At 33.4% G+C, this 60,948-nt stretch overlaps 2 protein-coding genes across 3 annotated transcripts; one reads left to right on the forward strand and one right to left on the reverse strand.

Annotated features, from left to right (window-relative positions):
- The first annotated feature begins 20,565 nt into the window (after positions 1-20,565).
- On the forward strand, positions 20,566-31,506 carry LOC129809755 (pyruvate dehydrogenase E1 component subunit alpha type II, mitochondrial-like). Of its 2 annotated transcripts, none has more exons than XM_055859808.1 (5): positions 20,566-20,746; positions 20,813-20,866; positions 23,965-24,154; positions 30,430-31,127; positions 31,193-31,506. In XM_055859808.1, exons 1-5 carry the CDS (start codon positions 20,693-20,695, stop codon positions 31,376-31,378), a joined length of 1,182 nt encoding a protein of 393 aa, XP_055715783.1. In that variant the 5' UTR covers positions 20,566-20,692; the 3' UTR covers positions 31,379-31,506. The 2 variants fall into 2 exon arrangements, with proteins under 2 accessions (XP_055715783.1, XP_055715784.1); XM_055859809.1 differs by having other exon boundaries at positions 20,650-20,751.
- Positions 31,407-56,894, reverse strand: LOC129809753 (uncharacterized). The gene is made up of 10 exons (XM_055859807.1): positions 56,407-56,894; positions 47,920-48,049; positions 42,485-42,660; positions 42,290-42,406; positions 37,587-37,903; positions 37,330-37,518; positions 37,094-37,250; positions 32,008-32,135; positions 31,730-31,927; positions 31,407-31,671 (listed from the first exon to the last, which is right to left on the reverse strand). Exons 1-10 carry the CDS (start codon positions 56,489-56,491, stop codon positions 31,501-31,503), a joined length of 1,668 nt encoding a protein of 555 aa, XP_055715782.1. The 5' UTR covers positions 56,492-56,894; the 3' UTR covers positions 31,407-31,500.
- Positions 56,895-60,948: the final 4,054 nt, after the last annotated feature.

A 60,948-nucleotide genomic window follows, 5' to 3' on the forward strand; every position in this document is an offset into this window, starting at 1 on the left:
GCATCAAAAAAAATTTTTTTGGCATATTTTGTATGCAAATCTTTAAACGCGAATATCTCCTAAACTAGAAGAGATAGACCCCCCAAAGTTGGCATCAAAAAAAATTTTTTTAGGCATATTTTGTATGCAAATCTTTAAACGCGAATATCTCCTAAACTAGAAGAGATAGACCCCCCAAAGTTGGCATCAAAAAAAATTTTTTTTTAGGCATATTTTGTATGCAAATCTTTAAACGCGAATATCTCCTAAACTAGAAGAGATAGACCCCCCAAAGTTGGCATCAAAAAAAAATTTTTTTTTAGGCATATTTTGTATGCAAATCTTTAAACGCGAATATCTCCTAAACTAGAAGAGATAGACCCCCCAAAGTTGGCATCAAAAAAAATTTTTTTTAGGCATATTTTGTATGCAAATCTTTAAACGCGAATATCTCCTAAACTAGAAGAGATAGACCCCCCAAAGTTGGCATCAAAAAAAAATTTTTTTTAGGCATATTTTGTATGCAAATCTTTAAACGCGAATATCTCCTAAACTAGAAGAGATAGACCCCCCAAAGTTGGCATCAAAAAAAAATTTTTTTAGGCATATTTTGTATGCAAATCTTTAAACGCGAATATCTCCTAAACTAGAAGAGATAGACCCCCCAAAGTTGGCATCAAAAAAAATTTTTTTTAGGCATATTTTGTATGCAAATCTTTAAACGCGAATATCTCCTAAACTAGAAGAGATAGACCCCCCAAAGTTGGCATCAAAAAAAATTTTTTTTAGGCATATTTTGTATGCAAATCTTTAAACGCGAATATCTCCTAAACTAGAAGAGATAGACCCCCCAAAGTTGGCATCAAAAAAAATTTTTTTTAGGCATATTTTTTATGCAAATCTTTAAACGCGAATATCTCCTAAACTAGAAGAGATAGACCCCCCAAAGTTGGCATCAAAAAAAATTTTTTTTAGGCATATTTTTTATGCAAATCTTTAAACGCGAATATCTCCTAAACTAGAAGAGATAGACCCCCCAAAGTTGGCATCAAAAAAAATTTTTTTTAGGCATATTTTTTATGCAAATCTTTAAACGCGAATATCTCCTAAACTAGAAGAGATAGACCCCCCAAAGTTGGCATCAAAAAAAAATTTTTTTTAGGCATATTTTGTATGCAAATCTTTAAACGCGAATATCTCCTAAACTAGAAGAGATAGACCCCCCAAAGTTGGCATCAAAAAAAATTTTTTTTAGGCATATTTTGTATGCAAATCTTTAAACGCGAATATCTCCTAAACTAGAAGAGATAGACCCCCCAAAGTTGGCATCAAAAAAAATTTTTTTTAGGCATATTTTGTATGCAAATCTATAAACGCGAATATCTCCTAAACTAGAAGAGATAGACCCCCCAAAGTTGGCATCAAAAAAAATTTTTTTTAGGCATATTTTGTATGCAAATCTTTAAACGCGAATATCTCCTAAACTAGAAGAGATAGACCCCTTCAAAGTTGGCATCAAAAAAATTTTTTTAGGCATATTTTGTATGCAAATCTTTAAACGCGAATATCTCCTAAACTAGAAGAGATAGACCCCCCAAAGTTGGCATCAAAAAAAATTTTTTTTAGGCATATTTTGTATGCAAATCTTTAAACGCGAATATCTCCTAAACTAGAAGAGATAGACCCCTTCAAAGTTGGCATCAAAAAAATTTTTTTAGGCATATTTTGTATGCAAATCTTTAAACGCGAATATCTCCTAAACTAGAAGAGATAGACCCCCCAAAGTTGGCATCAAAAAAAAAATTTTTAGGCATATTTTGTATGCAAATCTTAAAACGCGAATATCTACTAAACTAGAAGAGATAGACCCCCCAAAGTTGGCATCAAAAAAAAATTTTTTAGGCATATTTTGTATGCAAATCTTTAAACGCGAATATCTCCTAAACTAGAAGAGATAGACCCCCCAAAGTTGGCATCAAAAAAATTTTTTTAGGCATATTTTGTATGCAAATCTTTAAACGCGAATATCTCCTAAACTAGAAGAGATAGACCCCCCAAAGTTGGCATCAAAAAAAAAATTTTTAGGCATATTTTGTATGCAAATCTTAAAACGCGAATATCTACTAAACTAGAAGAGATAGACCCCCCAAAGTTGGCATCAAAAAAAAATTTTTTAGGCATATTTTGTATGCAAATCTTTAAACGCGAATATCTCCTAAACTAGAAGAGATAGACCCCCCAAAGTTGGCATCAAAAAAAAATTTTTTTTAGGCATATTTTGTATGCAAATCTTTAAACGCGAATATCTCATAAACTAGAAGAGATAGACCCCCCAAAGTTGGCATCAAAAAAAAAATTTTTTTTAGGCATATTTTGTATGCAAATCTTTAAACGCGAATATCTCCTAAACTAGAAGAGATAGACCCCCCAAAGTTGGCATCAAAAAAAATTTTTTTAGGCATATTTTGTATGCAAATCTTTAAACGCGAATATCTCCTAAACTAGAAGAGATAGACCCCCCAAAGTTGGCATCAAAAAAAAATTTTTAGGCATAGTTTGTATGCAAATCTTTAAACGCGAATATCTCCTAAACTAGAAGAGATAGACCCCCCAAAGTTGGCATCAAAAAAAAATTTTTTTAGGCATATTTTGTATGCAAATCTTTAAACGCGAATATCTCCTAAACTAGAAGAGATAGACCCCCCAAAGTTGGCATCACAAAAATTTTTTTTAGGTATATTTTGTATGCAAATCTTTAAACGCGAATATCTCCTAAACTAGAAGAGATAGACCCCCCAAAGTTTACATCAAAAAAAATTTTTTTAGGCATATTTTGCATGCAAATCTTTAAACGCGAATATCTCCTAAACTAGAAGAGATAGACCCCCCAAAGTTGGCATCAAAAAAAAATTTTTTTTAGGCATATTTTGTATGCAAATCTTTAAACGCGAATATCTCATAAACTAGAAGAGATAGACCCCCCAAAGTTGGCATCAAAAAAAAATTTTTTTTAGGCATATTTTGTATGCAAATCTTTAAACGCGAATATCTCCTAAACTAGAAGAGATAGACCCCCCAAAGTTGGCATCAAAAAAATTTTTTTTAGGCATATTTTGTATGCAAATCTATAAACGCGAATATCTCCTAAACTAGAAGAGATAGACCCCCCAAAGTTGGCATCAAAAAAAATTTTTTTTAGGCATATTTTGTATGCAAATCTTTAAACGCGAATATCTCCTAAACTAGAAGAGATAGACCCCCCAAAGTTGGCATCAAAAAAAATTTTTTTTAGGCATATTTTGTATGCAAATCTTTAAACGCGAATATCTCCTAAACTAGAAGAGATAGACCCCCCAAAGTTGGCATCAAAAAAAATTTTTTTTAGGCATATTTTGTATGCAAATCTTTAAACGCGAATATCTCCTAAACTAGAAGAGATAGAGCCCCCAAAGTTGGCATCAAAAAAAAAATTTTTTTAGGCATATTTTGTATGCAAATCTTTAAACGCGAATATCTCCTAAACTAGAAGAGATAGACCCCCCAAAGTTGGCATCAAAAAAATTTTTTTAGGCATATTTTGTATGCAAATCTTTAAACGCGAATATCTCCTAAACTAGAAGAGATAGACCCCCCAAAGTTGGCATCAAAAAAAATTTTTTTAGGCATATTTTGTATGCAAATCTTAAAACGTGAATATCTCCTAAACTAGAAGAGATAGACCCCCCAAAGTTGGCATCAAAAAAAAATTTTTTTTAGGCATATTTTGTATGCAAATCTTTAAACGCGAATATCTCCTAAACTAGAAGAGATAGACCCCCCAAAGTTGGCATCAAAAAAAGTTTTTTTAGGCATATTTTGTATGCAAATCTTTAAACGCGAATATCTCCTAAACTAGAAGAGATAGACCCCCCAAAGTTGGCATCAAAAAAATTTTTTTTAGGCATATTTTGTATGCAAATCTTTAAACGCGAATATCTCCTAAACTAGAAGAGATAGACCCCCCAAAGTTGGCATCAAAAAAAAAAATTTTTTTAGGCATATTTTGTATGCAAATCTTTAAACGCGAATATCTCCTAAACTAGAAGAGATAGACCCCCAAAGTTGGCATCAAAAAAAATTTTTTTAGGTATATTTTGTATGCAAATCTTTAAACGCGAATATCTCCTAAACTAGAAGAGATAGACCCCCCAAAGTTGGCATCAAAAAAAATTTTTTTAGGTATATTTTGTATGCAAATCTTTAAACGCGAATATCTCCTAAACTAGAAGAGATAGAGCCCCCAAAGTTGGCATCAAAAAAAGTTTTTTTAGGCATATTTTGTATGCAAATCTTTAAACGCGAATATCTCCTAAACTAGAAGAGATAGACCCCCCAAAGTTGGCATCAAAAAAATTTTTTTTAGGCATATTTTGTATGCAAATCTTTAAACGCGAATAACTCCTAAACTAGAAGAGATAGACCCCCCAAAGTTGGCATCAAAAAAAAAAAAATTTTTTTAGGCATATTTTGTATGCAAATCTTTAAACGCGAATATCTCCTAAACTAGAAGAGATAGACCCCCAAAGTTGGCATCAAAAAAAATTTTTTTAGGCATATTTTGTATGCAAATCTTTAAACGCGAATATCTCCTAAACTAGAAGAGATAGACCCCCCAAAGTTGGCATCAAAAAAAATTTTTTTTAGGCATATTTTGTATGCAAATCTTTAAACGCGAATATCTCCTAAACTAGAAGAGATAGACCCCCAAAGTTGGCATCAAAAAAAATTTTTTTAGGTATATTTTGTATGCAAATCTTTAAACGCGAATATCTCCTAAACTAGAAGAGATAGACCCCCCAAAGTTGGCATCAAAAAAAATTTTTTTTAGGCATATTTTGTATGCAAATCTTTAAACGCGAATATCTCCTAAACTAGAAGAGATAGACCCCCCAAAGTTGGCATCAAAAAAAAATTTTTTTAGGCATATTTTGTATGCAAATCTTTAAACGCGAATATCTCCTAAACTAGAAGAGATAGACCCCCCAAAGTTGGCATCAAAAAAAATTTTTTTTAGGCATATTTTGTATGCAAATCTTTAAACGCGAATATCTCCTAAACTAGAAGAGATAGACCCCCCCAAAGTTGGCATCAAAAAAATTTTTTTTTTGGCATATTTTGTATGCAAATCTTTAAACGCGAATATCTCCTAAACTAGAAGAGATAGACCCCCCAAAGTTGGCATCAAAAAAAAATTTTTTTTAGGCATATTTTGTATGCAAATCTTTAAACGCGAATATCTCCTAAACTAGAAGAGATAGAGCCCCCAAAGTTGGCATCAAAAAAAAAATTTTTTAGGCATATTTTGTATGCAAATCTTTAAACGCGAATATCTCCTAAACTAGAAGAGATAGACCCCCCCAAAGTTGGCATCAAAAAAAATTTTTTTTTTGGCATATTTTGTATGCAAATCTTTAAACGCGAATATCTCCTAAACTAGAAGAGATAGACCCCCCCAAAGTTGGCATCAAAAAAAAATTTTTTAGGCATATTTTGTATGCAAATCTTTAAACGCGAATATCTCCTAAACTAGAAGAGATAGAGCCCCCAAAGTTGGCATCAAAAAAAAAATTTTTTAGGCATATTTTGTATGCAAATCTTTAAACGCGAATATCTCCTAAACTAGAAGAGATAGACCCCCCAAAGTTGGCATAAAAAAAATTTTTTTAGGCATATTTTGTATGCAAATCTTTAAACGCGAATATCTCCTAAACTAGAAGAGATAGACCCCCCAAAGTTGGCATCAAAAAAAATTTTTAGGCATATTTTGTATGCAAATCTTTAAACGCGAATATCTCCTAAACTAGAAGAGATAGACCCCCCAAAGTTGGCATCAAAAAAATTTTTTTTAGGTATATTTTGTATGCAAATCTTTAAACGCGAATATCTCCTAAACTAGAAGAGATAGACCCCCCAAAGTTGGCATCAAAAAAAAATTTTTTTTAGGCATATTTTGTATGCAAATCTTTAAACGCGAATATCTCCTAAACTAGAAGAGATAGACCCCCCAAAGTTGGCATCAAAAAAAATTTTTAGGCATATTTTGTATGCAAATCTTTAAACGCGAATATCTCCTAAACTAGAAGAGATAGACCCCCCAAAGTTGGCATCAAAAAAATTTTTTTAGGCATATTTTGTATGCAAATCTTTAAACGCGAATATCTCCTAAACTAGAAGAGATAGACCCCCCAAAGTTGGCATCAAAAAAAATTTTTTTTAGGCATATTTTGTATGCAAATCTTTAAACGCGAATATCTCGTAAACTATAAGAGATAGACCCCCCAAAGTTGGCATCAAAAAAAATTTTTTTTAGGCATATTTTGTATGCAAATCTTTAAACGCGAATATCTCCTAAACTAGAAGAGATAGACCCCCCAAAGTTGGCATCAAAAAAATTTTTTTTTAGGCATATTAGGTGTGATTCCTTCATAATCACACCTATTGTGATACTCCGATTTTCTAAAAGTGCTCCGATCGAGCTGAAATTCACAGGGTATATGTTTTGAACATCCCTGATGCCAAAAATGATAGTCCGCCATTTTCGGGTCCGGCCGGCCGTCCGGCCGGCCGTCCGGCCGTCCGTAGTACGCAATATCTCCGGTTTGGAAAGAGATATCTTCATAAATTTTTTTTTAAATATATCTACTTGGATTTGAAAACCTAAATATCTGGCAATGACTAAGATTATATCAGCAAATTAATATCAATTGCATCATCAATTCATTTTCTAAACTACTGTCACTGACACTTCACCCAATGCATCGGGAACTAATCGAAATGTCCATTTCTTACAGTAGAGAATAAATCAGCGACTGCAATTAACAACATGCTTTAAGTTCAAACGTTCATTGAAAATTTAGGATATCCTTTTCCAACTTTTGCGTTTTGTTGAATGAATTAGATCGAGCCTTCCTTTTTAGTTAAAGCTCAATTTATTTTATCGTTTGCAAAATATTATTTTATTTGTAATAGTTAATCGCGCTTACGCTTCTTCTTATGTTCTGGATACGATTTTATTTTATTTGACTTTCTTTTTCAATCTTATATGAGTAGTCGTGAAACAATAGTCTCAAACATCTAGAATACTAACATCCTATAAAAAACAACTATAGTACTTCATTTTCTGGATCTTGTCCCTTGCTCATCTTTAATCGACAACGAGTTATTAGCCGACAACTTCGTGCAAGAAAACTCACTGAATCGAGAAAGAACTAATATCATCCTTAAAACGCCGTCTCTCATATTTCTTTAAATTCTGAAGGCATTAGAACTTGTCAGCCTAAACGCCCCTACAGGCTGATCAAATTTAATCATTATTAATGGAAATCAAATAAGTATTTTATACCTAAATATACTACAATCAATAAGATTACGTCAGCAAATTAGCATCACTTATACCATAAGCTCATTTGATTATAAACTGTGTTATTATCAAATTAGTTCTTAAATTTATACCATTCCAACGCCTTTATTCATTTTACACTAGCTTAACAAATACTTGGCATCTAAGTAGAAGTATCTATTCGCTGACTTTTCTTGTTTTCCGAAATTGAACAGCGACAATACTACATTAAAAGATCTCAGACATTTTTATTAATGAAGTCTAGCATTCTAATTTCTTTAATAAAACAAATCCAGTCTAAATCCAATTCTACTAAATTTAACCCGTATTCCTTGGATTTATGTGTTTTCTGTTTTGCTTGCAGTATATTAAGAAACATCTCTCTATTAAAAGCGTGTTTCTTTAACGCTTTGGTAAATTTTAACTTTTGCGGGGGAAATTACCGTTCAGCCTCAGTGGAAATTTTTGGAGGGAAGCTCCGTCCGGACGCGGCAACACAATCTGTGGAGTCTTCAACCCTAAGATCAAAAAACTCACTCTTCTACCAGAGCTTTCGACACGCTCCGTGTCTTCCTAAGTGGTCGAGTGATGTCAAAGATCACTGAGTTTCGTTATTTGGGGGATGTTACAGATTTGGCGGGAGGGTTCCAGGGTGCTCACACAAAGATCTCGGAGACACAGCACCAGACACTCTTCAATCATCAGGAGACAACTGAACTTTTTTTTTTTTTGAAAAAAAAGAAAAAAAAACTGGTAAATCTATTCCACATGCTCTCACAAAATTTTATAAAAAGATTTCCACTATTATTGGCAAAATTATTTTCACACTGCAAATGACAATATCAATTGACACTGGGAGCTATCACGAATTTGATCACAGATATAATAGAAAATTCTAGACAATATTGCTCGCGATCCAAAAGAATCTGAGCTAAAAATGTTGAAGGGATTTTTGAATTCTGCAATTTTAATGAAGTACTTGTGTACAATTCGATATTTCTTAACCACGTCTAAGAAAATATCAACTAATTGAGCTTTTAGGGACTTTTCTTGACCTAATGTGCTTGCATCAAGGGTTTTCAATTAATTCAGGGCAATTTTTGTTTAAGCTTTCAGGAAAAATTACTTTATATTGCCTGAAATATTTTAAAATTCAATTAAATTGTCAAGAAATCTCAAATTTTCAAGATATTCGCCGCATCATGTACAAGTATCGCAGGATTTTTCTGTTAAATCAGGAAAAATCTCGTTTTCTTGGAGAAAAAAAAATTATTTAAATTGTCTGAAATATTTCCCAAAAATTCATTCACATGTATTTCCGAGAAATCTCAACTTTTCAGGGAGTTTTAGGGCATTCATCGACAATATGATGTCAACTAAGAAAATTTTCTATAATTTCAGGGAAATCTAATGATTATTGTCTCTGAAAATTTCCCAAAAATTGCTTAGAAAACTATAAAAATGCATCACAGACACTCTGCTGCGATTAATCTCTATCTCATTCAATCATTCATGCAATTCTCAGAAATCTGTTTGGATTTCAGAGAATTATGGCAGCACTTACCTGAATTTCCTCGGCGATTTTGGCCTTTTTCTGCATCAAAAACGCCCCAATTTCTCTCTTGGACATCTCTCCCGGCCAGCAGCTGTCCTGGCCTGCCCTTTAGCAAGGGTTTCCTGCCCATTTGGGCGATTTTTGTGGGTTTTTCACACTCACTCACGACACATGTGTTGCGCAATCGCCACTTGCACAATACGCAACACGTTTTCTCACAATTTTCACCACTCGCTGCCACTTTTGGGGCACGGACACTATCCCACTATCTGATTTGTAAAGCCACGGGGCTTTACAGTGGGGATTCTCGAGGACTCAGGGCTTAAGTGGCGTGAAACAACGGCCCACCGCACGAGCCGTGACACTCCACTCGACAGCCTGAGCCATACTGAATGTCTCTCTCTGACGATCGATAGATCGGCAGAGGGCTCTACTGACTGTGAGTTTGAATTGAGCGCCAAGCTCTGACCGTTGCCCACTGTGCCTTGTGAGGGAAAGACAAAGACTTGTCTAAAGGGATGGGTTGCCCACGGGACGGATTTGGATCCCCGTTTAGGCATGGCTTAACATATACATACATATAAAATTAGTATATATGTTTATATATACCAGCGGATTTTCGCGTGTCGCGAATGTTTTCGCGGACCGCGAAATTTTCGCGGACCGCGAAATTTTCGCGGATTTTCGCGGGCCGCGAAATTTTTCGCGAATTTTCGCGGTCCGCGAAATTTTTCGTAGATTTTCGCGGGTCGCAAAATTTTTCGCGGATTTTCGCGGGTCGCTAAATTTTTCGCGGATTTTCGCGGCCCGCGAATTTATTCGGGGATTTTCACGGGTACGCGAATTTTTTCGCGGATTTTCGCGGGCCGCGAAATTTTTCGTAGATTTTCGCGGGTCGCAAAATTTTTCGCGGATTTTCGCGGGTCGCGAAATTTTTCGCGGATTTTCGCGGGGCGCGAAATTTTTCGCGAATTTTCGCGGGTCGCGAAATTTTTCGCGACCCGGGGCTCTAAATGGACGTAAAGTTTGATGCCTCTATCTCTCATAGTTTCCGAGATAATCGACTTTAAAGATTTTCAGACACTTTTATGCATTTCTCATACATTTTCTTTTCATTTTCAAGTGAAATTTTGCACATATCAAGCCTGAAAGGGGCTCTAAATGGACGTAAAGTTTGATGCCTCTATCTCTCATAGTTTCCGAGATAATCGACTTTAAAGATTTTCAGACACTTTTATGCATTTCTCATACATTTTCTTTTCATTTTCAAGTGAAATTTTGCACATATCAAGCCTGAAAGGGGCTCTAAATGGACGTAAAGTTTGAGGCCTCTATCTCTCATAGTTTCCGAGATAATCGACTTTAAAGATTTTCAGACACTATGCATTTCTCATCCAATTTTTTCATTGCCAAGTGAAATTTTGCACATAACAAGCGTCAAGGAGGCTCCAAATAGATGAAAAGTTTGAGGCCTCTATTCCTCATAGTTTCCGAGATAATCGACTTTAAAGATTTTCAGTTACTTTTATGCATTTCTCATCAGATTTTCCTCACTAATAACGATAATATGCTTCATACAGTTTAAGAATTATTAAACGAAATTTGCATTATTTATCTATAAATATCGTTCGAGTTTGCTACAATCCAAATTTACAATGAAGGAATCGCACATCTATAAGCTGATCTAGGCTTATCACTGGCTTTTAAATCTCTTTGCTTTGTATTTTTGTAATTTTTCATAAAAAAATAACATTATAATTCCTTCATGATCACAAATATTTATTTTTAATTTTATGAATGGAAAGCTGTCAGGATTCGCCCACACTATGGCTTTAAGCATTTCATAATTTTCACATATATTTTCAAATAAATCTGACATAATATTTTCAGAAATTGTGTGGCTTAAGAACAGCAAGGGAATTTTAAAACAATATAACAATGTCATATGACAACTTTAAATACTTTTGTGTGATAGATTCATAAGAATTAATCATAAGTACGACTTAAAAAAATTACTAAAAACTTCAAAGGGTTTCGTGCCACGGTCATTTGATGCTCAATGGGCTTTCATGTTAAAAGAAATATTAAATAAAAGATCAAATGCATCTTTGGCTGAATCATTAAATATTTCAAATTTTCTCTGTTTTATCAGTTTTGTTCTGTTTCAGTACAATTTTCCATTATTATCCTTTACACGTTTTGCCATAGATTGAACAGAGAAAGTATTTTGTTATGTTAAAGCATTAAAGAAACTTCAAGAAAACCTGAGATAGAAGACTATTATTTTTGTTTCTTAAAGACCTAAATTCCTTATAGTTCTTGTACCTTCATAAAGGTACTCATATGTTGGGATTTTGAATTGAAATCTAAAATTACAAGTCCCTATACTGGAATTTCTAAAGGATCTGTTTACACTATTACATTTTCAAGACCGTTCGAAACATTATTTAAGTATTATCAACTTTAAGCAGTACTCTGGTAATTTAAGAACAAGCAAGTCCTCCAAAATACCTTCAGGTGCAGACTAAGCTTGCATTGATACCTGAGATTTCTCGTAGCTGATAACTTCCCAATTCAATGGAAAACTTTGAACGTGTAATTGTTCCTCGTCCCTGAATGAATCGCACATTCCCCAAGTAGTACTGAACAATTCGAGGGCGGTAGCGTGTGTATGATGAAATTAAGATTAGTGACGATAACACTTTATACAGCTTCGGGTGTGCTTTGGGATGCCTTCTGGCCAAACCTGAGTATTCTTTGTGTGTTAAGAGCTCATTAAACAAGGCCCCAAAACTCCAGAGAGTGCTCAAAGTACTCAGCCAGCAGGTGAATCCCCAGCACCGAGGCTTTTCGAGCCATTCAAGAATTTTCACATTGAAGGGAGCCTCGAATTAATAAACATTGTTATGGATTGAGAAAGTAGAGCTTAGGGCGATATTTGGGACACCCTGGGAGCTTTCAATTGATTATATTGTATCTCGGATGATTTAGATATCAAATAAAATCTGGGAAATTCCACGAGATTTGGGAAATATCCTGTGTGCCGGCCACAAGGATTGCGGAGATTGTGTAGGTCAGTTTAATTAAACTCACCTTCCTATGCTCTATTTTCATTTAAGTTATCATGGTAGATAGTGAAGAAATCTTTTGGGAAAGAGCTTTAAAGCTTTTGGTATTGGAAGGTGCTACCTCTTTTAGGGAAATTTCACAGCTTGAACATTAAAAGATGTGATTCTACGATTATGTGCAGTATCGTAAAAACTTACAGCAATTCCAAGCTCATGAAATTGCTGGAGAAGTCCTGCAAAAGACACCCAACAGTATGGGACAGATTTTATTGCACTGTATTGGTTTTGGGAGGTTCAGGAGGAGGTGAATTTTCTCAAGTATCTCCTGTTGACGTTTGTGAGAATTCCCAACAATGCCAAGTAGAACTTGAGACAAGGACATAAGAATTCAATGAGAGTCTATATTAAAGTGCCAGTTTTTGCAGAAGTAGACGTCTGGCTGCTCTGGCTGAGTCTGGAGAAAGAGGAACCTCTTCCTGAAGAATTCTTCTCTTCAGTGCATTTTTCAATAATTCGCACTAACAGTTAATTAAAAATTAATTAGTGGAAGAAGGAAGATTACCGAAAAAGAATTTTCTTCTATGGGCCAATATAGCCATACCAATAAGACATTTTAATTGAAACATAAAAACCTCCGGCAAAAGCTTGAGATCTAATTATTTAATTTATATTTTTCTTTTCTCTTCTAATTGAATAACTTTTTCCTATTAAATTGTAATTTAGGCAAACACTAGGCAGTAAACTTTCACCATCATCCCATCTTTTCTCACTTCCCAGCCACTTGAGATTGTCTGCCCTAACTTCTCATAACAAAAGGTAACTCCCCATAGTTTGGAACCCCTTCAATGTCCGATATAAAAATAAATTATCTCAAGTGTATCATCCTTGGGTATAGTGAAAAGGCGCGCTCTTTTATAGTTTATCACGAAAAACTTGTGTTATGTTCTGTCGCTTGAAATAAAAGTTTATCCCATGGCTCGAAACTTGCCACTTAACTCTTCAACTTTCGCTCGGCAGAAAGAAAAGTGGTCTAGGGTTCATTGTGGAAAGTTTTCTTGGCAAAGTCACACCCTCAGGTACAAATCCAGAGTTTCCGTGGCGGAAAGCTCTCTAGTGGGATTCAGGCGCGATTTAATTATGATAATCATGTTGAGGGACTTCCGTCCAACAAAGATTATTATAAATCAGAAGAGAAAAACTTTCCCTCAACCCTTCATAAACATACAACTGGTGGCTTTTCAAGACGAAAGCAAGAAATAAGATTTTTCCCTAGTTCCTTACGTCGAGTTTTTTTTTTTAGAATTTTACAATAGCGTAACATTTGAGGGGATAGTAAGCAAATTCAATTTCTGTAAATTTATTTACGGTAGATGCGGGTGACTTTGCCCTCCGGGAGTGACTTTGTACTCTTGCTGTTTGTAACCTTTGTAGCACTTAAAAATGGTTTTTTACCGATCGGATATAAGTATAACTAAGACTGGAGAGCAAAGTCACCGGCATCTAGTCTAGAGTAATACAATAAACATATGATATCACCTTAAAATTAAATATAACTAAACTATCATTATTATTTAAACTGTGAAGACACATTAGTTAGGGTGGAGTAACCACTTATCGCCACTTTTAGGAAAAGTGACATCAACTTTATTATAACTTTTGACCCCCTTATTATCAGATAACTCAAATTTGACACAAAGCTACTTTGATATATATTAGCTCTAGATTGATCAAAACAGTAGTCTTACAATTTAACACCGGAGTAACCACTTCGTCTCCACTTTTTACCACTTTTCGCCAGTTCTGTAACCACTTCTCGTCACCCACTTGGAAAGGTCCAAACTCGATTATTTTGGGGAATATTATGCAAAGAATACATTCAGCATTTCTTTTTCCTCATGATCACCTTATTATTACTCACATTAAATGATCTCTCTTCACTATTTTCTGAGAAATTATTAGACCCTTTGCAAGTTTAAATTGCTAGCAAATGATTTGGTTATAAAATGATGATGGACGAATGAAGGAACCAACGTTATAATCAATTCCAAACGATAATCTGGGGATCATCGAGTAGAAGAGCATTAGCGCAGAATAAAATCCTTTCCTTTCGAAAGCTTTCGTTGCACTGCGAACCTCTTACTCTTCTATCTCTTTGCAATATTACTTAAACCCTATCAAAAATTGTGTGTGTCAAATTTCGGTCAGCTTTAAATTTCGGCCACGTGGAATTTAACTTCGACCGAGGAACTAAAGGTGTTAATACAATAATCATTAAATTGTGAATATATTTGAATTCCAATTCGGTGTAGAAGTGAAAATAGTCTTACATAACATTTGACAGATCACTTGCGTTACTCTAGCAATCTTGTGGTTTCTGGTAAAATGGAAATGATTGTCCTTCGAGGTTTTCAATTAAAATTAATTAGAAAACGTTTTTGTTCATAATAATAGTGAAGTGTTCTTTAGATCACGAGTGAAATTTACCAGCTGGATCAAGTATTTCGTGTAAAATGTAAACATTTTGTGAGCGTCTTTCTAATGAGGTAATGTTTGCTATTTCGGCCACATCTTTGGTTCCCTAAAATTTTATTTTTTTAATTCTTTTTTTATATTTCTAGGTTGTAAAATTTCTAAAGAAAGAAAAAAAGCATCGCCTTTATGAAAAAGATGATGTGGAAAAGGCCTTTTTGCCAAGCCAAAACTAACTCTTCGAGTCTTCAGGATAAATTACATAAAATATCTCAAGGCTTGTGGATCATATAAAAGTAATAAGCTAAATATTAAACTCGTTTCGTATTGCGTTTTTAAATTTTTCTATCCATTATTCCACACAGAGCTGAGTTTTTCAGGATAATCTGTCCTTCCTGTAAGCGTCGGAATTTGTTGATCAAATCCTATGAATAAAACACACAATTTCACCAGAGCTTTCGACACTTATCATGTCTTCCTCAGTGGCTGTTGGAGGAAATTTTTTGTTTAAATCGTAACGATTTTTTCAATTTGAACTACAAGGTCTCTATCCCGTCTGACACAGGGTAAGGGAGACCCAGCGTTGATCCATTAATTAACATTAACACCCAGCTTTAAGTCATATTTTAGCCCTCACACTGAGAAAAAAACGGGGGTGCGATTAACTTTTTTCTTCGTGGCTTTAACACTTTTTAGGTATAAAAATATATCAACATTTTTTAATGTTAGTTTTACACCTTTTTAAGTGTAAAATTAACATGAAAAAGGGTAACTTTAACCCCTAACACACCTAAAAAGGATTTCTCTCATTCAGTGCTGATTCAAGATCCGACTGGTAGGCCCAAATTAAGAACTGTGTCTTGTCACGTACCTCAATGACGGTGGAATGAAACTGTCAATTGCCCATCCTGATTTTACAAGCACAGAAGGTGGAAAACACGGAAGGAAAGATTGTCCTGAAAAAACCTAGCTCAGTTGCACCACCGTCGGTTATCCCTTTATACAATTGTTCCACACAAGGTGGTCATAAACAAGCTGGCCAAAATTCTATTCAAAGTGACCAGAATATTACCCAAAACAATGTCTATATTTTTATACATTTTCTTAATATTTTACGAATTTATTTAACGAAAACAAAGATAATAAACTATTTTTAAAGGTTCCAAAAACAATCCTTACGCCGAAATTTGAGACACTGATGCCCTACACTGACTGAGAGAAATCCGAAAAAGTTAAAATAACATTCCGGAAATGTTAATTTTACTCTGCATTATTTTTAGGTGTATTGGGAGTAAAAGTTACCCTCTTTCATGTTTGTTTTACACTTAAAAAGGTGTAAAATTAACATTAAAAAATGTTGATATATTTTTACACCCAAAAAGTGTTAAAGTTACGAGGAAAAAAAGTTAATCGCACCCTCTTTTTTTTCTCAGTGTAGACATGCTTACGATTTAAGCTAAGATACAGTTTAGTCGGAAACTGATCGAAATGTAGTTTAATCATTTTTTTTTATTATAATTACGTTAAGCCGTCTCTCAGATTAAGTCATGAGGTGTGTTCAGCACTTTTCCCTATTGAGAAACTGTTTTTAAAGACATGTTTTGGGTCAACAAGACGATTACCCGTAAATATTAAATCGATATCTCTTACCGTTTGCCCTCTCTAAGCCTTGTAACGGACGGTAAAAGTATTAAATCTTGTCACTTTTCTCTCATTTCTTGATATTAAAATGACAATGAAATGATTCGGAGAAGTTTTTCACCCCTTGGTTGCAAATGAAGTGCAGTTATTGTGCATCATGAGTGTTATAGAGAGAGAGAGTGTACAAAACTTTGGCTTTTCTTCTGCAGACTTTTAAGATCCTCACCTCCATACAAAAGACTCTCAAAAGAACAAACATGCATTTACATTTAAGTTGTGGTTTTACATTCGAAAAAAAGTACACCAAACACATTCCAACTTTCAAATAAGTGGAAGAAAAGTTGCAGGAATTTCCTCATTGGGAAAATTCTTTTGCATAATTTTCTGGATCTTTCGGAATGTGCCACCCACAAAGTTCTATACTTTGTAAGAATTTTCATTTTTTGAAGCATGTGTGAGGCTCAGTGGATGGGAAAAAACTTCGCAAATAGCAATTTAGAAAGCTGAAAATTTCCCAATTTACCAATCCATTTGCAGGAAAATTCATACATCACCACTAATGGAGATTTAAAGCTTATTCCTCTCACCATTGCACAATTCTAGTGTGTGGCTGCGAAAAGCTTCGCTTTGTGAGCTTTTTTTTTTGCTCCTTTCTTCTCTTTCCGTCTATTACATTATGATTATGTTACCCGTGCTGGGCTCTCCAGCATCGACTTTTTGCCGGAAAAAAAGGAGGAAGAATCTCTAAAGTGATTCTCCAGACGTGGCACAAACCAGACAGAGAAAAGAGGAGGAAAAATTTGCCACATCTATAACTTCATGGGATTCTTTTTCCTCAGGTTCTATGTGAGAGTCACAGAGTGTACTTTATTATTTATTAAAGACGATATATTGCACACACTTTCGCGAAAAAGTGTCAGATACTGTGAGTGAAGTGCCTGAGGGTAGCTAGGGAATATTTCATCCTAACATTTTGGACCAAAATTCCCAGATATTTGCAGGTACAAGTGCCAATGAAACCAATACATGGCCATTAAGAGAAAAATTATGACTTAAGGTGTGTCAGGTGTGAACTATTAAACGATATTCAATATAGATTTATAAATATATAACACTAATCGATAAAGATTGGAAAAATATTGCTTAAATAATAAAGGATCATTTACCCTAACATGCAGCCCCAGTAATATTTTGTTACAAAATTAGAAAAACTTGAAAAAGAAAAATTGTAACTATCATTTAAAATTTTCATAATCGACAGTCAATACTATGAAAAAGAAGTTATCATGTCACTCCTGACTTTGTCCCATGGGATTTATAAGGTTTGAAAAAAAATCTTAAAATTATTACCTTAGGGCTGTACTGTCAAATGAGGATTTAAGACACTTTTGTTATAAGTTAAAATCATCCCCATTTGATGAATCGACACTCGTCTTGAATTGAAGAAAAGTTCCGCACTTCCGGATTTGAGGAGTTCTTATGGCTAATTTCCGGCCTTCCACTCCTATCGTACTATCTAGGTCAGGAAATTGATCACATTTCTGAAGTCAAACACTGCGAAGATACTTGAGGGAAAAAATTTAAAAGTCGACCTGCAAGACAGACATCCTCTTAACACGCTTCCATGAATTGAAAAATCTCCCCATTGAACGCAACATAAATTTCAGTTGAGTGCTCTTTTTTTTGCACAATATTGCTCGCAATGGACTATTTATTTTCGCAAGAAAGGAACAAATGATAAAAAATACCACATAACATTCCAGTAATTAGCTCCCCTATTCTTCTGGAAATCATCTTCCCAAACAATTGATGAATTGGACTCGGGGTACAAAAAACAAGGAAAATGAACATAATATTATTATTTTCCAACAATTTTAATTATATTCTAGAAAATGTTGCTGCAAATAATACAAAAACTTTTATTTTTCGCTGTGGAAATAAAAAGAAAACTCATAAATAGCCATAAAAGAGAACTAATTTACTATTCATTTCAATGGATTTATTTATTAATTTACCAGAAATGCATTCACGTGAATTTTCCGAGATGTTGTTGTGTCGTTTGTTCGTTTTGATAATAACCAGCATTATTAGTAATGAAAAAAAAATATCGGAAATAAGGGAAGAGTACCAGCGATCGGCAGTGTTCCGCGGATCGTCGGGTTAATACCACATTGTTGCTCCAAATTAAATGATTTTTTAAAAATTATAAGCTACTTTTTACCATTTAATTCTCACAAAATACAGTGCATTAACTCAGATTTTATTTATAAAACCAATTTTCCCTGAGACACTTGATTAAATTCCTGACGATCCGAGGTACAGAGTGCAAGTTTACAATTACACATATTTTTTTTTATTAATTTATTGTAAAAATGAAAAATTCAAAAGCACAGATATAGTTAAAGGGATCACTAATGTATCAATTAGCATACATAAAAATACCAAATAATGTTCTGTGGATTATATTTTCAACTAAATATGGAACATATCTCTTGACATTCCGATCCGGGGTACTCTTCCCCTATTTTACAAAACTTTAAAATGAAAAACCTTAGTGAATAGAATAAAATTCAAATAGAAAGACACAAAAGAAAAGTTTAACTTCGAATGAAATTTATAAACTAAATTAATACTTTTTCTTTGTCTTCATATCAAGAAATATTTTATCAATATCTTAACAGTTTAAATTAACTAATTCAAACATATAAGAGAAAAATTTACGAAAATTAGAAAATATCACATTTTGAGTATTCAAAGATCTTTTTCTTACAAAAAGAAAATTTAGAAAATTAAATGAAACAAAAAACTAAAAGGAAATCAATAAAAGTTAAAATTTTGCATATCCGGATAAAAAGTATTGCACATTTCGTATTGCGGAAACTTCGTATTTTAGTACATTTCATATTTTACCATTGCGTATTTCATATTTCGTCTTTCCTAAATTTTGTATAAAAATTAAACAGGTGTTACTGATAACTTTATAAAGCACAAAAAATTTCCCTTTGCCTCTACAGGTGCTACTGATATCTTCCCAAAACACAGAAAATTTCTCTTTGCCTCAACAGGCGATACAGATAACTTCCCGAAGCACTGACCATTTTTTTTAAATATTTTACTGACCGAATTTGATTTTATACTGACCTAATTTTATTTTATACTGATCAAATTTTATTTTTTACTGACCAAATTTAACTTTTTACCGACCAAGTTTGACTTTTCTCCGACCGAATTTGATTTTTTACTGACCAAATTTTATTTTTTACTGATCAAATTTGATTTTTTACTGACCAGATTCTTTATTCTTTACTGACCATATTTTATTTTTTACTGACCATATATTATTTTTTTACTGACCGTATTTGATTTTTTACTTACCAAATTTGACTTTTTACTGACCAATTTTAATTTCTTACCGATTTTTTAAGTTTTTTACTGACCATATTTAATATTTTACTGACCATATTTTATTTTTAACTGACCACATTTGATTTTTTGCTGACCAAATTTAATTTTTTACTGACCAAATTTTATTTTTAACTGACCAAATTTAACTTTTTACCGACAAAATTTGATTTTCTACTGACCAAATTTTATTTTATACTGACCAAATTTTATTTTTTTACTTATCAAATTTGATTTTTTACTGAGCAGATTCTTTATTCTTTACTGACCGTATTTTATTTTTTACTGACCGTATATTATTTTTTACTGACCGTATTTGATTTTTTACTTACCAATTTTGACTTTTTACTGACCATATTTTATTTTTAACTGACCATATTTGATTTTTTACTGACCAAATTTTATTTTTTACTGACCAAAAAGTCGCATCCATATTTTCTTAGCAACTTTCAAAAAAAAATATTACATAAAAATTAAATTAATGCAACATTCTCAATATTCAGACATAAAATTTCTTAAAACTTTATCAAGTTTTGAGATATCTTTGGATCAATAATCCATTCATAAGATTCAATTGAAATTTTGTGTAAAAAATTAATGAACTTTACTAAAATGTTTGCGAAAATCATTAAATAACATCCTGTTGACTTTTTACTGTGTATATTTTGTGCGCAATCTCCATTGACTTGATAATCTTCTAACGAAACTGAGAAAAATATCCCTATTCCCAAGAGTCAAGTACATTTTAAGAAAACAGCAATGATTTTTACTTTAAACATTTTTGAATGGGATATTCAACAAGTCCCAGAAATAATTTACCTTCCTTTTACAAAATTTTATAGGAGTCAGTTGTTCAAATTTAACCGAAAACGCATAATCATCCGAGTAATCAGCACGAAACTCATCCAAAATCACATTGATGTCTTCGGGATCTATTAAAAGACTCACCAGATACGAATTCGGGCATTAATTCCAAGATAATTATTTATCAAATCACGATACATTATTGAGCAGAAGATGCGCTTCTGTGGATATTCGCACAGACACAGAAACTATGCATGGGTAAAACATCTATCTGTAAATTGTCTTCTATCTCTTTCCCTTTCCCATCGACCAAGTCGCGAAAATCTGCAAAAATCACTGCAGTGTGAATTGTTAATTGTATTCCCTCAGTTCGATTTTTACGTGCTCTGAATAAAAATGCTGCGAAATTTGATTTTGGAACTACCTGTATTCTGCAGAAGTGCCAACAATGTGCAGTGCATTTAATTTGATGTGTTTTAAAGTGCAGTTACTCATCTAATTCTCTTAATTTTTCAGACGACTGTAAAAACTTCGAGACATTATGCAACAGAAGCGACATTCAAGATTAAAGTAAGTCTTTCAAATGGCTAGATCATCTGATCTTGACACTCAAAGGATTGTAAATGTTTTTCATTGAGACGTCCCTTGAACTCAAACGTGCTCGGAATAAATTTTCTCAGAGATTGATTTCTTGCGATGAATTTTTTGAAAATCATAAAAAGACAATTTTTCAGAAGCAATTGGCTTTAGATGACTGGCATTATGTTTAAGAATGTATCAGGGAAAACGGATTTATTTACTAATGCTTTATTTACGAATTTTTTGTTTCACTTTTGTTTCATTTTCATATAACGACATTGACATATAGAGCAGTTATTAATTTTATTTAATCAGTACTTAAAATAGTTTTGGCTATATAAAAATTACAAGGGGTTGAAATGTGAGAAAGAAAACATTCAAATAGTTTCCTAAATATTTGCAATACAGTAGACTCTCGCTTATCGCGGGACCGAAATGTCACACGGATTAAGGAGTTTGATACACATCAAAACGTTTGAAATAAGAGAGTTTATAAGAGTATTCTCTCTGAATAAATATGCAGATTTTCTAAAAAAAAAAATCACATTCAGTAAAACAAAGAATTACAGTAGATTGAAGCACATTTGCTTAACCGGCTTTACCTAAAACCTCAAAAACGTTAACGATACTTTAACAAAATTCTTAAAACTAAACTGTTGCCCGGATTATATGTCATCCGGACAAAGTTTTTAAAAAGCTCTATATTTATAACATGTTTTACTGCTCGAACTCAAATTGAGAGCAGTTATATAATCGTCTTTTTTCAATTTTTCACCGTCCTATAGCTTATACGCCAAACGATATCGACGTCCAGTCTTCGATGACCCAAAACCATGTTTTTTTGTTTATTTCTAAAAACTGGCTCAAGCTTTTTCAATGATTTTCGGATATATTTTAGAGGTAGTCCAGGTGAAAATTTCGTTCAAACATATCTATGACCGGATAATTCAACGGTTAAGTACCGATTTTTGAATTTTTTTTTGGAAATTTTTTCTTGATCTTAAGTTTGTTCCTAAACCAGACGTCAAACGGTAAAAGATATCGACTTAAGGTGTTCGATAACCCCCCATAAGTGAACATGATCACTGGTAAAAATAAAAGGATCAAATTGATCCAAATTTGATCCTTTTGTAAAGGATGGATCAAATTGACACGTTCGATTATGATAAATGTGCATTCAAGGTTTGAAATTTGATCCATCCTTTGCAAAAAGATCGAATTTGGATCAATTTGATCCTTTTATTTTTACCAGTGATAACGGACGGTCTTTTTATCCTTCTTCCCCTATCCCCCTCTCCATCTCCTAAAAACCATGTTTTTCGGTTTTTCTCAAAATTGACCCAAGCTTTTTCAATAATTTACGGATATGTTCTGGAGTGACTCCAGGTGAACATTTCATCCAAACGTACATATCAACGGAAAATTCGCCATTTTGAATTTATAAAGCTTAAAGGTCAATCACTTTGGGGGGCTCATTTTTTAGCCGATTTGGTTGAAATTGGATTTTTTGGACAGGTATTGAAATTTCGAACTCGGCTACATCGGTCTTCATCGGTAATAAATCGGTTGATTATCGATTTTCTTGATTTTTTAAATGCTTTTGTGATTTATGAATCAATTTGATCTCTTGTAAACCAGTAAGTACCAAAAGATCATGAGAAAAACTAATTCACGGAGAGCTCTATCTCGTGAGTTCGAGCATTCCGCAAAGCTAGGACGCTTTACCATATCTTTTTGACTTAAAATTATCCAAAAAAGACCGAGAGTACAATTGAACTACAAAATTGACTCATGGTACGATTTATTTATTTTTGTATCCTTTAAATGTATTTTCAATTAATAATTATCTATAAACCAATTTATAAAATATAGAGCGTACGGTCTATTCGACACATGTCAACCCAAGTCGACGGCTGCAACCTACCAATCCTAATCGTTTAATCCTTTGAATTGACATGCCCTGTATCAAAAGAAGCCCTGTGACGCCATGTGTCAAGATAATTTTGACCGACAAAAAATGATCAATTTTGGTGATACAATTTTTATATGAAACAAAATGAATTAAATTATTTTAAAATACAATAGGTAAAGTTCTAAATTGAGTAGGATTTTGAAAGAATTGTGAAACTAAATAAAATTATTATAAGGACCAACTTACTTTAGAAGTATGCGAAAAATTGTATATCAATGTAGCCAAACAGCTTAAAGTAGCCCGACTTCCCCCTAATGCTCAAAATTGAATTTTTTGCTGAGCAAATTTCATTTGTTAAGGACCTGTTATGAATTTTAACTGACAAAAAAGAGGATCCAAAACTTCCCACAGTCAGGATTTTTAGGAATACGCTAAAGAGAATTTGACCCCTATGAACTTACTATTCCAGCGAGTACTATACCTTTTGGTCAATTGAATGCCTCATAAAGCTTATAAAATCTTTTTTTTTTTAAAGGAAATTACAAGAATTTGCTATTTTTTGTTTTTACATTACAGTACGTGTAAACAATTCATTATTCATCAGTTAACCTTTTCAGTTCAACGTGTAAACAGAAATTAATTTATACACAATTCCGCGAAACATCTTAATTATGCAGTTTATTTCGCTGTATTTTAGTGTGCTTTACACTCTAAATCAAATCTGAATTTCATAAATTTGTGTATTATGAACACTATATAAATAATTTTCCTCTGTACCAGTACGTTATAAACTATTTCCATAGTATTTCTCATTAGCGCCTTTTTAGGAAACAACCATCACTAAATTTTCCAAATAGACCAAATATTTCACCAGAATTTAATCAATGGAAAATGTTTGACAGTACACAAACCTATCTAAAGCATCCAAATTTCAACTTTTGATGTCTAAAATCTAAATCATTCAACCCCGTTGTTTGTTTTTAAGCAGTGAATGAGGAATTGTTTATTGGCAAACAAATATTTCGTGCCACATAAAATTCCAGTTCCATATGAAATATTCACCAAAATTATGTGCGTGGAAAATGGGAAAAAATCCCCTAGGGGGGGGGGGGACGATGGGGAGGAATGATGTGAGGAGGATATAAAAAATGTGATTCACTCTGTGACTTTCTTTTAGCCATATCGCCTCCATAGGTTCCAAAGTGGCCCCAAGGAAAAAGTCACTCTGACTCGTGACGATGCCATAAAAATGTACAAGGATATGCAAACAATAAGACGCATCGAGACGGCAGCCGGGAATCTCTACAAGGAGAAAATTGTCCGTGGCTTCTGCCATTTGTACTCGGGCCAGGAAGCTTGTGCCGTTGGTAAGTTCACCATTTCTGGGATGGTGGAAGAATGAAGGCGAAACATATCGCACATATTGAAAATTTATGTCTCATCGTCTTGCATTCTGCATAATGTAGCCCACTTAAAATTCCACCATCTCACATTGCACATGATGAATTTTTCTCACGACGAAACTCAGAAATAGAATTGAATTTGAAATTTTCATGAAGGCCAGGAGTTCCTGCTGAAAAATTCCAACAGGGAGCAAATGGAGGCGCCTGGTGGTGGATGTGACCAGGCACCTCCACATTGCTACGTGATGGAGATTTCTCCTTAGATTTTCTATAACCTCGTCTACCTCACTTCTTATACCAACCTCTGGGCTAACAATATCTGATGATTTGTGCAGAAAAAAGCATGATAAATGCTACAGACCCCGAGTGCTTATTAACCTGGAAGAATTTATGTATGTCATCTCTGGGGTAGGGGAGTTCTTAGAACGTGTAATTGAGAACATCCTGGGCAATAACAATCAATTTACCTATAAAAGTACACCTTATAAGACGTTCTATTTTTAGAAAATCAGAATCATAAAACGTATAATCTTGAGTGTTTTCGTTTTGTTTTTGAAGAGGTTGAAAGGGTAGAAGGATTTTCCAATCTTTGTCGAAAAATAAATTATTAATATAATGAGACTAGATCAACTTATTGTACCCGAAATTTTTAATGAAGTATATAGCCTATGAAATACCTGAGACTTTAGCATTGAAACTCATTTATCAGTAATTTTGATTAAATTGATTATAAAGATGAACTCATGCTTAAACATTTTCTTTAATATACAAAGGAAACCATTTCAATGTTTAAAAATATGAGTTTGGTATTTTAAAGCGCTATGAAAATTCGACTTCTCAGAATTGCTCAATCCTCAGCAAGGCACTGATGATGACGTACCCAGGAGTAAAGGCAGGGAGGAAAGTAGTCCTTCAGAGAGTGAAGTCCTGTATGCGATTAGTAAATTGAAGGATGGAAAAGCTGCAGGAATTGACGAAATACGTCCCGAAATGCTAAAACTCATGGGTATAGCGGGTGTCAATTGGCTCACGCGTGTCTTTAAGGTGGCTTGGAAAAGTGGGAGAGCACCAAAGGACTGGCAAGTTGGGGTCATTGTACCCATATTCAAGAAGGGAAACAAGAAAGATTGCTCCAATTATAGGGGAATTTCCCTTCTAAGTTTGCCCGGCAAAGTGTATGCCAAAATCCTTGAGAGAAGATGCCGAGAAATAGTCGAACCCAGACTGGGTGAGGAACAATGCGGTTTCAGACCTGGTAGAAGCACCACGGATCAGCTTTTTACCCTGAGGATGATTGTCGAAAAGGCTTGGGAGTATGCAATTCCACTCTATGCTTGTTTCATAGATTTGGAAAAAGCATATGACCGAGTACCGAGAGAACAACTTTGGGATGTACTGCACGAGTACGGACTGGATGAAGAATTGGTAGGAGCCATTCAGTCATTGTACAGAGACTGTAGTAGCTGTGTTCGTGTAAACGGATCCAAATCGGAAGGTTTTCAAGTGAGTGTTGGACTGCGTCAAGGGTGTGTTCTATCACCATTGTTGTTCATAATATACATGGACAAGATTATGGAACGCAGTCGGGGGCGGAATGCGATTCGTATTGGGGATTTCAGGGTGAGCCATCTCCTCTATGCAGATGATTTGGTTCTTTTTGGATCTTCCGAAGAAGAGCTTCAGCGCACACTTGACCGATTTGTAAATGTTTGTGCCGAAACAGGTATGAAGGTGAACGACAAAAAGTCGGAGGTAATGGTGATTTCCCGACAATCTGTGAAATGCACTCTACATGTTAGTGGAGACTCATTGACACAGGTGGAGAAGTTCAAGTATCTCGGGGTGTTATTCACGAGTGATGGTAGGATGGAGGCAGAACTCTCGTCGCGAATCGGTCAGGCTTCTGCAGTAATGAGGGAGCTTGGCAGAAGCGTGTTGAGGAAGGTCGAGCTTAGTCGATCGGCTAAATTATCGGTTTTCAAAGCTGTGTTCATTCCTATTCTCACCTATGGTCATGAGATTTGGGTAATGACTGAAAGGGTAAGATCGCGAGTACAAGCTGCCGAGATGAGGTACCTTCGAGCGGTAAAGGGAATCACTCGTAGAGATCGAGTGAGGAATGTGGCCGTTCGTGAGGAACTAAGAGTCGAGGAGCTGCTTCTTCGGGTTGAGAGATCACAACTTCGATGGTATGGACATGTTCAACGCATGAATGAAGAAAGATTCCCCAGAAAAGCTATGCAAGCCATTGTGAGGAGACCTCGGCCTCGAGGCAGACCTAGGACAAGGTGGCTGAATCAAATTCAGAATCTTGCCTTGGAACGCCTCGGGATCGAACCCGAACATCTTCCTGAAGTGGCGGAGGACCGACAGGCGTGGGCTGCTAGATTGGATGTCATGGGCCCGCGACCCCAATAGGGATAAGCGGTTGAAAATGAATGAATGAATGAAAATTCGACTTGTGGCCACTGAAAAAGTTTCAGAGAACAATTAACTTTGTTTGTGATTATGAGCAATTGATATGCGAAAATTTCTTCTACATTTCTTTGTATCGTCGTTTACACCAAATGTAAATAAAAACCAAATACAAATATGCGACAAAGATCGATTCAATCAACGACAATTGATGTGTTGTACTTGTACTTTACAAGAACAATTCTAAGGGTAGTCTGTTGCATAAAGTGGTAGAAATTACGGTTTCCTTTATCAAAAGTATATATCGGTGAGACCGGGGAAGTTTAGGACAGGGGTAGTGTGGGACAAGGCAGTTTTTTCATTCATTTTGAAATAAATGGGATTTAACCACTATTTAATCGTAAACAATATTAAGATGTATCTTGACTAAAACAATGGATATCTTCAATTTTAATGTTTTAATTCTATGAATACTTTCTTAAAAATTGATAAAAATTGTATTTTTTGATTTCTCAGTTTTTCTCTTTGTATTTTATATCAGCGATATATAATCAAAACTTTTTTATCTCATTAGTTAGCAGTATAATCTCAGAACATATTTTTATAAAAGCTTCAGAGATTATACGCTCTTGTCTTTTGCATAAAGGTTTTAAATAGCAAAACTACCCGCGGGGATGTTTGGGACACCTGAAAGGGGATGAATGGGACGTTGATTTTCGACAAGATTGTAGGTGGCGTGCAATTTTTTATTGTCAAAATGGAGAGTAATGCCCAGTTTCTACTGGAAATATACCTCTTGTGCAAACTTTACCAGTAGGGCAGATGTTTACAGGGACAATTAAACTATCAATGGCTTGGTAATCAATCATTTACTCTCCAGAGGATATTCGACCTTTGCTCAATCCCGGTAAAAACTATTTTCTCAAAAATATCTCGAGCAATATCCTCTACAATTACAATTCTCACAAATTTTTCAGAAAGGGCAAGACGAGAGCTTTTTCAGAGAAATAAGGAAAAAACAGGTAAAATGGAGTTGTCGAAAAATCAAACAGGAATCCATCAATGAGTTCAAAACTAAAAGTTGCAAGAAAATCTACTCGCGTGAGGAATTTGATGATCATGAATTAAAAAGGCAAAGAAAGGTAGATGAAAAATAAGAAGAAAATACTTTAAATAATTGATTGACAATAAATGACTCTACTGTACAAATTAAATTGATATTAATTTCTAAGTATGAAAAAATAAGATTAAACATTTTTATTTTTATTAGAAATATTTTTTATCTAGTACATAAAATTAATTAACGTGCTCAAATAATGTAAATTATGCGAGAAAAACGCGTCCCAAACATCCCCTTTTGCGTCCCATACTGCCCCACATCGGGGAGGTTTGGGACAAAGCGTCAAGTTAAATGTCTTATCTTCTCCAAGAAAACTCAGTTGTTTTCCAAGTTCTATCGAGTACTTTTTATAAAGTCAATACCCATAAGTATCCTATAGACCGCATAAAATTGTAATACACTATCGTGTTTTTCTGGAATACTGTCTCAAAGTCAAAACATGAAAAAGTGACCCAAACCTCCCCGGTCTCCCCTACATCAAATGTTTTAGATGCATAGGTTATGGTAGAACCATCCCGTACAAATTTCAAGGCATTCGTTAGATCTTCCATAAGGTTTGTTCTTAAGGATCTTTTCCTTTGTTCCCTTTGGCATCTGATATAGTAAAACAGTGCTGAACAATGCGATTCCCGGAAAGAAATATTGATTTGCGAAGCGCCCATTTTAGAGCAAAATATAAACAGCCACAAATAAACTAATTTCTTTATAAAATATTATTATTTTATGAAAATCGACCTACTCACCTTGTAGCGGAATGATTGCACTTCACTTTTAATTTAACTTTTGGATTTAATTTATTATTCACAAGGAAAAAAAAACAATAAATGTTTTCAATTAACCAGCTATCATTAGCGAAAATATCTCTGCAAGAAAATTTTTATTACAGAAACCAGCTGGCACTTATTTAATAAAAATAAAAATATATTAAATGGATTTTACCTAGATAACATAGTCATAACGATCGACATAGCGAAGCGCCCAGATTAGCGCACTTGACAGTAGTTTCTCTTGGATTTTTCAGCTAAATTAATTTATTTATATACCAAAATTGTGAGTGTTTTTTGAATATCATGCCATTATTCCTTATCCAAAATATACAGGTTGGCTGAAAAGTTTGCATAAAAGCGTATTTTAATAAATGGTAGAATTTTAAGTGGAAGTTTCATTTCGATCTGCCAGTTTTTGCTTATCTTGCAAACCAATTGAAGTTAACGTTAGGGGGGCATTTTTAAAAATGGAATGTTTGGAATTCCTGGAGTGATTGAGTCCTTTGATAAAAAAGGGTGTAAAGGAAATGGAAATTCATTCTAAAATGGTAAATAACCTAAAAGTATCTTCTACGTTAAAATCAATTGTTTGCAATTAATTTTTTGAGTTTAAAGTTTCAAAGTAGTCTGCAAGCCTTGAAGATAAATCATGCAGTGAAAATCCAAAATGCGCATCAACTGAGGAATCGTGAAAATAGTCCATTTTATGGTTTATCCAGATCCAAATGTGATGAAGCATAAAATTGTTCAGAGGCATTTCGAGCTAATGGCAGACACTTTGCCACACATGTTAAAAATTCAACAAAAAGCTTTTCCTGTGCAAGTTTCTGAGTCCCAATTCAATCATTTTAAGTACATCAAAACCGATTTTATGTATCGTGGATTAAATTTAGATAAATCTTGGACATTTTACCATTAACCTAAATAGATACAATAATTATTTCTGTGGTCTGAAAGTAAACAAAACTTGAAATATCGGTTTAAATGGTTATAGTCTTAAATTCCAGGTTGTTTATTAAGTTGATTATCTTGGGCAAGGTAAAACAATTAATATTAATAATTATTTTTAATTTTTTTCATCGACTGAACTTAAAACTTCATGAAAAATATAAATTTCAGAATAAAAAATATTTTCACCAAATGAATTCCTACGTCGGTTGCCATTCGCTAGATTTAACTTCCCAGGAGCTTCCAATGGTCGGGGCACGTTAAGAAATTCATCCCTTACCAACGGTTTAAATCGAATAAAGAATCAATAACAACCTTAGAACTATATTTCGCGAAACTTCCGGAAAAACATTTTCGTAATAGTTCAGTATTTTTCAAAGACAATTGAGTCAAGTACATTGAAGTTAAAGAAGATTGTTTAGGAGAAAAAATGTCATAGAAAAAACGAGCAGTAAGAAATAAAATTTGGTCATTAAAAAATCGAAATTGTCAGGAAAAAACAATTAAAAACTTGTCAGTGAAAAATTAAAAACCAGTAGTAAGCCTATTTCTTAATTTTTCACTGAACTATTCGAATATTTCTACTGATCGATTTGAAGATTTTACTGTTCATTTTTAACTTTTTACTGACCAAATTTTACTTTTTACTGATCAATTGACTTAATTGCTGTAATTAATCTTTAAACATGATTTATGCAAGATACCTGACTTAGAATTCTAAAATGACTAAAAATTCTAAGCCTTTGGAAATTGAATCCTTTAGTCCGAACTCCGTACAACAAGCTTTCAGTAGGGGAATTCAGTAACATTGAAAAGAACTCTATTAATTTCTCAGTAATTGATATTATTAATACGATTTAGGATTAATTTTTCTGAATTTACCATAAAATTTTCCTTTTAATTTTTCATATAATTGGTCATACTGTTACAGAATTTCGCTAGAGGACTATTAATCCAAGGTCTAAAATGTGTGATTATACTTTCCACAGGAATGAGGCAAGCAATGAGGCCTATGGATAGCATAATTTCAGCTTATCGAGTTCACGGATGGACATACTTAATGGGCGTGCCCGTACAGGGAGTTCTTTGTGAGCTGACCGGTCGTAAGACCGGTTGTGCTCGCGGAAAAGGGGGTTCAATGCACATGTACGCCAAAAACTTTTACGGTGGGAATGGAATTGTAGGGGCTCAGATCCCACTTGGAGCTGGAATAGCTCTGGCCAATCATTACAGAGGCGACGGAGGAGTTTGTCTGGCCCTGTACGGGGATGGTGCCTCAAATCAAGGCCAAGTATTCGAAGCCTACAACATGAGCTACCTGTGGAACGTCCCCTGCATCTTCGTGTGCGAAAACAATGGCTATGGAATGGGAACAAGCGCTTCAAGGTCTTCCTCTAACACTGACTATTATACCAGAGGAGATGCCCTGCCCGGAATCTGGGTCGATGGGATGGATGTACTTGCTGTTAGGGAAGCTACTCGATTCGCCATTGACTATGCCACAAAAACTGGACCTCTAGTGATGGAAGTCTTTACTTACCGGTATTCAGGGCATTCAATGTCCGATCCGGGAACTAGCTACAGAACAAGAGATGAAATCCAAGAAGTTAGACAAACTAGGGATCCAATAATGCTGTTCAAAAACAAAATCACTGAAACTGGACTGGTGTCAGAGGACGAGATTAAGGTAATGGGTGCCTTCAGCAAAATTTCAATTGATTCTGCCTGTCAAACTAATTCTGTCTTTTGCAGAAATACGACACAGAAATCAAGAAGGAGGTGGATGCTGCCACAGTTCTGGCAAAATCTGACTCAGAAATTGAACTTAAGGAACTCACCACAGATATCTACTCGGCCAACATTGAACCAAAAGTCCGGGGAACACACGTGAATCAGCAATTCCCCCATGCATCCCTCAAAAAGGCCGTCAACTTGTAGACATCCACCCCATAAACTTCTCAGCATGTTAATTAAATTTTCTTGTTAACATATACAAATACACTCTCTATTATGTACATGTTCTCGAGGGGATAAGCCTAAATTAAATGAGTACTTGAGCGCTAGAAGTTATTGGGGTTTGATTTGCAGTCAGGGGAGTGTCTTGGTACTACTGGCAGGATTAAAGATTGACTCCTTGTTAGACTCGGACGACGACTGTTGCTATTTGAATCCTGAAAGAGTATTTGTCTCCGTCTAGACGTGGTACTTCTGCTACTGCAATTCCTCATGACCTACAAACACCAAAGCTTTACCACATATTAGGTTAAAGAAATTAAAAATGGTGCAAACCTGTGGACCATGCCGAGATGTGTCTAATTTATCCATATCCGAAGGTGTTATAGATGGTCTATGAGCTAAGGAAAACGAAGGACCTCTGCTTCGCGCTATCGGAGGTCCAGAAGCCCCAAAAGTGCTGTTCTTTCGTCGAAAACTTTGGTCCACTGTTCCTCGAGTTGCATACCGAGAAAATCGAGATGATACCGTTCCCTAAAAGATATAGTTCAAAACAGATTCGGGATATTTTAAGATAATCTTTTTTTCAATTACGCATAATACACGGAACGTACTTGTCTTTTGGGTCGTCGACTTAAAAGATGAGCTACGGTTGCTCGATATTTGGCAGAAAAGGCACAATACAATAAGAAGTTACAGGCAGCATTCATCGTCACAAGGAAGTTTAAAATGTTTCCGATAGCTGAAACATAAATTTTATCGATGAAATAAAATATTACAAAATTTATTAAATAATTGATTTTTAACAGTAATTAAATAATAAAAAAAAATGCCAGACAATTTTTTATTTCAAATAAAATCGAAGCAATTTAGGCAGTAGATTTTTTTACATTTTTAAAATTATCTGAAATTTAGAGATAAATTTTAAAAAGTTAAGTCTTTGAGTGATATTTTAAAGACTGTTTCCTATACGACGATAAAGATTTTTAATTTTAATGCTGATCGGAAGTGTCCCTAAAAACCTGTAGATAGCTAAAAATTTTAAGTAAGATTGCAATAATTTTATGATATTTTATCTTTAACTCTGAATAGAAATATAATTAATCTTGACAATAAATATTTAAATAACTTTTTTATGTTTTATTTAACTCATAAATGTGAGGATTGTTGAATTGTTGACATTGCATAAGTCAGTATTAAAATATTAAATTTAAAACATTACACTGGACACTTGCATATAAGTGTTTAGAGAGAACTTTCATCTACTTGCTTTAACCGTTTATAGGAGATATTATGCACTTTAAAGTCAATTTAATAGTATATTTCTAACACAGGTTTTTGTGACACTTTGCAAACTATTTTTTCACTACATTCTGACAATCAATTAGGTGTAATTCTCTTATTATCACACAAAAGTAATATTTTTAAACGCTTGAATATGAAGGAAATGACTGGACATATTTTCATATCCAATAAAAAATTTTGAACAAGAAGGAGTGAAGCATTAATAAAAAATACTCCAAGTCGATATCTCAAAACAGTTAGTCAGTAAGGACATTAATAGGCGGGAACGCAGAAATGTGTACCAGTATTATTCTGTCATTTACCTAAATATTTGGTATTTTTAAAATATTTAAAAGAAAATTATTTATGCATTAAGTAAAAATCGAAAAATAAATTATTTATTCACTACTTCAGATCAGCTTTATTACAGTACAGAAACAAGAGCTACTTCAAATAAGCTTATGTAATGAATGACGTTGAAACACCTAAATGGATCCAATTATGAGTATTTTAAAGTTTTTATTTACTAGTAGGTAAATAGAGCTAAAACTAATGTTAATTTGTTTTGGATATCGAAAAGGGGGAGATATTTGGGTGAAAATTTGTACACCACTTCTAGGTACTTCCAATATTTGTATGGAATAGGCCTTCGCACTTCCAAAACTTCGCAACACTCTCAAAAATGTTGCAATATGTCCAGCACTTACTACACTTCATGCTTAGTTACTACACTTCTCATACTTAGAAATCAATAATTTATTTAATCTGATGAAATATATAATTAGGACATCTTTTAAAAAAAAAATCTGAAGAAATTTATTTTTACACATATTTTTGATATTTTGCTAGCTTTTTTTATGGAAGTCCATCACTTAGACCTTTCCAAAATCAATCTAACATTAAATATTACAAATGCACCTTTTCGTTCCATATTTTGTAAAAGTCCTCAAAAGCACAAATATACTTTTTTGAAGACTATTTTTGCCATTGAAGATATGTAAGACACTAAACCTTTCCAGTATATGCAAAAAGGTAAACAAACAAATGGTGGAAGTAACCTATGGGATACCTCTTTACGACATTCGCGATAAAGTTCCTTGAATTTATACAATCATCCAGTACATACATATTTAAGATAAATTTAAAAAAATATATATCAAATTGATTTAAAATCATTTGCAATAGCTATGTTATTATCTGCGAGACACTACATTATTAGAAATTCCTGTAAGAATTAAGGAAAATTATTATTCAACTGAATATTTCCTCGGAAAAATTACAACACAAGTTAAGCTAAAATCAATTTGAGCGTATGTGCTCAATTTTTTTTGTTGTAAAGAAAAACTTGAAAATTTCAACAAACATTTTTAAATTATACCGCCGCTCGAATTCAAAATCTCAACTAAAAGTAACGTAGTCTGAAAAATACGGAATAATACAGAAAAAATTTTATATACGAGCACTCCCACCTCTAAAGGCTTCCAAGCACTTTATTTTCTGCTGTACACCAATATCTCCCCCTTGGATTATATTAAAATGCACTTTCATTGACTTTTATACATTATTGGAAAATATAGTTGATTAGTGGCAAATGGATAGATAGAAAGATTTTTGTTCTCATAAATATAATAAATTCGTTGCAGGATACTCTCCTACCTCACAATAAAACAAAATTAATCAATTTGAGGTACAATTCCAAAGGGAAAATCGTATTACTATGCAGATGATATGCCTCCAGTAGAATTTTATAAGGAAAAAAATATAGACTAAGAAGATGGGTAAAAAAATCAAAGTGGTTCCAGGTAGAATACTTTAATTGAATTTTGAGCTTCATTGTTTGCAATATTTCTCATACTTTTAAAATTGATCCATTTCCCTGCTTGAAATTCCATATTACTCTATCCATTGCGTTTTAATACAGCAAATGGAATACTTGATGATTCAATTTGTACATTTTGCTGAACCACGAATAGTATTTATAGCAATAAATACAATTTGGTAAGGAATAGATGGATGAACGTATTTCTTTCTTTTTACTTTTCCAATTGCCACATTAATAAAGTCCTCGTTATTCCTTTCAGTGAATGAATGTGGCACCTATGTATCGAGCTTTTAAACACATCCAAGCTTTTCTTTTTTAGCAATTTCTCCAATTGTTATCCACAAATCTTCTATTATGATACTCACAATATTGCCATGTATATTAGAGACCGTTTAAAATGGAATTGATATTTCGAAGGATAAATCCCTATTTCGAAATTTTCAAAACAATTTTTTAATCATCTCTAGAGAAAGGACACGATCTAAATAAGCCCCCAAAATTTTTTTTTATAGAAGATCATGAAGGCGAGCGCGTGTACTTCATTTCATTGCCATAACCGAAATTTGAAAATTTCCACAAACTTTTTCAAATTTGGGGAAGGTTTTGAAGGTTCGTATTAAAAAAGAGGTCCCAGATTTAACATTTTTTATTAAATGTCACACACACTGAATCAATTATATCACTATCTCAAAACAATCTCTTACTTATTGGGTTCATAATTCTGCCTCACAAAATTCCTGGAAGTCCTTGGATTTTCCACTACAGGAAAATGAAAATGTAGCGGCAATTTTTACGAGGGTGCCCTGGTTAACTCAGCTTCGTACCACTTTTTCCCACCTCTGTAGGCCTCATTTTCCCCGAAAACATTACACCGGACATAAAAATTTGGGCATCACTACTTAAGATGGAACTTTCATCTAGTAGTTTTCACAATTTGTAGGAGGTATCACACATTAAAAATCAATTTTAAGCTATTTTTCTAATACATGTTTTTTGACACTCCGGAAAACCATTTTTCCCTGCATTCTGATAGTCAGTTAAGAGCTTGGTTAGGTATGATTCTCTCATAATCACACCTAATGTAATCCTCAGATTTTCTCTAACACCTCCAATTGGTCTTACAGAACATATTTCGGACGTAACTGATTTCAAAAATGACCAGCCTCCAATTTAAAGTGAAATGTGGAAAGTTTCACTTTAAAACAAGGAAAATTGAATGAGAGATACCCAAAATACATCGAAGTGGCAATTAAAGAATCACATCTACCATAAGCAGTCTAGTTTCATCACTGCACAAATCAGAAAGTATTAATCACACCTATTGTAATCCTTGGTTTTTCTCTAACGTCTCGAATCTGTCTTACAGAACATTTTTTGAACATCAGTGATTCTTAGAATTACCAATGATTAATTTAAAGTAAAATGTGAAAAATTCCGCTTGAAAACAAAGTAAATTGGGTGAAAAATTCTCAAAACTCACCGCATGGGCAATGGAAGAATCACACCTACCATAAGCAGATTCACGCTTGATCTTTAATTTGACAGAAGTGAAATAAAAACACCTGATGAAGTGTCATTTTGATAGGGAAGTGCGTGTTTTTCTTCGAGATTTTAATGAAAAGTGTTAAATATCCCAATTTTCTTGCGAATTTATTCAGTGGAAACTCTGATGAGTCAAATATCCCGAGTAGCATGCACAGTGTGACGCAAAACAGTGAGGAATTCTCAAATTCGATGGTCAATAATTTTGACAGATGTTTTTACGAATCTGCAAAATTCAATTTTCCTGAGCTGCAAAAGTGGTAATTTTTATGAATTTTCCTCCACCCACAAAAACGATCCCCTTCAAGCAAAAGATTTTCACGGTAAATATTAACCCTAATAAACCCTCTATAACTTGGGATAGTTGCTTTTTCGAAGAGACACTTGCAGTGTGCAAAAATGCATAAAATATTGCACATCAGAATTTCGATTTTAGGCCCATTTTTTATTTTTGCCTTTGGACTCAGGATAAAAGGCCTAGGCTTCCAAGTTTGTCAGGAAATGTGAGATGTAGGACTAGCTCTTAGATTGTATGTCCATGGATGAAATTCATTTAGTAAATTGAAAAAAAAAACAACTTTTACGAAGCTGTAACATTACGCAGGTGCAAAACCATCCCCTATACTGTCTCTTGAATTAAAAATATCAACTAAAAGTAACATAGTCTGAAAAAAATGGAATCAGACGGAAAAGACTTTATATTCGAGCGCTCCCACTTCGAAAGACTTCCAAGCACTTCATTTTCAGCTGTACACCACTTCCGACCCTAATATCTCCCCCTTGGATATCGATTTAAAAGGGACCAAATTATTTTTTTAAGTTGATTGATCTACATTTGAATCCTATTTAAAATTTTGTTTTGTTGGCATTTTAGAATGGGGGATGCAATAATTAAAGTTTAGCCCTAAAGCTTAATTAACTTAATAAACATAAGTACATGCTGTTAATTTATTTCTTTAATTTAGAATAGAACTACCATCACGTGCATGTGTAATATCCATAATTTTCACACAGCACTTTAAAAGTCTTTAAAAAGTCATTGCTTGTCTTACCCAGGTTTAAATTTAAAGAGCGTTGATCGTTACTCTCAGGTGCCCAAGACGTGTAGATGAGGAAAACCGCTGTTGGTGTCTGGCAGACGAGGAAAAGTAGTACCACAGCAATAAGTGTCACCGTCACCTTGTTTTCTTGACTCGTGGAAGTGTCTCCCTGGGGGCGCAAAGCAGGTGGAAAAAAAAGTAGACTAAAGAAAAGCCTCAAAAATGTCACGACAGGTCAATAAGCTCACCTGGCGGGTGTTTGTCATTTGATGGCGGTTCTTGTGCGAACGATGAACAGCAGCAATGAGGAAACAATTGAATGTGGCCAGAAGAATGAGGGGCAAGAAAGTAAAGAGCACCGATGTCATGATGTAGAAAATGGTCCTGTACGTGCTATTCTTTCCTAGTTCCGATGGAATGGCTTTGAAATAGATTTCCTGATTTCCAAAGAGATGGTCATAAAATGCACTTATATGGCCAGAAGGCTTATTTCCTTTCAACTCACCACAACACACATATCGTCTTTTGATGCAGTACTGTTAGTCACAGCAATTTCCTCGGTCTTATTCATGGCATTTAACTCATAATCTTGATTATCGATCTCTGAGGCCTGCACAGTATCCTCATATACGTCTAGTATCGATAGCATTCCTATTGTGGTGGCATCCACCTCTTCATTCTGTGGCGTGGAATCTGACGTGGCATTGGCCTCAAGGGGGACGCACAACTCCCTTGAAATTCTAGTGACGTGACGCTCAGTTGTGGCCAGCTGGTACTCAAAGGATGTCGTTCCGGTGAGCAGGAAGCATAGTACAACCACCACTTTACGTTTTGCGCCAAAAACAAGGAACAATTGACAAGAATGTAATTGATAGCGAAGCTTTAAGAGCTTTAAAGTTCAATAAATTTCACTAGTTCATCCATTATTTTCTGATATGCTCAGACAACCTTATCAAAAGATTCATTGAACAACAATGTTTTGTAAATCTTGTTAGAATTCAGGCAGCATAACTCAATGTACGAGATTATCCATAACAATCTAATGCTTTCATAACTAAAACAATTCTGTAATAGAGGTCAGAGATCCTTCAATACGTCTAGTTTGTGTATACAGAAACTAACAAATAATGAAATACATCCTGAAAGGTGTATTAAAGCCTGTATATAGACTTCTGCCATGTTTAAAGGTTAGATAGATGCACTTGATAGGTCTTGTTTCACTAAAATACCTTGCAAATTTCAGCACAATTCAGATCAGAAAACGTTCGAAACTCATGAATAAAGTTAAGAGGGATTGAATAGGAATACTTTAAAAACCTTCATTCAATAAATTATTATTATAAATATAAACAATAGAGGAGACCGGGGTAGAATTAGCTATCAAATGAAAATTTTCATTGAGTATAATTTGTACAAAAAATGTTTGTATGAGGCTGATAAGTATTTCAATGAATAGGAAGGGAAGTATATATTTAAAATAAACAGTGGTTTCCTCAATATTCCTTCGCAGGCAAATTATGAGATACCACTATCCAACTATACATGGTTAATTCTGTCTCAGTATCCGCTATTGCTATTTTTTTACTTAAAAAAATATCTAGTTACGTTTACATGCAGATAATTTGTTTAGATTTAATAAAACGCTATTATATACTGTGATATTTAAAATTAAGTACTCTTGCTGAATGAATTTCTACTCTTTATTTTTAGTTTTTGATCTGTTAGTAGTTAGTTAGTTAGTTAGTTAGTTTAGTTGTGGATTCTTATATGCAAAAACTTAAAAAGACTGATACTTTAATCTTATTTCCTAAATCGAAAGTCTAAAAGTAACATTTTCTCGTAAAATTCGTTTTTGGCCCATAATCCATTAAGGGATTACATGAGGCAAGTACACTTAAAAAATACTGTATCATTCACTAAGTTGATTTTTTCAGTCTAATAAAAAAGTAATTTAATTAAAGCTTCCCAGCATAAATATGTACGTATATAACATTTAGACTATAATATCAGAAATATTTATTTATTTTTTTAATCAACCATTGGAATCTGTTCTACTGTTATTATGAAATCGTTAGACAAGTTGGAATTATATAGAATTATTACATACGTTGATGACTAAAATTCAAAGCTTGTATTACAAAAAATATGGCGAAGTATCCCCAACTTTGAGAAATTTTCGAACGCACGAAATAGAGCTCTTCGTGAGTTATTTTTTCGCATGATTTTTGGATATAAACTGGTATACTACCAATTCAATTGATCCATAAATTAAAAAAAAAAACATTCCGGAATAGAAAATTTCTTAAGAAGAGAACATTTTAGAATGTTTTAGCATGAGTAACAAGCATAAGGACAATTATAAAAGTAAATTCGAGAAAAGTATATTAACGGGTACTTTACCGTTTCATTTCCCATTGATACCGATGTTGTCAGGTTGAAAGTTTCAAAGTCTTTTATAAAAAATCCTTAATTGAGCAGCTCAGAGCAAAAAAACGCTCTTTTAATCAGTAAATGTATTCAACTTAGAGTTTTTTTTGCTCTGAGCGTTTCAATTAAGGCAATTCTGTTTAGAAATAGGCCATTTAATATGGTTTAATTTTAACCTTTAAAAATTCAATATCTAAATGTTTTTCAGTCATAGGTGTCTCAAGAACTAAATATTCACTTTAAATATCTCTGAAATGTATTCGAAAATGAAAAAAAAATCTAGGAGCTTTTTTTTCGAAATAAATCAAAAAATATTGTTTGAGAGGGGGGGGGGGTGAAACACATTAAGTGAGAGACTGTTAAAAGTAATATTTAGTCTTGCTACTTTTTGATTTTCCCCATAACAAATCAAAAACAGATGTTTTGAGACACGAGATACTTGGAAATTCGAACAAAAAATACTTAATACACCGCGAGAACAAAACTAGAAGTACAAGAGTATTTTGAAATCGATTGTTCAATTACTTTACTTTCCACTTGTGAATGGTAAGATTAAGGAATTTAAAACTGAAATTGAGAGTCTATTCCAATTGTCAGAGGATAAACAGATGTCAGATTCACTATTCAATTTAATATCGATTAACTAATCACGGTAATTGATCATCAGATCATTCACCGATCCTGATCATGGAAACCGCGTTGGAGAAGTAAGCTGTCACTCATATGGTTCACTGGCTAATCTTTCTCTAGGAAATTGCAGTGGAAGAATAAGCATTTTTAACCAGTTATCAGTATCACTGTCAGTTTGGCCAGTAAGATTCGAAATAATCAATAAACTGATGATACAAAATTGATTAAGAGACCCAGTGCTATGCTTTATGGGCATTGTTGATGAGTAAATATCTATTTATCTACTCTGAAAAAAAAAATGTTTTGCCAAATTAACAAGACAAGTTTGTAAAAATGATGTTTTTCTATACATAATATGGAAAAGTTTTTCCAATTTGGTAAATAACATCCTTTTGACAAAATTTCAGCAAAATCCATTTGTTCGTTTAACAAGACATTTTTTTCAGAGTAGCTATCTATTTAATTATCCCAATTTGTCCAGTTATACTTTATGGTTAAACGTTAAAGGTAATTAAATTTTGAAGAATATTGAATGTAGGTCCCGAGCTTATTATGTTATCTTACTTACACATTAAAATCTTTATATGATTCATGTTACTAATTGTTGTAATGGTAGGTCTAAAGTCTAAATTTGTGAATTTTAATTACTAAAAATTTAGAATTTGAGCTATTTAATGATAAAATAGTAGATTTCGCTCGCAAAAAATGTTTTAAATTAGAGGGAAGTGGGGCAATTTTGAGTTGATTCAGCTTTGAAATTGGGCTTTTTCCTTCTAGCTTTAAATGAGCTTGAGCCTCATCATATAATGCAATCATCTCTGTAATTGGTTTGTGGAGCTAAATTACATTATGATAAGGGCCAGTTCTGTTTAAAAATGGGAGAAAAAGCTCAACTTTAAAGCTGCCTCAATTCAAAGGTGCCCCACATACCCTATCATTAATGAGCAAATACTATTCTTAATAATTTTTTAATATGACAAAATATTAATGCTTTCGGTCAATTTAAACAGTTTTTTTTTACGGATCAAGTCTATCTTTTATCCAATATAGTGATAAAATTGTAATTATTTAGCGATTCAAAACATAAATCATAGGGGAAGGTGGGTCTACTTTAAGCTGTGAGGATACATTGATAAAAGATTTTAAACATTTTTATAAATTGAGCTAGGCCTTACAGTTGTTCACAGCTCAAAGTGGCCCTACCTCCCCCTACTTTAAATCCTATTTTGAGCGGCAATTAATGTGAAGCACATAAGATGCCAGAGTTAAAAAGATAAAAAGCTTAGAAATTTTGAATTGACTTGATGCGTTGTTAATTACATTGATACAATATTAAAGACTATATTAGTTTTGTTATCCTCACAATGTGTGTAATAAAGCTCTAAATCATTGTTGATTTCTTGGCAATAATCGACTATGATAGTTTCAAGGCTTGACCGTTACGTAAGTGTAAGTGATATACTCCAATAGTTGAAGATAATCGAGCCAAGTCAACAAAAGGGCTGTTCTTCGATCAATATATCCGATGCAATAGAGGCAGTAAAATCCCTCGCGATAGATGCAAATCCTGCCAATTAGTGCCATCGTAAAATCGAACCAATAAACCTCACGGGAATAGGGCGTCCATTGGATTTGAATATAGTGCAGTGAGTGATAGTGGCCTACAAATTTACTTTCCCATAATTGTGAAGGGTATTTCTGAGCAATCTCGATATCGAGTCAGTGAGATTAAAGTGGGGTAAACATACTCGCAATATCATAATTCTGAATGAACTATTTATAGAGGAGCATAGTTAAGCAGCGTAAGCAAACAATGAGGCGGAGTTCACGAGGGCTATCTATTTGAAATAAAGTGCCAAAGCATCATGGGAGATTGAAGTGTTTAGATTCGGATATACCATTAGGATTTAATGATTGCGAGAGGTAGTTAAATTAATTTTCTCAGAGATAGAAGCAATTGAAATCCTGGTACAAACAATAATTAGTGATGAATGATTGTGCACTGAGGCCTAGCTTGAGATTATGATTTAACCTGGAGGTCATGACAAGTGATACTAAATTATGGAATTTCTGCTATTGTAGTGGCTATTAGGCATCACTGGGGCTAACAAATAAGGCTCTTAGTGCTTACTATCAAACAAAGCGAATTACCGGCGATGACCCGTTTGGCTCGGGACTCCGTGCAGAGAATCTGACCCCGAATCGGATGACAAACAGCTATATAGCGCTCAATGGTAAAGCTGACCGTCAAGTAAATGGATGAGTACGCTGGAGAAAAAAAGAAAGAGAGAGCTTTTTTTATTGGACAATGCCAGAAACTTTTCCACTATAATATTCCACACTCACATGAAGCATCGCAGAACCAATGCGACAATCCATATGTTCGCCAGTACAACTCATACTTGGCGCGATTAATATTGGGATAGTGCTGCAGCGACAGGATGAAGTTGAAGAGGAGGAAAACCATATCGGCTACAGCCAGTGCAGTTAGGTAAACATTTGTAGAGCATCTCATTCGTCTCCTGTACATCATAATTTATTTTTAGTTTCTTTTCTTCAATTATATCAAGAACCATCAGTTTGATCAAAGCCAAATATTCTTTAGATTATGTGGCAGGTTTATGGAGTGAAAATCTCTAAAAGTTTCTGAAAACTAAAATTACTATGATAGAATTTTAAGAGATTCACTCTGTTGTATATTACCATTTATTGAGCTTTGAACTTTTCACACAACGCAGTTTACTCTTAGAATCCGTTCTTGACGTGTATTTCATGATAAACTTTTGAATTGAATTTCTTATAAAACTCAGGTGCAAATCAGTGACTTCTTAATCAAAAGAATATTTAAGTTTTTCTTGGTAAATTTTATGTCCTTATCTTTAATAGAAAAGCCATTCTATCCAAAATCTCAACATATTTGTAAATCCGAAAACCAACAGAAACTTTATATTTCCTTATAAATCTATCGAAATTCTATTGAAATTAGCTCCATATGTTCATGGAAGGTTGGGGCAGCCAGGGGCCCATCAAGCCTAATAAAAAGTGAAGCCATTTTTCATTTTTCCTTGTAAAAATTTTGCAGCCATTGCACCACGACTTAAATAAATTTGCTCGTATAGTTCTTGTAATATTTCGGAGAACATTATGCAATATGTATTTTTAGATAGCTTTAGATACACTATTTCGAAATATATCGGACTGATAAGTCAATTCTCCTTAGGAAAAAACTTGCCAATAATCTTCAGTGTCTTTATGCAAAAACGTATGGAAAATGAAATGTCGAGAGGCCCCTGGGGCAGCTTTGTAAAAGAACTCTTTTACACGTCAAGGACCGATGTTAAATTCTTTCATTTACTTAAACAAATAAATTATTTATTAAAAAACAGCAATTATTTATAAACGAATCCGATATTAGATTCTTCCCGTATATTTATTAATATAAATATATCAATATATCGGTCATATCGGTCATATAACAGACCGCGGTGGGATAGGATACTTTTACAAATTTTACTTGTAAAAAGGAAAAAAAAATCAAATTTAAACACTGAAAAGTAAATTACATAAGAAATTCATAAAGTTTGATAGTGAAATTGTACTGTATGAATATATGTTAATTTTCAAAAGCTTTCAAACCGGCCATTTTGACCATGTCTTGGTAGGTTTAGTGTTAAACTAGCCCTAACAAAAATCTAAGTAGCTTCTAATAATAAATATTATACATATTAGTTTTTATCATACATATTAGTGACTCTATGGATAGCTAATTTAATCCAATTATTTATTTTAATAATACGCAACATATACGGATAGGTCTTCTTCCATTTATATGAAAAAAAATTAAGAAAATAAATTTAGAACTAAAAAAAAGAGAAAAATACCATTAATACCGGAAATGCGGACAATTTTTGCCACGATGATGACATTTCCCTCTGCTGTTTGTAAGCCTTTTTAATTCTAGTACTTAATGATAGTCTTCATTGATCCGATCTACCTTGTCCAATCGATGAAGACCATCAGTGCGGAAGGACGCCGTCTTTGCAAGACAAAGTCACCCGCATATACAATATTATTTATTCGATCATTATCTATGGTATTTATATAGTAAATTTTTAAGCTTAATATTGTATGTATATCACAATTACTACATTTTTAATAATTTTGGCTTCTTTATATTCCTTTTCGAAAACTGGACTAATACGTTTGATAATAAGTTTTAAAGTTATCTATGTTTTTAGTACATTCACTTAAAAACCTCTCAAAACAGCAAAATACGTTAAGAATCATCTTTAACTAAATTTCCAATAGGTTTAGATTTATATGAAATTGTGATAGATACGATAATAAACGCGTATGAGTAGGGGAAAGTACTCCCCCTTCGAATGTTCATGACTTCAAATAATGTGAATTTTCTTATGTTTTTCCTAAAGGACTTACACATAATTATCATGTAATTGTAAATAATTTATGGTGAGCTAACTAATATTTAAGTCTGAACCTCTAATATTTAAGTTAATTTAAGTTAATTTAATATTTAAGTTAAGTGAAATATTTAAGTCTGAACGTTCGAAGGGAGAGTACTTTCGCCTATATGTTAGCTACGCGTGCGTTAACCTGTTCAATTTATTTTTCAAAAATTCGCGAACCTATCTTATTTTAACGACCGGTTATTTTCGGATTCACGGACGTTCATTCACCCTGTAAATATGAGATCAATCTAAAATTATTGACCGGATCATAGCATAACAATAACTGTGAAAAACTCAGTCAGTCATATTTTCGACTATATTCAGATTCCATATAGATAATCTGACAATTTTTTGTGATAATTTTGGTTTTTATCACGTACTTTCTAACTGACCTTACTCTAGTGATTTATTCATATTATTAGATCAATTTAAGTGTAAATTATGACCATAGCTGTAAGTAATAATACAAATTTGGAGAATAGCAAAATTAGCAGTATTTCATGTGCTATTATTATTTATGACTGGTTATTAAAATTAGTTCCCTCACATAGGGTAAAGTGGTACAAGTTGGACAGTGGTACAAGTTGGACAATGGTATAATTTGGACAGGGCTTTTCGTCTTGATAAATTTACTACTTCATTTTTATTTGTATATTTTTAATGCTTTAGTTTTATAATTTGGTTTCTTGTGCTTAGAAACAAATTTTGTACTGTATTTATCAAGAAAAAAGCCATGTCCAACTTGTACCGGCGAATTGTCCAACTTATATCACTAATTCCAAATTATACACTTTACCCTATTCAATTTAATAAATCGTCGCATCGCGTCGGTTGCGTCTACCTCTGTCGTATCTGCATTTCTTTTGTGTCAGCATTTTACGAAAGAGGGGACGTCTGTATTGTAGCTTGCTCCAGATGGAGATACAAAAGAAATGCAGATACGACAGGGATAGATGCAACCGACGAAATATTTTAAAAATATACTTATTATACAGTAATTTTTTTCTTATCCATGCAAATGACACCAAAATATCATACGACTTTTGGAATTTTTAAATAGATTTTCAGAATTTTTGCCCTTTTATAGGATCTTAGCTTTTGAGATTTGTACCCTTTTGGGATTTAGCATTTCTGGATTTTGATTCTTTCGGGATTTTAGTATTTCCCAGATTTTGGTTTTCAGTATTTGGTAGCTCTTGGTTCAGTATTTGGCTTCTCGGGATTTTAATCCATTCGAGATGTTGGCTTTTTAGGGATTTTAACTTTTTTATGGTTTTGGAAATTCGGATTTAGGATTTCGGGATTTTGACCGGGACCCAAAAGAGTTACCAATGATAGCGAAAACCTATAAAAAGTAATAAATTGTGAACTTGCTATGGCCAGTGTAAGTGTTTTGTTTGGGAATGTATAAAACTACCCCAATGTGTTTTTCTGGCTAAAGTTTTAATTCATATTCTGCAGGGGTCCGAAGAGTCAAAAATCTAGGAATTATCGTTTTTTATGCTTCAGCTGTTAATTTTTATACATGGACATTATACGGGCTTCAAACCTAATATTTATCCATGTTACGTAACTGTTTTAATTTCACAAAAAGCAAGATTTTTCAAAAAAAAAAATTCAAAATTGAAATTCAAGGCAGAAGATCCAACAGAAACTTTAAAATCAATAGAATTATTTCTGTTTTAGAAATTCTAAATACTTGGAGAACTGGACTAAGTCTTTAGCCTGAAGACCGTTTTAGATTTAAGACTTATTCTCATTTTTTTAAAGTCCTTTCTAATTAGCAAGCCCGACCTCTGAATTTTATTAGTATTAGTATTAATTAAACTTATTCGGTTTCCCAAGCAAAACTTGTCCAAGAATTAGCTTTTTGTTTGCTATGAAATTATTAAACCTAAAAGAATGTGGCTAATCCTCATTTTCAAAAAATTGTTTTTCCAGTTTCTCCCTAATATATCGAATAAGGCTGTTTCGTATTTGAGCAAAAATCTATTTCTGAGTTTAGGTTTTCCACAAAATTTTAACTTAAGGAAAAAGAGGCACCTTTGAAGTGGGGCAACTTTGAAATTGGGCTTTTTTAAATGGATTCAATTTTGAAATGGAATTGAGTCATATCATGATATAATTGAGCTTTGTAATTATTTTGATAGACCTAAATTATATAATCACTGAGAGAAATCCGAAAAAGTTAAAATAACATTCCGGAATTGTTAATTTTACCCTGCAGTATTGATCCGAAATTGGTGTAAATATTACACTTTTTAGGTGTATTAGAGGTTAAAGTTACCTTTCTCATGTTAATTTTAACCCTCTAACGGTGTTTTCTTTAATATGCGAAAAAAAGTTTTAAAACAATGTTTTCTAGGATAATTATAATCCAATAAAGTCGAAAAAACCATCCATTCTTCATTATCTCTTTTAGTTTAGGCGCTAGGTGAGAAAATATAAAAATATTCTGTGAAACTCTTTTTGCTTCTAAAATTCACATTTTTAGTTTTTTCAATTTTTTAAATAAAATATACAAAGTAGAATGACATATCTTTAAGAAAAAAATAAATTTATTTTAGTCAGATAACTTTAAATCGGTATTTTTATGGAAATTGGAAATGAGTTTTTTTGCACTAATATTTTTTGTTGCTTTTTCTCTGACCTGTCACACAAAACTGGGAATAGCAACAAAACGAAAAGTCAAAATGAGTTCAAACTTTCAAGAGATGTTTATAAGACTATTACCGAGGACACTATAGCACTTTTAAATAAATAAAACCTTTATTGTCGCTGTAAATGTGATTTTTGTGAAGACCGCCTGGAGGCGGCCTTACCCGTTAGAGGGTTAACCTTAAAAAGGTGTAAAATTAACATTAAAAAAATGTTGATATATTTTTACACCTAAAAAGTGTTAAATTTCTGAGGAAAAAATGTTAATCGCACCCTCTTTTTTTTCTCAGTGTAATAAGGCCCGCTTTCTTTTAAAAATACGAGAAAACAGCCTAATTTCAAAAGCCGTCCCAATTAAAAGGTACCCCACTTCCCCCTATAGGAGTTTTCGACTCAAAAGATTATTGACAAAGAGTCATTAATTTTGAAAACTCTTAAGTGTTAAATTACAAGATTATAATTCATTAGTCTGAAGGTCGTGTAACCCGTGACTATCCTGCTAAAATATATCCCACCTCTCCCATCGTATTAGACTGATTTTTATTCAGAGTATTTTCGTAGTAAAAATAGTTATTAAGCGTCTGACGATGAAATTGCCCCACGTTCCACTACAATTGCTGGGCAATAATGAAATGTGACATATACTGAACATACCTCGTGAGAACAATAACGGTGACAAAATTGCCAAGAACTCCAATGATAACGACACATGGCACAAGAATTCGCTGAAAGCAATATCTCAACGACTTGAGGGTGTCATCTTCCATGGTAGATGTCTGATTGGCTGAAATTGAAAAGATTTCACCATCTCACTGTTAGTAAGAAAGAAGCACAAAACTCAAGACTTAGCTATCAATAGCTCGTAAACACTCATCGTGGAAGGCTCTACCAAAAAAAAAAGGAACTATCTGTGGCAAAAGAAGGATCTCTGAGTGAAAGTTTCTTTCAAAACATACCCCTATTAGGGTTACAAATATCACATGTGGGAAAGCTTTGCCTAACCCCCATCCCAAACCAGTATAATTCCCCGGAAAATTCCCTCTCTCTTTTTTTTTCGTCAAGAGGTTTTCACCTCGGTGCCACATGTCGAAAATCCTGGTACTACATTTTTAATAGGTGCTCCACACTCCGCCTCACTTGTTTGGTACTCAACCATTGTCCGGATATGTCGGAGGTTTTCAGCAGTTTTTTTTCCTGCCTCTTGTGCTATATTATTGTTTTCCACCTCCATCGTCACCGCTCTTGAAAGCACAAAACTCCGCTTTTATGCTCTTATGCTGTGCCCATCCTTTTCGCCATTCAACATATGGCGCTGACATGTACAATACTTGTGAATGTCCTCCATGCTGGAATGTAGTTAAAGTCCATACTATGTGGCTGATACCATACTCATACAACCCAAAATCCCCGAGCCATCGCGGAAAAGAGCTTACAACTTTTTGAGGCAACTTTCATATTGCAGCCAACCTTTTTCCCATCACCGATAGAGACGCCAACTTTTTACCACACAACTATACCCTGGATGGTAATAAGAGATCCATCGTGTGGTATTTTCCCACTACGAAATCACTGCGGTTTCCACATTTTCTCCCTGTGACACTTTTCGATGTGAGGGATTTTTCCGCACAAAAGCCTTTGACACATGAGACCAAATTTTATTGCTGCGAGATCTTGTGGAATTCGCGGTAAAACATAGAAAAAAAATCCCTTGTAGTTTACATTCAGTCTTCCCGCCATACATCTCGGTATCGAAGGAAACGAATCGAAGATCTCAGTAATGCCACCCCACGCTATTACATAAAATTCTTCAATTTTTCGCTAATTTTAGCTTCATCATAAAATGATTATAAAACTATAATTGCAAATGTTTTTCTATCAACAATTCATAAATTGCCAAAAGCAGAATTTATTCTCAGAATAAATCCCACAAAATTTCTTGATTGATTTTCAGGATGTTTTCCCAATTGCTCTCAATGCCATGCAAATGCCCTCGGCATATGGCAATAATTTGTAAAGAAGTGCGAATGTAATGAACAAATAATTTCCCACTAATTGTACTTTACTTTAAATTATATCGCACATAAATTACTTTTTGAATCTGGCAAATTCTCATCAATTTAACTTTATATTTTCCCTCCCAATCTCTCAAATGTCTCAATTGGTTTTCTGGCGAAAAACCATACGCTGTGAGGCAAAAATTTTATAACTCAATCAATAAAAATTTTGTAATGTTGGAAAATTGTTTGGATTTATTCTATTTTGCGCTCAAATTTATCATCAACCAGTGAAATAGCCAATAACGAGAAGGGGAATGCTATCAACTTTTGAAGCTTCAATGACTCGCAATTCCGAGCTTTAATGGCTGATCATTAAGTTTTTGATGGAATATATAGAGAGATCTTCTGCGAAATTCACTGAGTCAAATGACCAGATTGGTAAAATGAGGAATTCGTTGATCAAATGTCATTCTATAGGAGCACTTTATCAAAATTCAGTGAAATTCTGCGAATTTGTTGCGTAAGAAATGTGGCAAAAGCGATGGGACAAAAAATCCAACAGAAATATGCATTCAACAGCTGCTTTCCATCGCAAATTTATGAAGAGAATTTTCACTTCTTTTTGTTAAAAAGTGTACCTATTTCTGCATTCGGAGAAATTGACTTCAAGTGATATTCGATTTGATAACGATTCATTAACAATCGTTACATTGTAAGACAAATTGTTGAAAATAGAGGTATTATATCCTTTCAATCAAGCCGATTATTAACTCGGCAATTTTAGTGACTGTAGAGATTTATATCAATATCTTCAATCATTTTCACTATAAACAAATGCTATACAAACTACTGAAAGTTCTTCTTCATAAAATTCCACTTCATATTGCAAAGTATCACATTGTGGTATAATTTTGCAAATATAAAGTTTTGTGAACAATATAGCTTTTAGCAGTTTATTTGCACAAAAGTCGTTCTCTAGGTTAAACGATAATGTTAGCCTGGGATTTACGATAAATTTCAGTCAATTTAATTAATTACTGTGAAGATAATTAAATATTTTTACTAAAGATTGGGAACACATAAGCAAGTAAGGTGGCGGCATTTCTTGTGGCCAGTCTTTACTCATGGCTTCGTCGCAATTTTTGTCAGAAAATTATTCCGAAAACCGAAAATAATGTGTTATTATAACACAGTAAATATTTTTAATTTTGGGGTTTTCTAAATCACTGTGTAACATTGTAAAGCTTTTTACAAGGAGGCCCAAAGTAAAAACAGAGGCCACGAGTAATGCCGCCACCCTAATTACGATTTTCACATTAAAAGTTTTTAGCCTGCACTACAAGTTAGAAAAAATCAATTAAATATTTCCTCAGCTTTGCAGAATTCACGAATTCACAAGATAGAGCTCTTCGTGCGAATAATCTTTTTGAATAATTTTTGGATGTATTCTGCTGTACTACCTATTAAAATGATTCAAAATAAAAAAAACTGAAATAGAAAATTGCATAAGGAGGTAGCAATATAGAATAGAATATACTTGATATCAGTAATATGCTTTCGCACAAATAAAACGCATTCTCGAAAAAATAAATCAATTACGGTTACTATCAATCAATTACGGATTAAGACCGATGCAGCCGGGTTGGAAATTCCAAGGCCTTTTTCACAAAATCTAAATTTAATCAAAACAATTGAAAAATGAACCCTACAAAGTAGTGGAACGCTGATAATAAAGAATTCATAGTTGCGAATTTTCCGGTCATATGTATGTATGGACAAAATGTTCACCTTAGGAAACTTCAAAACACGTCCGAAAACCCTTAAAATAGCTCAGGAAAATTTTGAGAAAGAATAAAAAAAAAATATGTTTTTGGAGGAGTTGGATGGAGTTAAAGGATAAAGAAAAAAGATTGCCCTTAATAATGTTTTCTTTTTATTGGGATTCACCGAAAATCGAAAATTGATATGTTTTATCGTTTAAACTTCAGAACAGTGATAAGTTGGAAAAAGTAGATGGATACAGCTCGCTCTTTTAGTTCGAGCAGTAAAATCAAGAGCCGATTCAAAATGTTTTCGAAGATACAGACAGGTTAGCAAAGGAATACCGAGCAGATTTATAAGTACATCGATTGAAATAAATTAAAGTTTATTCTCTTAAGAAAACACATTCTCTATTTTAAACCTAAATGAAATAAAAATTATATCTCCAAATATATATTAAAATTAAAAAATATATATATCAAAAGAAAGTGTCGATTTAGGGATCTTTTTAATTTTTTTCTTATTTTAACTATAAATACAATTTAAAAAATCAATATTGCAATAAATGCTTTTTCTCACAAGAATTAGTAGCTGAACATTTCCTGGCAATTAAGGAGTGCTATGACGAGGCACAACAGTGAACCAATTACTCATTGGTGCGTCATTTTGTAATACGTTTTAGGTGAGATGCTTAACAATCTACTATAATCCTAACAAAATCTCATGTCCTCCGATCGGCCCCAAACTTTGCCAGAATCTGTTTAGCCACTTCCTGATCACGAATATATGGATGAATGAAAATCGTTCCCGTCCGTCCGTCCGGCCGCTCTTTGGAGCTTAATAGCTCAAAAACTAAGAAAGGTATCGACTTGCGATTTTCGGCAAGGGTTATACATATCGGCTGAAAAATGCAACTTTCATTTTTGGATATGTTTTAGAGATTACCTAGGCAGACATTCATCCATGTACGAAAATACCGTTGAATTAATCTGAGATGTATTTTGGGAAATATTTTGAAAGGTCTTAGAATTTCTGATAAAACTGAACTGGTTACAATCTGTTCTCAACACTGGTAATGAACCTGTTCGTAATCGATAACTAATTTTTATTCTAAATTCAATTAAATTACTTCTGAGGTGTATTTTCAACAATGTTTTGAGTGATTTATAAATATGTTCAAATCTGTTGTGAACCGGTAATGAACCGGTTATAAACCGATAATAATTATAATTATAAAGAATAACTTTGGTCCAAAAATTATTTTTATTACTCTTTAAACTATTTTACGGAATTTTTTGACTGAATTATGAATCGGTTTGAATCTGTTATGAACCGGAAAACCAGTATAAATGATGCTAAAGTACTTTTTAGGTTATAGCAACTAAGTCACGAGTTCGAGCGTTTCGCAAAGCCTGGGACGTTTTGCCACCCCTTTTTCTCTATATTCCATATGGATTTCACCCATAGCTCTTTTCTGAAAACTTAAGGCATTGGACTACCAATTAAAATATAATATTATAATGAGGCCAATTCATTTATTACACATCGAAAAAAAATATTTGTGCGAAGCATAGGGGGAACTGGGGCAGTAGTAATCTGGGGTAGTTGTAAACACTGTGATTTTTTTCAATAATTTTAAGACTCCAGAGGATAAAACCGATAAGCATTCATAGATACCATGGGGATGTATGTCCACAGATAAATTGGTCAATAAAATCCTAATATACTTTAAAAATAAAAATCATTTTCCTGAAAATGTTGATATTTCGATTATTTTGATCATTTGGATTTCCACCTGGAAATTAAAAATTGTGTAAAATAATCGAAATGTAGCAATACCAGTTCTTTCCTACATCTTTTAGGATTATATTAATGCATTTACTAGAGAAATTGAGATTCTCATTATTTCAAAAGAATTAATAATTGGTCAGAAAACAGCATTTGGGGTAGATGTAATCAGGCAATTTCAATTTCACAAAATGAGTAGGTAAAAGAGCGGGAAATTGACCTTCATGCGAAATATCTATAATTCATATATTACGAAAAAAATTGGTGGCGCTGTGTTCAATAAAAAGTCACATGATGTCAAAATATGGGGAAAATCCATTGAAAAATGTCTTTGATATGCATGCTTTTACTTTTTTTGCTATTTTAATTATTCTTTGTAAAAAGTGTCGTGATTTTTTGAAAAATATACAGTCTTTATAGATCTCTTAAGTAATTAAAATAATCGAGAGTGGTGCAAAGTTAATTTCAAGGGTGGGAAAAAAGGTGTTTACATCCTCCCCAGAAAGTGGTTACTTCTACCCCAGGTATTTTGTGAAAAGAGAAAAATGCACAGGGACACAAATTTTATTTTTATGGAAAACTCAATTGTTTTCCAGCATCCGCATTACCCTCGACGAATTGCCTATACCCAAGGGTAAAACATGAGCTAAGAAATATTTTCCAAAAAATCACAGTGTCCTTGGAAAATCACCTCAAATTCGCATGTATCGAAAATGATTACATGTGCCCCAGTCTCCCCTAAATTGTTCTAAGGTAGCGCGCTTTCCCCTATCAAGAATTTTTATTTCTTTTTTCTCCAAAAAAAATCGCAAAACCAGTAGGGGATGGCTTTCAGGCTGTGAACGTACTCTGATTTCCAACACTTCATATTTTTTCCCACATTTCATTAATGAATTAATTTTCAGGAAATGTGTGACTCAAATCTTTCTGTTTAATTATAATGCCGTAGGTCGAATATAGGACAACAATAAGGGTTTAAAGCTTGAGGGTGTGCAAAGCCTAAAGGCCTTCCTCTAAATTTTTAACTTCTTAATTCAGGCTCCCCATTAATAATAGAGCCAATATTGTACAATGTTTTTCATAACAATTTAGGAGACAACTCACTTAATTGTCCAATGAATGTTAACCGTTTATAATGTAGTCAAAAGCGAAATTTCGGTCTAATCGGCCTAATCAAATCTCTGCCCTGCCAAGCTTTTTTTTATATGGAATTATTTGAAGTAAACTCATAAATTGATTTCGGACTTACTTAGCTCACAGTGCTCTAAGGAAAAATGTATTAAAACAGAAATATAGTATATTTATCCCTCTAGTACTTGATCTTTATCTTCTTATCTTTGTTTTAATAGCGTAAAAATTAACTAAACAGTTTTGAAAAGTTTGGATGGTTGACTTGAAATCTTGGTTAAATTTTCTGTAATTTTATTTCAAATATTTGATAAAGCACATTAGGAATTCATAAAAAAATCACCCGTTTATAGAACATTAAACAAGTGAAACAAAAATGAGAAAATCTTCAAAAATATACATGATAAAGGCCTTGAACATCAATTTCTCCTAAAAGTTTTTTTTATTAAATCCTTGGACTATTTACTTAGTCAATTTTTTCAAAAGTGGTTGCAAAAAAAGAAACTAAGGATTTTGACAAGTCAATTTCAGCTTATTTGTCTCTAACTTTAATTAAAGAAAATTGCCAGGAAGGTGGTTTACTTCAAAATTTAAGTGAAAATACTCTCAGTACATGTCTTTTTATGAAGTTAAATGCATATATTTAAATAAAATTAATACTCAAAAGTTATTTTTGATAGAAAACGCAGTCTTAAAGATTTAAAGCGTTATCTGAGAATTTATGGGTCAATTTATTATAATACTGACCAAACATTTAATCTTGATTGTATTGGTATTTATTTAATTGGATTTTGTTGCCTCATACTGACAGAATATTGTTTTATCTACTAGAGGGAATTATTCAATAAGCAAGAATTATATTCTATAAATTTTCCTACTAATATTTAGGTAATTAAAATCGATATCTATACTAATAATTATTTAAATAATGTCTTTTGCAGAAAGGGGTTGTTTTAAACCTTTCCGCTAGACAGATTCATTGCTTTATTAAACTTATTTTTAATTGATAAAAAATTTAGAATAAATAAAATAGTGAATATTTGTCAGTAAAATAGAAAATCCTTACAAAAATATTTGTAACTTATAATAATGAGTACATTTTTAACTTTCACCAGAATCCTTTCAGCCATTTGATTTCTTTTTGAGTAAAATATCTCAATCCTTTTTTTACTTTTAACCTGTTTTTCTTTACATTTTGAGGATATACTCAGCCTGATTGCTCAAAAAAATTGCAGCCGGTTAAGTATAGCATTCTCCCTTTTGAGTTCAAGTTGTGGTAACAGATTCGGCAAAAAATGAGAATTGTCAGATGAAGAAATTTCATAAAAATATTAACTAGCTAAATTATAATTTTTATAACTCTGTACCATGCTAAATGGCACATTTTTAGAACCGACACTTATTTCAACTATTTTCAGAATAATATTAGTTAGGGTAAGTGTGCCAAATTTCGGCATATTTGCATGCAAGCGTCAAAGTCTCAAGTTTGAAATGTAATATTTTAAATACAAATTGATTTTTTTTATTCTTTTTTTTATAAGAGTGTTGCTTGGAACCTTGTAAAGAGTTTACCGTCTTTATTTACTCTAAAATCATTCTTAATACATTTTAAAATGAATAAAAATATAGACATAACTTTGGTGCCCTATTTCGGCCACCTTCATTCTCATAGTTCCTTGCCCTTCCGGAATTCTTTCAATTTTTTTTCACGTCATCTCGTTTGTCGAAGCTACATTTTTTGTTATTCTTTTTCATTGTATAATCTATAAACTATGTATAGAAACTAAAAATTCATGGAAATTCCAGGAACAAAAAAGGTGGCCGAAATTGCAAGCTGGCCGGAATTTGGCACACTTACTCTATATGTTTTAATTTAATGTTTTCTCCACCCAAAATAGTTCTCATGTGACAATTCTCACGAGTGAGTATACAGAATCCGACCCCATGGCCATTTGAGCAATAAAACTAAAAAGTATTTACAGAACATTGCAATAGTTTTAAAGCATAAAAGAATTTCGCCCTTAACTTTATTCACCAAGAACTTATTTTAAAATGTATTGTTTACTACTTTGTGAGGAATTCCAATAATTTTTAGTGCGAAGAAAAATGTGAGGGAAAAATCACAGATCAATTTCAACGATCATTAGCTAATCGTCGTGTGGAAATGTTCTCACAATTGGATATCTGTGGCTCTTTATGTGGCAGGTCCATCTGTAAATTTGATACATTTTCTGGCTCAAGACTTATTAATGCTATCTAGAGGCTTACATAAACACCGCGAAGCAAGGCTGATTATCGTTGATGCCGCTTTTTTTTGAGCGTGTGTTAAAAATTTTTTCAACTTGGTCTCTTGTGTTATTTCTGTTCCATTGCGATAAAATTACTATAAACACATTTTGCCTTCCTTATCCCACCCCCTTCCTAAAAAAAAACCATTTAAAATCCTATACTAATAGAAAATGAATACTTTTCGCCTTATTGCTGTCCAACTCAATGAGGAAGCTGTAAACTTCAGTGTGAAGCTCAAGGTTCTGCTTCCGATCATTTGGCATTCACAGCACTTAATCACTTTATGGTCACACCTCCCTGTCACTCAATCTTGCAACCTGTCCTAGGGAGAATTTATGCAATTTTGCCTAGACTTCACTTAATCACTCTCTTAGGGCACTTTCTTGGACACTTGTTCCCTGGATCGCGAGGGATTGCGATATTGATGGATCGTGCCATCGAATTGAGCCCGAAATAAACTTGCGCCGTGGGTTTTGGGCCAGAAGAGAACAAATTGGATGATAATAAAAACACAAAACACTAACGGTGTGGAAAAAAGTTTTCTACGAAAGTTACGAGGAGAATGCGGCTCGTGAGTCGAAAAGTATCTCGGGACAGTGCGAGATCGTTTCTGACTTTTCCTCTCTGGACGCCAATTTCCGCGCGCGCAAAGATTTTCCGCGAGTTGTGCAGGCAATCTTATAATTATAATGTGCTGGCCACGTGCCAAGTGCCACTGTGTTAGTCAATAAAGAGGAGGTTTGTCCGTCTTGGCGGATCATAATATTTAAATAAACTCCAATTCAGCACCAAATCAATGCCCCAATATTTTTGATATTGATCAACTAACAAAGTGATTAATTTAAAACTCATATAGATCATCTCCCATAATGGCTGCAATAGATCTTCTTTACAAATTGTGAAAACAATTGATAATTGAAAATACTTCAATTGTGTTATGTTTGGTTTAAAAAGCCTTGGAAACTCAATATTTTCTCCTCTCAGTAACTATACATCATTCCTGCAATGGAGACTGCCTTCAGCACTGTAATAATTTCATTAGCACATAATTTGTGAATTTTTTCAAAGGCACGGAAAATATTGCTAAAGTTTGCTAGAGATATATTAAAATATCATGAAACACATTCCATCCTAGATTCCACCACTGTCTTGAATATTTCAAAAAATGTTTGTTAATAAAGCATTAAATGCTTCTGACCTAAAGAATAATTCCTTAGTACCATAAAATCATCAAGCAGTGAAGCAACGTCAATATGCTTTATGCATTTTATAGGGGAAAGCGCTCTCTCTTCGAACGTTCATACCTTCGAATAATGTGAATTTTCTTTCAGTTTTCCTAAGAGACTTACACATTTCCATTAAAAATTAGTTGGCTTATCATCAGTTGTTGATAATTCCATGATAATTTAGTGTAAATCTCTTACGAAAAACAAAAGAAATTCACATTATTCGAAGGCATAAACGTTCGAAAGGAGAGCACTTTCCCTTACTCACTTTACGCATTCATTGGCTTGTATAGTGTCTACGAGCAATTTCCGTCAAAAATTGCGTTTTAAAAAAATTGACGTTTCTGCCCACAATTATAGGAAAAATGTTCTTAGAAAAAATATTTTTTAAAGAAATTTCTCGTAATGGGTGGACGCTGTTAGATGTATAACTGCCACTTACTTCTCGATTTACTAACACTTTTTTCTTTACACAAAAGACAATTCATTTAGGGTAAAGTGGTACAAGTTGAACCATGGTACAATTGGACAATGGTACAAGTTGGACAAGGGTTTTTTTTCTTGATAAACTTATTACTTCATTTTTATTTGTATATTTTTAATGCTTTAGTTTTACAATTTGGTTCCTTGTGCTTAGTACTATATTTATCAAGAAAAAAACCCCTGTCCAACTTGTAGCGGCGAATTGTCCAACTTGTAACATTATGTCCAACTTGTACCACTTTACCCTATTCATACAGTTTTGAGAAGGAAAAGATTTTGATTTTGCGTCTACCGCCGCCTTAATCTTGATATTAAATTCCAAAGAGAAAAACTCTTTCAAACGAAAACAACAAACTATCAATAAGCTTAGCAAAGAAGTGCAATTCTTTTTTCTTCTTTATTTAAGGCTACACTGATATGAAAATTTTAAATATTGTTTGTAGTGGTCAAGAATAAAAAAAAGAAAAAAAAATAAAGCAAAAGGACAATGCAAGTATTTACAATACTTTTAGACTCAGATCTCGGTAATTATTACCGAGATCTGAGTCTAAAAGTATTGTAAAAGTATTGGGAAAAATATTTTTAGATTTGTGCCCTGACTGCTCCATCTGGTAAGTTCCATACAGTCGTGTTCCAAATCCATAAAGCATTAACAGAGCAACAAAATAAAAACTTTTATTGTGTAATGGGAAACTACCGGTATGTTCGGAGTCCATGGTGTGTCTTTAACATATCTTCCGAAGAAACTTATAGTCCATTCTGAATTTTCTGAGATATATTAATATAAGTGTTCCTATGAAATAGGTATAATTATTTTTGTGAAATTTTCTTTTTTTCTAGATAACGGTATAATGTAAGTTGTTGATGTCAAAGAAAGAATTTTATAGGAGAACTCAAGGAATATTTTCCTAGTGGAAGCCATATCCCTATCTCTCAATTTTCTTTGGAGTTATCCAGATTTTCCTCAAATATCTTGGAATGTCTTTTAATTCCATTAAAAGCATTGAGTCCTTTTGTCTTTTTTACAGAAATATTCTCCTTAAAACAGGAGCTAGAAGTCGTGAAGATCACAGAGTTGATAAGTACCGTTACCAAGGGATATAACGGTACCCAAACGGTACCCACAAGCCAGCTTATCAAAGCTATTATTGATCTGAGGCTTCAGATCATTGTTCAAGAAGGAGCACAGGAAGTTCAAATTCGTCGACTACAGGAACTCCTCCACTTGAAGGAGAACTCTTTAACTTTCCACCACTCACTCTATACGGGCTTCCGACCTAAGGATTAGCCATATTGCTTAACTTCTCCAAAAGCAATAAAATTTCTCGCTATTTAAGATTTTGAGACCTTCGGGAACTGGCCTAAGCCTCCAGTCTGAAGACCGCTTTACTGCATACTATTCGCAAGACTCATCCAAACTAATCTAGTTAGAAAAAGTAGGAAGAAAAACGATGGGATGACACTACTACACTGAAGCATTTATTCCGATGTTCGCCGTAATTTAAATAATTTTTATGATAACGAGTTTTGAAATAAAGTAAAGTGCCCTCAATTCGACCGGTTCCTCGACTCGACCGGTGGTCAATTTGAGAATGTTTTGTGGTCAATTTCTATGACATTATCTCTGATTCATAATTTATGGAATAATTGACCTATTAATGTAAGATCATATGCTAAATAAGGGAAGTGTACCAACGATCGGCAGTGTTCCTCGGATTGTCAGGTTATTATCATATGATTGCAACAATTCAAATGGATTTTTAAAAACTATTAGCTACTTTTTACTATTTAACTCTCACAAGAATGCAGTGCATTAGCTCAGACTTAATTTATAAAACCAATTTTCCGTGAGACACCTGATTAAATTCGTGACGATCCGAGGTACAGAGAATATAGTTGCAATTAAACCTATTTTTTTATTAATTTATTGTAAAAATTTAAAATTCAAATGCACAGATATAGTTAAATGGATCACTAATATACGAATTAGCATACACAAAAATACCAAATAGTATTTTGAGGCTTATATTTTCAACTAAATATCGAGCATGTCTCTTAACATTCCGATCCGGGGTGCTCTTCCCTTATTATAGCAAATGTAAATAAATTGAATAAATTACTCCACCAGTCGAGTCGAGGAACCGGTCGACTTAAGGGCACTTTACCTTAAACATTTTCTAAATGAAAATTTCAGAAAATATAGTTTAAATGTATACTTTTTGTGCATAAGAGTTCCAATTAAATATTTTTTAATAAATTAAAAAAAAAAGATGTAAAGAAAATATACTGTTTTTTAGTCTCCGCGATCCACGTAACCCCTTAACTCTTACTAACTCTTAAGTATTATTAACCTTTAATCCAAAATCGAAATTATTTTCACTCAGAAAACTTGAATTGAATATTTGAAATTGAATACAAGAAACAAGAATAAAGAGGAATATTTAGATTTTTTTGTCTTTTGAATTTCAACTCTGTTAAAGTAGTTCTCTATTTCATATTTCAACAACTTCTCCTTTTCATATTTTGCTTTACAATCTACATGTTCTTACATTGACACTCATCAATTGGTGAAGATTTTCTGCGAATTTAGCACGTCAGAAAATTCACATGTCGTTCTGAGAAAATTGATGAGCCAGCTTCCGTGATTCTCACATGTGATATTAATCAAATTTCATTTCCTTGCATTCGTAATGAACACAAGAAGTTATTGTTGAGATGTGTCGGATTTTCCTCGAAGTGCAAAAGTTAGTTCCACTTGTCTTTCCTTGTATTTGAACGTGGAATTTAAGAGATTTCTTTTTCACAAAAAAAAAATCCTTTTGACGTGCAATCCCAGATACGTTTTAGAGATCTAGTGAAATGTTACAATGAAAAATTGAATACCACGGAGTTCAAATGAGTTTCTTGGAAAACTTCTATATAGCAGTTATTTCCTCACCAATAAATGACAGATACGACTGACTCAAGAGGAATTTTATTGAAACTTTTATTTGATTTCTATCTTGTGAAAA

This window comes from Phlebotomus papatasi, chromosome 1 (assembly GCF_024763615.1).
Source record: "Phlebotomus papatasi isolate M1 chromosome 1, Ppap_2.1, whole genome shotgun sequence".
Lineage (NCBI taxonomy): Eukaryota > Metazoa > Arthropoda > Insecta > Diptera > Psychodidae > Phlebotomus > Phlebotomus papatasi.

Coding starts and splice junctions, on each gene's coding strand:
- LOC129809755 (XM_055859808.1), top strand. CDS start 20,693: ATGCTGCGAAATTTGATTTTGGAACTACCTGTATTCTGCAGAAGTGCC. Junction 20,867..23,964: donor AAGCGACATTCAAGATTAAA/GTAAGTCTTTCA, acceptor ACTTTCTTTTAG/CCATATCGCCTCCATAGGTT. Junction 24,155..30,429: donor CCAGGAAGCTTGTGCCGTTG/GTAAGTTCACCA, acceptor TACTTTCCACAG/GAATGAGGCAAGCAATGAGG.
- LOC129809753 (XM_055859807.1), bottom strand. CDS start 56,491: ATGCCAAATGATCGGAAGCAGAACCTTGAGCTTCACACTGAAGTTTAC. Junction 37,904..42,289: donor AGCCAAACGGGTCATCGCCG/GTAATTCGCTTT, acceptor CAAAACGTAAAG/TGGTGGTTGTACTATGCTTC. Junction 32,136..37,093: donor CTCTTTAAATTTAAACCTGG/GTAAGACAAGCA, acceptor TTTATGTTTCAG/CTATCGGAAACATTTTAAAC.